This window comes from Ziziphus jujuba, chromosome 4, assembly GCF_031755915.1.
Source record: "Ziziphus jujuba cultivar Dongzao chromosome 4, ASM3175591v1".
Classification (NCBI taxonomy): Eukaryota; Viridiplantae; Streptophyta; class Magnoliopsida; order Rosales; family Rhamnaceae; genus Ziziphus; species Ziziphus jujuba.
In genome coordinates, this window is record NC_083382.1 from 1,387,453 (window position 1) to 1,459,541 (window position 72,089).

General features: G+C 33.9%; 5 protein-coding genes and 2 long non-coding RNA genes across 11 annotated transcripts; 5 read left to right on the top strand and 2 right to left on the bottom strand.

Moving 5' to 3' along the window:
* Positions 1–18,622: 18,622 nt before the first annotated feature.
* Positions 18,623–30,827, bottom strand: LOC112489754 (oxysterol-binding protein-related protein 1C). Its single transcript, XM_060816593.1, is given in 10 exon segments — positions 18,623–19,024; positions 19,139–19,232; positions 19,410–19,640; positions 20,356–20,496; positions 20,608–20,775; positions 21,336–21,402; positions 21,492–21,509; positions 21,639–22,108; positions 30,499–30,573; positions 30,690–30,827. Coding segments are annotated over 8 exon segments (777 nt in total). The 5' UTR covers positions 21,692–22,108; positions 30,499–30,573; positions 30,690–30,827; the 3' UTR covers positions 18,623–19,019.
* On the top strand, positions 23,901–26,394 carry LOC125421913 (casein kinase 1-like protein HD16). 4 transcript variants are annotated; one of them, XM_060816148.1, is made up of 5 exons: positions 23,901–23,945; positions 24,000–24,202; positions 24,718–24,843; positions 25,249–25,378; positions 25,492–25,577. In XM_060816148.1, the coding sequence occupies exons 2-4, from the start codon at positions 24,023–24,025 to the stop codon at positions 25,309–25,311; spliced, it is 369 nt and encodes a 122-aa protein (XP_060672131.1). In that variant the 5' UTR covers positions 23,901–23,945; positions 24,000–24,022; the 3' UTR covers positions 25,312–25,378; positions 25,492–25,577. The 4 variants fall into 4 exon arrangements, with proteins under 4 accessions (XP_060672131.1, XP_060672130.1, XP_060672129.1 ...); XM_060816147.1 differs by lacking the exon at positions 23,901–23,945 and adding an exon at positions 25,008–25,074 and having other exon boundaries at positions 23,952–24,202; XM_060816146.1 differs by lacking the exons at positions 23,901–23,945; positions 25,492–25,577 and adding an exon at positions 25,717–26,394 and having other exon boundaries at positions 23,952–24,202.
* Positions 30,828–30,859: 32 nt separating the features above from the next.
* Positions 30,860–34,754, top strand: LOC107415511 (ankyrin repeat-containing protein NPR4). The gene is made up of 4 exons (XM_048472028.2): positions 30,860–31,368; positions 32,505–32,639; positions 33,078–33,610; positions 34,087–34,754. The coding sequence occupies exons 1-4, from the start codon at positions 30,861–30,863 to the stop codon at positions 34,636–34,638; spliced, it is 1,728 nt and encodes a 575-aa protein (XP_048327985.2). The 5' UTR covers position 30,860; the 3' UTR covers positions 34,639–34,754.
* A 5,681-nt stretch (positions 34,755–40,435) lies between these two features.
* On the top strand, positions 40,436–43,714 carry LOC125421884 (uncharacterized). The gene is made up of 2 exons (XR_007240267.2): positions 40,436–42,838; positions 43,025–43,714. It is a non-coding gene; the product is annotated as an uncharacterized LOC125421884 (long non-coding RNA).
* A 6,892-nt stretch (positions 43,715–50,606) lies between these two features.
* Positions 50,607–57,591, top strand: LOC107415516 (uncharacterized). Of its 2 annotated transcripts, XM_048471792.2 has the most exons (5): positions 50,609–52,646; positions 53,373–53,597; positions 54,384–54,434; positions 55,366–55,557; positions 56,255–57,591. In XM_048471792.2, exons 1-5 carry the CDS (start codon positions 52,349–52,351, stop codon positions 57,433–57,435), a joined length of 1,947 nt encoding a protein of 648 aa, XP_048327749.2. In that variant the 5' UTR covers positions 50,609–52,348; the 3' UTR covers positions 57,436–57,591. The 2 variants fall into 2 exon arrangements, with proteins under 2 accessions (XP_048327751.2, XP_048327749.2); XM_048471794.2 differs by lacking the exon at positions 54,384–54,434 and having other exon boundaries at positions 50,607–52,646.
* A 4,564-nt stretch (positions 57,592–62,155) lies between these two features.
* LOC112490317 (ankyrin repeat-containing protein At5g02620) lies at positions 62,156–64,655 on the top strand. The gene is made up of 6 exons (XM_048472625.1): positions 62,156–62,285; positions 62,389–62,733; positions 63,230–63,597; positions 64,110–64,200; positions 64,297–64,532; positions 64,650–64,655. The coding sequence occupies exons 1-6, from the start codon at positions 62,156–62,158 to the stop codon at positions 64,653–64,655; spliced, it is 1,176 nt and encodes a 391-aa protein (XP_048328582.1).
* Positions 64,656–64,748: 93 nt separating this feature from the next.
* Positions 64,749–65,454, bottom strand: LOC132803617 (uncharacterized). The gene is made up of 3 exons (XR_009638826.1): positions 65,341–65,454; positions 65,141–65,243; positions 64,749–65,052 (listed from the first exon to the last, which is right to left on the bottom strand). It is a non-coding gene; the product is annotated as an uncharacterized LOC132803617 (long non-coding RNA).
* Between the last annotated feature and the right edge of the window lie 6,635 nt (positions 65,455–72,089).

Genomic DNA, 72,089 nt, shown 5'->3' on the forward strand with positions numbered 1-72,089 from the left:
AAACGAGTAGTATATAATATTAGGGTCGCACGAAAAAACGAGATGGGGGAAGCTGACCGTAGATTATGAGAAATGACAAGTGGCAAACAGAAACAAAGAAATGACAGGTGGCAATAGGAATAAGACAGATGTAGCATGGGTGGACAGGTGGTCTACGTTACGTTACAATCTGGGCCTTGTCATGCTCAAGTTCTGCTATTTAGAGAGCATCTTAAAAAGGGAAGATGGGTTGTTTTCTATGTAACATAAAAAAAATTAGGATTAATTTTATCAATGTTGTGATTTGATATAAATATAATTTAATTTTTTTTAATTTTAAAAATTATCAAATTTTTTTAATTTTAAAAATATTAATTTTTATTATTTATTATATCTTTTTTATCCATAAATTAAAAAAATTATAGATTTTTTTTAATTTTAAAAAATTATTATTTTTTATTATTTTATTATATCTTTTTTATCCATAAATTAAAAAATTATCGATTTTTTTAATTTTAAAAAATTATTATTTTTTATTATTTTATTATGTCTTTTTTATCCATACTCTTTTACATAATTTTAAAATCTAAAAAAATTAAATTATAATTAATTTAAATTTTAGAAGATTTAAATATAATATTATTAAAAAATTAGTATTGTTAGATCTATGATATATATATATATATAATAGTCACTTTTAAAATTGTTTTTCAATAAATAATAATAATGTATAAAAAATTATTTATAACTATTAATTAATTATATATTTAATTACTTTTTATTATTTTAAGGAATAGAAAATTTTAGTATATCCAATACATCATTTAAAAATTAACATTCACTTTAATAATGTATATTTCATATTTAATTTTACATTTATAACAATTTTTTTGAAATATTATTCATATTTTTCATGTGGAATATTATTTTCATAATATTTACAGTTTTACTGGAAATGCTTTTATCATTATTATTAATAAAATATATATTTAATTATTAATTGACTATATTTATTTATTTATTTATTTATTAAAACTACAACTCTAATTTGGACCATAAAAACTTTTATGGTAGGCAATTAAATTTTTCTGTAAGACAAAACACCAATAATACATTAGCACCAGTGACATATAACATTCTGTCGGCCACTAGCAAATGTGGAAGCGATGGCTTTTAAATTAATGTTTTCATCAACAATTAGGTTAAAAAGAAAAGGAGCTCCTCTTATTTTCTCATCAAGTATAAAATGACGGCGAGCTCTTACAGATGAAAGCAGTGCGGTTCCATCTTGTTCGTTTACCCTCTGGATCTTGTTCGACAGCACTCTCCTATATTTTGCCATTTATCTTTAAATGCGAAATGGCGACGATGATGGGGGTGCTGTCGACATGATCCAGAAGGTGCAGTCGAATAAGATACAGAGGGACCACCCACAGTACCTACTCTCAACTCTCATCGCTCGCAATCTTATTCTTCTCCTCACTTATTATTTTTCCGATCATTTTCTTTTAATCTATTGATGAAGTGTTCTGTTTTGAGTCTGCTGAAACATTTGAGGAGGATTCAGTCTGTCTATTTATAGTCTTTGGCTACTTAAAGTTGACTATTCCCTCGATTGTTTATCAATTTACCCTTGAAAAAAATTATTATATATATATATATATATATATTTGGTTTGGATCTTTTGTTTTGGTTTGTTTTGATTTTTTACCCCTACTAGCCTAGTAATGCTTATATCTGTGTTTGTATGATTTCTTTAAAAATTAAACCATGTCAGCTTTAGGTGTAATCATTATTATTTTATTCTGAAGATGCTTAAAACTCTTTTTTGTTGTATTTGGTTAATTGCCTTTTTTTATCCTCTATTCTTTGCAAACTTTTGTATACGAAGTTTATATTTTGTGTCTGTTTGGGGTGTGGGAGGTTAAAGACTTATCTTTTCATCTTGAGGTGCCTCATACTAAAATAACATAGTTATATGTTATGAATGGTTCCTAATAACATATTTTCGATGGCGGGGACTGTATTTTAGGTTTTCACCAAAAGATTATTCTAAATGCAACCATCGAGCCTTAGAGACAAAGGAAGCGGTTCGCCCTGTGGATCTTGTTAGATAGCTAGCACTCTTCCATCTTTACACCAAAAAATGACACTCAAGAGATTCCATGGGAGTGCTATAGAACGAGATCTATATTGGTCATTGTTAATTTAAATGTCTGCTTTAATTTTTACACCTAAAAACCAATACTATTTTCCATTTTCCTCACATACATAGCAGATTAATTTACACGGATTTTAACGTTTGGCTATTGTTTATTTAATTGTTTGCATACTTTAATTCAAAGTTTCATGTTTCACTTTGATCTTTCTGGACACTTGAAGATTCATTTCATTTCTGCTAGACTATAAGGTTTTGACTTTGTAAGTTTGGCTATATTGAATTGTTGATCTTATTAAATTTATAGGGAAATGGAACTAGGATTGCATTCTACATTCTTTGGCAGAGATTTACTTATGTTCTTTGTTTGTTTGTTTGTTTTCTTAATCTTGTGCTTATTGTTCATGTTTATGCAGGTTTGGTTGTTGTGATCTATATGACAATTAAATATAAAAAAAATGCTAGCTACTGACTGTGGCACGTTATAGCGCATATTATGGAGGAACATGACTATACATGTAATCTTGTTTATGGATATATAAGAACTCTTTTGGTACAAAAAGATGATGTCAAGAACATTTATGACTAGTTATTTTCATTTTCATTTGTGTTTCGATAAGTGAGAATATATGATTGAAGAGGAAACTGTCTATTACTCAAAGTGGAGTTTTACAAGAATTAGGATGAGGAAACTTACAGATACGATAATGAGTATACCCCATCTCTCCCAATAAGTGTACGCTTAGAAACATCTTATATTATAACTTAATTCTTCCATTTGAACTTAATCCAGTAATTACTTTACATTTTTTTTTTTTTTGGTTAGATTTAAGCTAATAGTAAGTTGATGTATTTGTTTGAAATTGGCATTTAAACACAAAGGGAAAATAGGAAAGTGTATTGCATTTGCAAAACAGGCTTGCTAGTTAGATGGCATTAATGTCAGCAGAATGAGCAGGCAGCATCCCTCGTGGCTGCCAATTGTGCTGTCATTTGTTCTACACTTCGATTCTCAGCTGTTGGTTTTCTTTTTGGTCTGCAGCTGTGGCTTAGGCATGTACTGTCTCAGTAGAATGGTTTCTGACATCGGACTTCGTACGAATGTTTGTTAAGTTGCAGTTGAGAAAATGGTTTCTGACATCAGCCTTCGTGCTAATGTTAGTAAAATTGCAATCGAGAGATTTGCTGATTTTCGCTTCATGTGTATTTTGGAGGGTTAGATTACAATGTGTTTTGTAGTGCTAAAATATGCTGATTAAAATTTGGGCGATTGATTTGCACTGAACCACAGGGTTTGATTCGTGAATGTAACTGGAATTTTGTGACGTATTTGCCTAAGTTTGGAGATATCTTGGTTTCAATGAAGAAAGGGGAGGTTGGATGGAAAAGTTGATCCTTGTATTGAATTTACTTACCTTCTACATCATTATAAAAGTTGAAGATGTGGTAAGGGCTACCTCTTGATGTGGGAAGCTAATACTGGGGAAAGATTGGAATGGAAATGCACGTACGTTTAATCTCGATTACTAGAAGCAGAATAAGAGGAAGACGAAAGAAGCAAGCCTTAGAGACCAAGGAATGGCTATTTGTCCTCGTCTCCCCTCACGTCTCTTGGGGTTGAATTCAAATTCCATGATTGTGACATCTTCTTTGGAGACTGAAGATATGTCAGATTAGTGAAAAGTTTATTATTGATTTTTGTGTTCTATTATTAATTGTTATGGTTTAGGTTATTTATTTATTTTTTAAAACATTTATTGTGTAATGTTGTTTTTCCAGAGATCCGCCATTTTAGGTTGATATCCTTGGGGCTTAAAGGGACAGAAGGCGGTGAACTCCTCCCAAGGAGCCGTAGCTCCTAAATATTGTTGGGGTAGTGCCATTTGGAGGAAGAGAAGGCAAATGAAGAACCAACAGGTCAAGTGCAGGAGGAAATGCTTCGGTTATAGCTACAAAAGCCGGAGTGGAGCACATCTAATTTGTAAAGCTTTTTGTAGCTTGACCCTCCAACAAATTATAATCAGAGGACAGCAGTTACACTATCTTGAGAAGATTTTATAAGTCTTTAAATATCATTTCAAATGGTGAAATTTATATATACAAGGAGTTACTTATATAAAATTCTATTACTTCTAACAAAAACGATAGTTTTTTAATATATACACATATATATACTAAAATTCTCCAGTTAAATAATAGTCTATTATGTTTTATCATATAACATAGTTAATATTCTATTATATATATATATGTAAGTAAGGTGGTTGTCGGTTTGGTTCTGTTTTTTTATTTATTTATTTTTTTGTTGCAAATTGAACCATGAAGAAAAACTAAACAGAATCAAATTCGGTTCGGCTCAATTTGATCGAGTTGATTATTTTATTTTTAAAATTTTTTAATAATTTTTAAAAAACATTATTATTTTTAATGATTTGAAATTTTATGTTATTGATATATTTAATTAAAAAATATATAAGCATAAAATATATTAAAAATATAATGATTATAATAAAATAATAAAAATTTATGTATAATATATAAATTAGGTTCAGTTCCATTTAATTTAGAATTTTTTTTTTTAAACTCAGATTGAACAGATTATAGGTGAAAAAAAAAAAAAAAATTGAACCTAATCGATCTTGTCGGTTAGTCGATGTGGTTCAGTTTGTCTTATATATAAGAATTTTGAAAATTATATAGATTTTTTTTTTAACTCAAATTGAACAGATTATAGGTGAAAAAAAGAAAAAATTTAAATCAAATTGAACCTAATCGATTTAGTCAGTTAGTCGATCTGGTTCGGTTTGTATTCTCTTATATATTAAAATTTTGAATATTTTTGTATAATAAATGTTAAAGGTTAGTACATTTTATATAAAATTTTAAATTGAATTTCAAATAGTAATAATCATTTTATAATTTGACTCTTGAACATTTTGCTTTTGGTCTAGCCATCGATGATGACTCAGATGCTTGGGGTTTCTTTTCTTTTCTTCTTCTTCCCTTTTTTTTTTTTTTTTTTTTTTGGTTTTTTTTCAACAAAATAATAATTATCTAAAGATCGAGCATCTTTGACCCATAATGGGTCTTTTCTTGTTAGCTTTTATGCCTATGAAATATTCTTCCATTCATTATATGTTTTAACAAAAAAATTTAATAAAGTAATATAAAAGAAGATGGCTTCTTTAAAATTCCATTTGTTTAAGAAAAACTTTGTTCGTGTTTAACTTTCAAATCCACAATAATTATTTTTTTGTTTTTGACGACAAATGCTTCCGGATTTAGTCTGTGTTCGAAGATTAAAAAGTTAATAGGTATCTTTTCTTCTAACAAGAAGATCAGATAAAATTCTTAGGATTGTGTTTACTGCCCAACTCAATTACTACCTTATTAGTAAATGGTAATCCGAAATAACCATTTAAGTAAATGGTAATCAGAAATAACCATTTGTTTTGTTTTGTTTTGTTTTGTATTTTTTTTTAATTTTTTTTTTTTTTTGGGGTTACCGGACCTAAATGATAGAGATTGAAGAAAGTGAGTGCAACCCAGTTGAACAAGTGAACACTATGCTTCAAATTGTTATGAAACCCATTAGTCCTAATTCAAGATTCCCAGATATATATTGATGTAAATGTATATAAAGGGACCATTTTTTCTCTTTTGTAATGCTAGGACCATTAAAAGGAAAGGACAATTACTACTAGTTATCACTATAAGACATATTTAGATACTAGACAGGAAGTGATAATAATTGAAAAAATAAAATAAAAAAGGAAAAAAGAAATTAACTTCTAAAACCATTCTAAACAGCTCAACGAATAATGAAATTAGCTGGAAGAGTTCCTCAATATATGCCTCTAAAAATTTCATGAATCGGGTTACCCTCCTCTCCAAAGAACGGAGGAAAGTATGCTTCTTAAACTTGGTATAATTCCTATCCATCTTTGTCAAAATCTTGTTATAGACCTTTTGCTAAGTTTTTACATATTAAATGATAACATTTTTTCTTTCGGTGTCACCATTGATCAAAACTCGACAAACTTTCCTTTTATTTTATTCTATTTTTTTCTTACTTTCCAAGAAAAGAATAAGGAAAAGACTCAAAAAGTGTACTCATGAGTTGTAAAATTTCCAACAAATTCCTCTTTCTTCGATAGCTAGCGATGAGTTCAATGAACTTCAACAGGAATTAAGTTTCGCTATAAATTAGTCACACACCCACCACGTGAGCTTTATCTGGCTTCACGTGTATGAGTTCCAAATTACAGAATATATAATTTCTTAAAGCACGTTAGGATGGAATTTGTCACTGCTTTCTGCAAAAGTGCGTATTGATTATTCATCCACTCTCTTGCAAAATATATCAAAATGGATGACTTCTTTGAATAAACCTTTCACTTGTAATTAAACCAATAATGAACCACTACAATTAAACGATGTGGGATCTTAATCGTGCTTAATCTTCCCACATTTTTCTTTTCCACCTAAAAACCTGAAGGATATATAGAGATGGATTGGACTGTGTTGGAAGCTGCAGCTTCAGGATATCAAAGCCTCATTTGGCGACTGAAGCAACACAGTATTTATCCTGATCAACAAGTAACACCACAAAATAACACTATCTTCGCACCGCTGTTAGATTCAATCAAGTGTATTACAGAAGGAAATGATAATAATTGGGAAAAAAAAAATTTTAAAAAAGAAAAGAAATTAACTTCTAAAACCATTCTGAGCAGCTCGAATAAAGAAATTAGCTGCATAGAGTTCCTTAAAGCCTCCAAAAATTTCATCGATCGGGTTACGCACCTGTCTAAAATAATGGAGGAAAGTCTGCTTCTCAAACTTGGTATAATTCCAATCCTACCAAATCTTTGTCAAAATCTTGTTATAGACCCTTTACTAAGTTTTAAATATTAAATGATTACATGAATTTTACTTTCGGTGTCACTTGATCAAACTCGACAAACTTGCCTTTTATTTTATTTTATTTTTTTTCTTTCTTTCCAAGAAAAGAATAAGGAAAAGACTCAGAAAGCATACTCATGAGTTGTAAAGAGTCCTATAAATTCCTCTTTGTTTGATAGCTAGCAATTAGTTCTATGAAACTGAACATAAATTAAATTTATCGCTATAAATTAGTCATACACCTACCACGCCAGCCCTTGTCTAGCTTCACGCGTATAACTTCCAAAATATAGAATATATAATTTCTTAAAAGCACATCAAGATGGAATTTGTCACTGCTTTCTGCAAAAGTTCATATTGAATCATTCATCCACTCTCTACATTTAAAAAATAAATAATAAAAAAAAAAGAAACTGTAAAATATATCAAAATGGATGACTTCTTTAAATAAATCTTACAAAGCAGAAGAGGTACGATTAGTATAATTAATTTTGATCACTTTTAATTAAACTTATAATGAACCACTATAATTAAACGATTTGGAATCCTAATCTCTCTTAATCTTCCCCTTGTTTTTTCACCTACCTAAACCTGAAGGACAAGATTGTTGGCAATATGGATAGGACAGTGTTTGAAGCTGCAGCTTCAGGAGATCGAAGCCTCATTCGGCGACTGGAGCAACAAAATATTGATCCTGATCAACAAGTAACACCACACAACAACACTATTCTTCACATCGCTCTTAGATTCAATCAAAAGGGTATTACAGAAGGTGTTCTTTGCTTATGTCCACAGCTACTTGGCAAAACCAATGCTGATGGGGACAGTCCTTTGCATATAGCAGCGAAAAGTGGGAACGAAGAAATTGTTGAGCTTCTTATCGGCGGTTTTAGCTACACTGCAATCCAGCAAGGTGCTCTAAGAAAGAAAAACTTGAAGGAGGAAGACACAGCCTTACATGTTGCGGTTAAAGATGGTCACTTTGGCGTAGTAAAGCTACTTACGGCAAAAGATTCGGAGTTATTGAATTTAGTGAATAAGGCTTATGAATCTCCACTTTTTCTTGCGGTGGAGGGAGGTTTTCTCAATATTGCACAGCATATTTTACATCGTTTTCGTGAAGCTCCATGCCATGGATCCAATGGCATGAATGCTTTGCATGCAGCCGTGGTTCGAGCACATCATGGTGATCGTATATTATATATATATATATATATTTGCATTTCACTCTCTTTATCTAGCTATGTATGTGTATAATACTTATACATTCCCGGCATGATATGCGGATATATACCCAATTTTGATATGGTGAGGATCTTGTGATGGGTTAATAAAAGAGGGATATACTACGTTAGCTGTTACATACTAAAAAGATTTTACATTAATTTCCAAAAAAATTTAATCAACCACAAATAATAATTAATGTCGGATTCACATACATTTTATGGATTGCTTTTTTCTTATTTAGATTTTACCTTCTTAAAAAATCAAAAATATTAATTGCTTTATCATTTGTTGAATGATATGCTTGGCACACATACAAGCCCCTCGTTACAGGTCGATCCTTTCCAACATCCTTACCATATCAAATTCCTATACTAGAAAGTGTACATAAAGTTAAAAATCTACCATAACATAAGCATGCAAGTCTATTATAGAACAATTATTGTAGAATAATTATATATGTGTATGTGTGTGTGCGCTCACGCGCATATTTACATTTATCAAACACAATAATTTTGCTAAAAGACTTCAAGTAGGGAAACAAATCTGTGCATAAAACACATTTAACTGTAACAACTAGCTGAAACACTTTAACTACTATAAATTGCAGTTAGAACTGTCTTAACTATGACAAATTATAGCCAAAAAGTTTTTGCCAAAAGGTCATTGGCCATAACATGGTAACAACACACTTTATGGCTACTATACATTACACTCTCAACTACAATATTTCCTGTTGCAAAATATAAATATAAATATCACAATGAAAATATAAAATTAATTCTTTTATGCAAGCTAAAGATAAAGTTTAGAAACATACTATCAGCACGGTATAAGCTTCAAAAATTGCTAATAAACCATTAGTGGTTTTAGCAGCCTACTAGTGCTAATAGGACGTTCATGGACTCTTGCTATAATGCAAGCTCTTGCATAAGAACTTCTTTATATATATGTATATTATCTATATATATATATATATAATATATTATGTAGTGGTATTTATATATGCTAGTTCCCACTTCCTAATTGACCTAACTTTTCTTGGAAACAATTAACCTTTGTTGGTTGCAGCCGGCATGTTTGAATATCAGGCACCTGAGTTATCTCTGGAGAAAATTCGGCGCCTGCTAAGCAGCTTTGTTTTGCATGCTGGAGATAGATGCATTAATATATTAGATAATACGGCTTATCCCCCAACATATATAGGTAATCAATCTGTCTTCTACATTTTCAGTTTTCCTGTATCGTCCTAAAGAACCAATACATACATATATAATATGTTGGGGGAGAAAATAAATCAATTCTCGTATATTAATAATTAAAAAAAAAAAAAAATACATAAACACACTATAAAATACTCATATATGCAGCAGGACCCACACACATAATAACCTTTTAGACACCAACACATAAACACCTAACATTATTTACTAACTATAACATGAGAGCTCTCTCTCTCTCTCTCTTTCTCTCTCTAGGAGCCTACTCTACTCAATTGAGTAGCTCTTTCACTCACACCAACCGAGAGCCTCCTTGGAGCTCACTTGTGTAGCTCACCAAGCAAGGAAGCCAAAGCTTCCTTTTATACTTGAAAAAGTCGGTTGCTTTGGCCTACTCAAAACTTCTAGACTTCTCCACTATGTCCTTGCTCTCATCCTCAATTTTAGATATTCTTTTTTTACAAATTCCAATGCTCTACTTCCAACCAAGTATATCAAATATACTAGTTAATTCTAGAAACTTCTAGGTCAATATTGATCCTTCAATTCTCCCCCTCAATATTGACTTCCCATTCTTTCTTTTCTTCTTGAGTGCTGAAAAATTATCACATTCTTCCATTGGTGTCTTGACATCTCCAATAGGCTTCGAAATTATCTCCTCGATGGTAGTCTTAATTACCATCATGCCTTACTAGCTTTGATCTCCCACTTCATCAAAGCAGCGACATTCACCAACGACATAATCTTGTCAGCTCCAGTGATCTCCCAGAAATTCTATCCCTGCAACGACCACATATATTGTAATCTATGCTATTGAGCTTCCACATACCTTCTATCTTTTGAAGGTCATTCATCATGGTTTGGTGGTCCGCTCACGCACCAAACAAGCTTGGTCCCAAACAGCAAGCTCCACAATCCCAGATTGTGCACGATCATACGAAGCTCCACCAACAACGATTCTTGACCACCTCTTGCCACCGCAGTCCTAGACTGCCTCCATGCATCACTGCGATCCCTGATTGCCTCACAATTTCATGGTCCTTGACCATCCTCTGGCACTTGTGGTCTCTAACCGTTCACCATACGGTCTTTGACTGTTCCCTCCAATATTGTGGTCAGCAATGCTCATGCCTTGATCCCTAACAAACTCTTACATACCACTCTCTTATACCAAGCAAGACACCAAAACTTACTAAACCCTTTAAACTATTATCCCATTGAATCTTACCCCGCTCTGATACCAAATTGTTGGGGGAGAAAATAAATCAATTCTCGTATATTAATAATTAAAAAAAAAAATACATAAACACACTATAAAATACTCATATATGCAGCAGGACCCACACACATAATAACATTTTAGACACCAACACATAAACACCTAACATTATTTACTAACTATAACATGAGAGCTCTCTCTCTCTCTCTTTCTCTCTCTAGGAGCCTACTCTACTCAATTGAGTAGCTCTTTCACTCACACCAACCGAGAGCCTCCTTGGAGCTCACTTGTGTAGCTCACCAAGCAAGGAAGCCAAAGCTTCATTTTATACTTGAAAAAGTCGGTTGCTTTGGCCTACTCAAAGCTTCTAGACTTCTCCACTATGTCCTTGCTCTCATCCTCAATTTTAGATATTCTTTTTTCACAAATTCCAATGCTCTACTTCCAACCAAGTATATCAAATATACTAGTTAATTCTAGAAACTTCTAGGTCAATATTGATCCTTCATAATATATATGTATACAATAATTTTTACTAGACTTCATCTATAAAACACTTAATTATATGTAACTTTTGGAATATTTCATCCGAAGTCCATGTAAATAAGGTGATTTACTCCAGTAAAGTAAATTTCATATGTATATGTATATATATATATATAGAATAATTTTACGGTGCAGACCGTCCGCATACAGACCGCATTTAAAATTGATATTTATTCAAAAAGCATTGATTTTAGATACGCTTTACATGCGGACAGTCTTCACCGTAAAATCTCCTTCTATACACACACACACACACACATATATATATATATATATATATATATGAAATTAATGTTTTCTATAAAAAATTTACTACCAGATCTGGGATATATATCCCATGGTTTACTCGTAACCCGGTAAAATAGTCCCACGGATATGTAAGCTTTTACATGTTAGTGTGCATGAGATTTATAGCAAATTTATACATGTATATAAAACTGTGGTGCCCGATGTTAAGTTTAATTACTTCTTATTAATTTATAGATATTATGCGCTTATTGCTTGAAAAAGAAGGGCTTGCAACAGAACAAGATCAACTTTTTGGGTGGACTCCTCTTCATTGTGCAGCACATGTGGGTCATCAAGAAGCAACTAAACTTTTACTTCAAAATTCCTCCACTCCTGCATATCTGCAGGACAACCAAGGCATGTCTGCTTTGCACATTGCTGCTAAACAAGGCCATGTCAATGTAATGGAAGAAATTATTAGTCATAATCCAGATGCTTGCGAATTGGTCGACAACAGCGGACGGAATCCTCTTCATGTTGCCATTGCAAATGCAAAGCTTAATGTTGTCAGGTTCATACTGAAAAAGCCAAGGCTTGACAGTCTCATCAACGCAACCGATAACGAAGGTAATACGCCTCTGCATCTGGCTGCTGGAAGGGACAAATACAGCATTATAACCATCCTTGTGAATGATAGTAGAGTAAACAAGAAGATTCAAAATCACGACTTCCAAAAGCCGATTGACTTGATTCGAACTAATCCAAATCTTGGTGAACTTTACAAGGCAAGTGGTTCAAGCTATTAAGTCCCAGTGCTGAATTTTCCATATTAAAATGCTATTTAAATGCTATTTAAATGCTATTCTTCGTCAATAAACATCGGTTATGTGGCAACACACACAAGTGCCATGGGATGCCTTTCTCCATATGCATCTTGTTTTTAAAAAGTCAAGCCACCGCATAGCGGCCATTAATAGCATTGATCAGTTTTTATTGCAGTTAGCTACAATATAGTAATTTTCACACAAATGACATTAATTTTCACCATCTTACATAATTGTATTCCCGGTCTACAAGAAATAGATTTCGTGTTAAAACCCAATAATATTGTTCAGCGGCATTTATTGGAAATCGATTTTTGTTATTCACACCAATTTAATACTAACATTTTTAATGTAAATTTTTCAGTCTATGATTGTAAAGAAGTTGGATAAACAGGGCGGCCGAGCCAGTCTGCGATCACTTGTCAATGGGATAAATATTCATGAAGTTGGTCATGAGAACAATGAAACCAAATGTCATAGACTGAAGAATATATCCAACATTCATCTACTGGTGGCAAGTCTTATAGCCACGGTGACTTTTACAGCAGGGTTTACGATGCCCGGAGGGTATGAACAAGACCAACCATCCACAAAGGGCGTGGCGATGTTGTCTAACAAGACATCTTTCAAGGTGTTTGTAATAGCAGATTCAATAGCCTTCTACTGCTCCTCTGCCTCAGTTTTCATACAATTCTGCGGTTCCTTGGAGCATAACTATCATTTGCTTTTACGTTTTACAAGAGTGGCAGCAACTCTCACTTATATTTCTAGTCTTGGGATGGTACTGGCTTTTACTTCAGCCATCCATGCAGTTATGCCTCGTTCCACAATGCTAGCATATTATACTATTGTATCAGGTATTTGCTGTGCATTGGCCTATATCTTTGGATTTTTGTAGATGTGAAGCCACCACATCTTTTTAATATGATAAACTTATTCAAGTATAGGTAATCAATTATAATGCATATTGTATAACCATATATAATTTACAATCTTCATTCCCATTTTCGTATTGATGTGATGTATGACAGATTCAACTAATCCCCCCAAAAGCTACAGTTGCTTATGCAAAGATAGGGGAAGAAGAAAATATCTTTTCAGTGTCAGCCAATCTATTTTAATAGGATTTTTGCTGTGATAAGAACTTTGCAGATTTAAACATGTTACATAGATTAAAGAAAATGACATTTCAGGATATGACTAAGCAGTAGTTTACCATTCTATTTTCCTCTTGGAGCTAGCAGTTCACCTTTATTAGCCACGACTAAGAAGTCCTTGTAGAGAACCAGCTGTACCGCGTTGTCTCCCCTACAAAGTTGATCAAATAGAATGAGAGATTGCAATGTTCTCATAGGTGTAAATTTTAGAGTTAGCTAGGAAACTGCACATTACCCACCTTTGCATTGTTAAACAAATCTTCAGCAACGGCTTCCATTTTATTTCTTTGTTTCTCTTTTCTGACACACTCAACAATTTATTCACTTTTATGGTCAGATTCTGTCATAAGTAACAGAGAACAATATAAACATACCATTCCCCTGAAAATTTTCTAATTTCCATATAAAAATAAGAATTTTAGTAAAATAAATCTTATGGATACTTTGAACAGAATGGACGTATATTGTTGAAGCTATTCATATATGGAATACCTTTCTGCAATTACAGTCAAACAAGGAACCAAGGAAAAAAAAAAAAAAAAAAAAAAAAGGCAAAAAATCAGAAAATACTATCGAAGATAACTAGTCTACTCAACATACTCACCATAAGCTAAAACCAAAATTGGAAAAGTTACTGATACAGGGCAATCAAATTTGTTCTGGCTGAGTTTTACTCCTCTACTAATCTAACTTCTTTGCTTGTGATTGTACGACTTAAGAATGTGGTTTCAAGATATGCAATGAACACAAGTCAATGAAATATTCTCCAAAATGCCAAAGGAAAAAAATACATAGACCATTTAAGCTCTTCTCAGGACACAATTATTCATCTTTAGAAAATTGGTTTTAATACGATTTCTGCATAAATTTATATTAGTCCAAAACCACATAATATAAACAGAACTTAGCTATAGATATTGTCAATGAGGTTTTAAATTTTAAGTAAGGGGACCAAGGAACACCGCAGGTTGCCTGGTCTGGTTGGAAACTGAACAGCATGGTGTCAAATATGAGATTGTGAAATTTAATGTAATTATCTTTCTGTAGAGTTTGAAGTTTAAAACTTCACAGTTTGATGTAGAGAAAGAGATAGAGAGAGAAGAAAGAGAGAGGAACCCACCGAATGAATTATTTGTGAGTTATTTTTTAATGTGATTGGTTGGTTTCCATTTTCATTGAATGTGTTTATATATAAAAAATAATAATAACAATAATAAATAAATAAATAATAAATAATAAATAATAAAAATGGAAGAGGTAGAAGTAAAAACAGTGAGTTATAGAAAAAAATAAAATTTTGAGTGTAAATATAAAAAAATATTAAATATTTGGTTGGAAATATTTTAAAAAAATTTTATTAACCTGTTTTCAGTTGTACTGTTCTTAGCTCTCTCTTTCTGTTTACTGTCAAGTATTTGGTCTGAGCCTCATCAACGGTGGCCTAATATTCTTCAAGTGGTCTGGACTCAAGCATGCATCGTATTTTTTTTACTGGGCAGTAATACAAAGAGTAATTAATCTTCTTGTTTTGAACTCCATATTGAATTTTTAATATTGATATCTAATTTATATATTGTTTATCTATCATATTTATTTTTGCTTAATCGAGTCAATGTTGATCCATATCCAGAGGCTGATTTCGAACAAGATACAGGAGAAGCAACTGAGGTGTGGGGATCACATCTACACATGGAGGAATGGCTATTCCTATGCCCATCATGGTGATCTTCTCATTGGGATTCTCTTTTTTGTAGGCATATGTTTCACTTGTACAACGTTGGTGCTTTGTAAAGTACTTTAACCGTTTGAGAATCTTTATGTTTCTTATATTTTATATATAAACTATATTTTACATAAGCTGGCCATGCACGATGAGATTAGTAGCTTATTTGCTTGCTATATGTGTGACCTCATCAGGGATATATATTGGCGATGGTATTGGCCGAGTGGTAATCCATCTCGTTCGAGGAGAAGACCCTGTTTTACCCAGCAGCTCATCTACATCCCATTCCCATCCATCGGACAGTTCCATTAGTACTGGTGATGATGGTAATCAACCAACGCTGCCATATTATTGTCGTGTGGAATATTGCAGCATAGATAGTTTTGTTGATGGTGGGGAATTTCATCTCTCCAAATATGGTGTCAATTTTGCATTTTTTATGGCTAAAACCCGAGGAGGTACCTGTACACATATCAAAACAGATCCATCCAGACAAGCAGTGTACCGTGCTCGTTTCCTCCAAAAGCATAATGGATTTGGTGCCTACAACCTTTTCAACAACTGTGAAGACTTTGCAATATATTGCAAAACAGCCTTGCTGTCTCCAAAAGAAATTCCTCATATTGGCAGGAACGGGCAGATAGGGGATCTTCTTGCTTTCGTTAATGGTACTCTTTCTTCTTTCTTCTTGTTGTTGCCAAAAAGAATCTTTACTATTGAGTGGAAAGGGCAGATACCTCTCTTCTTGTGGTCACCAGAAAAGATATTTGTCGTTGACATGAAGGGGCAAATAGAATCTGCTCTTGCTTTCCTTTATAGTGATTTTATTGGTGCGGCAACTACTGTTTATATCCTTTACTGGACGTTTAGATTTATTACTGACATTGCGTTTGTTGGAAGAAAATTTAAAGTTCCAGTTCAGAGAATAAGTTCATATTCTAGATTGGCAGATTGGTTTCAAAGTAACTTCTGCCAGTTCATTTTAAATTAGGTGAAGTATATGGTGTGACACGGGTTTCAACTCTATCTGGACCAACTGGAGTGTTTCTTATCACTTTATATGATGGTTTATTGGGCAGTTACTAGGAAGTGAGTGCTCTGTGATTTCTCTGTTCTAATGGTTATGTTAGTGAAAGGACAGGATGAATGTGCTCTGTATTATTCAGCCATTAACGAAAGTGTTTCCGGGCCTTTTGAGTGAGATGTAGGCAATTTGGCTAAACCAATATAAATGCTTTATCTTGCTTTTCTTCCTTTCTATATCTTTTTTTTTTTTTTTTTTTTTGTTCTATTATTTGCTGGTTATTGAATCTTTAGGATTACAAATCAAAGAGATTATTTCCATGACACATGAATTGGTTTATCTTGAAGAGAGATTTTGAGGATTTGAAGGAGGATCTAAAATAACTGCGGATATATGATTTATATGACTCATATTGGTTAGTGATCAGGTTTTATGACTTACATTGGTTAGTATCTTATATTGGCATGTCTGCGTTGCATATTTCTGCTACACAAGGCCATGTCAATGTCATGGAAGACATTATTGGTCTCAATCTAGATGCTTGAAACTTGGTTGAGAACTGAGGATGGATGCTTGAGAGCCTCATTAATACAGCAGATTACAAAGGGAATATGCCTCTGCATGATGCCGGAAAAGAAAAGTACAGCATCATTACAATCTTTGTGGATGATATAAGAGTTAACATGAAGGCTGAAAATCTCAACTTCCAAAAGCCCATCGGCTTGATTCCAACTAATCCAAGTATTGGAGAACTTTATAAGGAGCTTGACTTGAATTTGTTTTAGCATTAGTTACAGAATGGTAAACTTCTGTTCATTAAAAGATGCATCATTTGTGTAGAAGAAATGTTATTGGTAAATACTCAATCTATTGTGCTGCAAAAGACATTTTGCGACCTGTAATACCCATATAGCCTACAGATATTCATTGACAAGAATAAATTTCGGGGCTAAACTGTTTCTCACAGAAATGACAGTACATAAATCTCTTGAATAAAACCGATTCTTTGTGGTGCCATTTATCTGAAACATTGTAATGCTTCTCTTCTGTAAACTTTTTTAATCTATAATAGCAAGGAAGTTGGATAAACAGGGGGGAGTCCGTCTCAGATATACTTTTTGAGTCTAAAATTGCAAAGAGGTTGGAACCATTTTAGTTGGATAGACAGTTTTAATTTAATTTATTTATTTATTTTTTTTTTTCATGAAGAGGATCATATATAGGAGGAACCACATAAAGTTTATGATCATAAGAAAAAATGGGATCTACAAGAGCAAAAGTTATCATACAACTAAAGATTGGTCCTGCACAGCGGCAGCGAAGGCATGAAATCAAATAAACTAGTGGCAAGTCTTATAACGGGGGTTTACAATGCCTAGAGGATGCCAAGACCCTTTGAAAGAGGGATTGGCGTTGTTTATCTTACAAAACATCTTCCCAATCGTTTGCGATAAAAGATTCATTGACCTTCTAATGATCCTATGCCCTCTGTTTTCTTAAGATTCTACGGTTGCTTGGAGCATAAACTATCATTTGCTTTTGCGACTATTACTTTGGCCTCAATGCTATCATATTTTTGCCTTTGATCTTACTAATGTTATTATTATTAGAGTAGTTTTTTTTTTGCAATGCAAAAACAACGTAATAAGTTCCATAAACATTTAAAATGACTAAAATATCCATAATATAATTTTCCTTTTCTAGTTTTAAGAATTCAAATTTTACTTTGATATTCTTCTTCCTAATCATTTCAAACTAGTTGCTATGTTGTTGGTGCCGCAAGAACACCGTCAACCTACTGAGCACAAGAAGCAGCTGTATAGCATGGTTTTTTTTACTTTAAAGAATATTTTTTGGAATCTCTGTATATTTTACCCTACATGTATTTAATATAAATAATATTGTTCTTGGCCTAGAAACATAGGTTGGTCATTGTAACATTGAGTCTCACCATTGTAGTCTCTGGTCAAAAGCTTTTATCCTTCAGCCATCCCAAGGCAACATATTCTCATGAAGGGAATCAATTAAAAATAAAAATTAAAAATAAAAAAATCTTACAGCAGAAAAATGGCGTGAGATCGACGGGAAGAGAGAGGGAGAGAGAGCCACGGTGGAGAGAGGGAAAAGAGAATCGTCATTCACTTAGAGCTACGGTTGGGTTACGAGTGTGAAGCCCCGCCAGAGAAGGTCCATCATGGCTAGGCGACAAAGTAGAGAACCAGATTTCGATAAAATTTGTCAAAAAAATAAATAAATAAAAAAACATTCAATAAGGGTATTATTAGAATTTAAAAAATTTAGAACTGCATTGAGATTTTTCCGTAGTGCAACCAGCATTTCTCTTATTATTATTATTATTTGTTGATGTGAAACCAACCCCTTATTCTCTTTATATAATAAACCTACTCAAATATATGTAGTTAATTATAAATTATAATAATCATTGGTATAAGTCTACTCAACGTAGGCTCAACATAAACATAAACCACAATCGCAAAGAGTCATCCACGTGTCTTCCACTTTGTCATTAAAAATTAATTAAAGGCGGGAATTCTGGAAGTGGTTTTTTAGGAGTAAACCCAATGCATAATCTCCTAAACCCCAAAGTAAGATTCCCGCAGTTCATTTGCCCCCAATGCATAATCTCCTAAACCCCAAAGTAAGATTCCCCCAGTTCATTTGCCTCTCTTCTCCATCCTTCTCTTTTTAACAACTTGAATTAAGACTCTAAATTCGTACATTGGCTATTTAAGAAGAAGCACCGCTTTGTAGAGCTCGATTCTTTTCTGGTTTCCTTGAAGCTAACTAACTCTTAAGCTGCAAAGAAAACATAATAATCAACATGCTATTATGTACCTTCGGATACAAGCTTCAAGAAATTACAACTTAAATGAATAATTCAACAACAACGGCTACTTAAATGTATGCTACCTGTAACGAGGGATAAAAAGTTGTAGCAATCAATGTCTAGATACCTTTGATCAGGCTTGAGCCTTGAATCTGTAGGGGACAACTTTTCCTGCAACTAAAATCAGGATTAAGAAGTCCCCATCCACTCACACAATAGTAAAATTGAAAGCACTTTAAGTGATTTTATTTTCTTTGCATGTTCTAAAATCTTGTCATCAATTCATGTCCATGCTAAAAATGCAGTGTTTCAAACCAGGGCGTTAAGTAATAGTAATGAAGTCATCGCACCTACCTTTAATCCAGGGGTGAGTTCATTCATGGTGATGGTAAAGCGTGTCAAGTTATAACTTGTAGGAAACTGGGGTGGCTTGCTCCTGTTCTAGAGCAACTGGGCATCAGGTCAAGACTCCAATCCTTTTCCCTTCCCATAACAATTTCCATTCATATAATGCATGCTCTCATCCCATTTTCCAAATAGGGTTGCTATCGTTTTTCCATTTCTATCTTAAACTAAACCATGTACCTGACTGAAAAAGAAAACAACAATAATTTTAAAAGAACAATCCTTAAGCTTGTTAACAATAGTATAGTACTTATTAACAGAATCTATACCCTCAATCCATTCTACTCACCCAAAAATAGAATCCTTTGGTTTGATGTATTTATTTAAAAAAAAAAAAAAATAGGTTTCTTCTGGAAGCAAAATAAAACCAAAGGGGTAAGAAAATGATTCATGTTCCGCCTCTCATAATCCATACATATTGTTCTTGCAGACAACTTCAGCTCCCATAAAGGATTAACTAATAAAAATTTCTGTTGCTGTCAACTCCAACCCCTTTGGAGGATTTGAAGTTGGTATCATCCAGAAACTAAAGGAATTATATATCCAATATAATGGGATTATAGGCTCTCTAGACTTTATTATATATTAGGCTTTCAAAAAAATAAAACGAAATAAAATAAATCCTTTGTCAACAAATATGGAGAGAGATTTCAATAATTTGATAGCCTTCACCCAGTATAATTTCAATCAAATTAAATCAAAGTTATTAAACAACATAATTATATCTCATTCCACAAAGAAACAGACCAAACAATTGAAGAGGTTATGCCAAATTACGTTCCTAGAGAAAAAAATTGCCATGCTTTTTTTCGGTCATCCAAGAAGGCCTCCAAATATCCATATTAAACCATATGCAAGTAAAGCATTTGAAAATTAAAAGATAAAGAAAGAATACTTGGTGAGGATTTTGGTCAATGATAAATTGCTCCTTGAATTTCAGCTTGGAAGAATAGTCATGATTCCCCTGTATACGCATTGTACCATAGTGGTCACAATAGAGCTTTCCCAATATAAGGTTGTTAATTGATCTTGTAGCCTAACAGAAAAAAGAACAGAAACACAACAAATAATAAATAATATAAAAAATATTTCTTTTTAACCAAAAAAAAAAAAAAAGGGGAATACTAGTCGAATCATTAGTCATTACCTTACTCCACTGAAAAATTTCTCTGTCGTCAAATTCCACCGTTAAAAGAACAACATGATCAAGTTGAATTGAGTGACCCCAAAATTTACTCTTCAAATTGGTATTACCCCAAAATTTCCATCCTTTACCCTCACAGTGGCAAGCAACAATCATCGGATGATAACTAACCTGACACCAAAAAGATGAAGAATATTCAGTATGTATGCACAAGGTTTTGAATGTCTAGAGTATGTTAAAGGAAATATACAAGATAGATTAAACCTAGATACCATTTGTTCTTCCTCCTTTCCTCGCTCACAATCTAGTACTTACAGAGCTACTTACTATAGAGGATTCCGGTAAATTCAGCTATTGCCAGTTATGTATTCTACACTGTTTTGGTTGAGGTAGTCATCTTTAGGTGAAAATAATTACTGGTCTTAATATCATAAAAATAAGCATGAACTTCCTTTTCTCTCACAATAACTCCCATTGCTCTCTCCAAAAGTTATAAGGCTATCCTTTTTATTGTCACTGCAGCACATACCATAATAATGTCATCAATTTTCCTTTTCAAATTATGTATAGTAATGCTTGAGTGAGATATATGCATTTATGTTTAAGATGAAATATGCATACCACATTGTGTCTAGCTTTTAAATACAAATGATTCATATAAAACTAGCCAAACTGCTCCTAGTATGAAATTTGTTTGAAGCAGAACTGTAAGTTAGCGTTTGAAGGCTCACCAAACCTCCTTTTATAAGGAATCCCATTGGATTGAGCTTCAAATCACAGTTTCTCCTATTTCCATGCCCCAAAAAAAAAAAAATGCATGGGTTTTGAAATTTTTTTGAAGCAATACCCGATTCAAGTGAGAAATTGATGAGAAATTATAGGAGATACCTGGGGACAATGTAGCTCTAAATGGCCATGGTTTAGACAAAATGTCAGAAACAAAAGAGAAAAGAAGAATAGGAAAGACAAAAAATGGGAAGGGAAACAAAAAGTTATAATGTGTATTTTTTTTTTCTCATGAAATGAAAACTCACCCGAAATGCTTCTTTTGTGTTGGAATTTCGATCGTGCCCTCACTTTGGTCCATAAGCGAAACACAATGGTGTTCTCCGTCAAGTTTTCGCCATCACAACCATTGCCGATTTTCACAAAGTCGCGAACCTTTTTGAATCCTCAATCGGCGACTTGAGGTGGCTTCTCTCCATCTTCGATTCAGATGGTGTTAACCTCTCTCTACCTTCGATCGATAGCAACGACCTGATTCTCACTCACTTTCTCTTCCTCTTTTCTTCATGCTTCGTTCAGGTTAGAGAAAAAATGGAATACGTGTCATTAATTTTTTTTTCCCTTTTCCTTTATATTTGAAAAGGGTGATCTAGGAATATTGAAAAATTAAAGGGAAAACAAAAACATTTGAGATGAGATGGGCAAATATCCTAACATCCTTTTAAAAAAGGGTATTGGACCAAATTTCCCTTTGTTTGGGGGCTTTTTGTTACTGGGCCTGAACCATAGAGATTGAAGAAAGTGAGTGCAGCCCAGATGAACAAGTGGACACTATGCTTCAAATTGTTATGATTCAAGACTGCTAGATATATATTGATGTAAATTATATAGGGTTTTTTCGATAACTAGCCACTTCACAATTGCATTTTAGAAAAATAGCAAATTTTTTTATTTTTTTAAAAACTAACCAATATTTTACCCATTTGGACTAAAATATCCTTATCTATATTTTTTCTTTTCTTTTTTTTTTTTTTTGTTCTTTTCTCTATCAAAAAGCCTTTTATTTTTTTTGGTTTCGGTTTTGTTTTTTTACTTTCCCTTTGAAAACGTTTGAAAAAGCAGCTAGGGCATATGCACATCTTACCATCCCGGCCACCATTTTCACCGACATTCGTCTCCCATTCGCCAGCATCGTCCTCGTCCATTGTTGTGTCGGCAAGAGTCGTTCGATTGAGAGCTACCAGAGACAGAGGAGACACACAAAAGGCAACGCCTTCCATACCGTTTGCCGCCGTAACAAAAAATGAATAGGATGGATAGATGACAGTGACCAGTGGGGGAAAGTGGTGGGATTCTATGTTGGAATATTGTTTTGATTGACAGATGGAGGAGGTTTCGCTTCTCACTGATGCAGTTTCTCAGTCAAGATTCAAGAAAAATAGGAAAAAACAAAATAAAAATTAAAAAAAAAAACTGCAGAGGCAACTCCACCAGGCGCTTCGTGATTTTCGTCGATCCAAATTCAGTTAGGGAGAGAGAGAGAGAGAATGGAGGCGTTACAGAGCCGAGTGGAATCGTGGATCAGGGAGCAGAGAGCGAAGATCTTGAAGGTGTCGTGGGGACCACTGCAGTGGAGGATGAAGTGGCCGTGGAATAGCGACGACAGAGAGCAGCGGAAGAAGCTTCAGCAGGAGTATGAACGCCGCAAGAAGCAACTCCACGATCTCTGCCTCGCCGTCAAGGCCGACTCTTTCTCCGACTTGCAGGACATCCTCTGCTGCATGGTCCTCTTCGAGTGCGTTGACAAGGTACTTTTTTCTTCTTTTCATTTTTTTTTTATTAAAAAAAAAATCTATTAAACTTTGTAATAATGTTAATTAAATTCGTATCGTTTCAATAATTATTAGAAACCTGCTAGCGAATTGGTTCGAGCGGTTAACAAATTCAAGGCCGATTTTGGAGGACAAATTGTTTCTTTAGAGCGTGTCCAACCTTCTTCAGATCATGTTCCTCACAGGTATGCGCTTCTCTGCTATTACATTTGCATTAGTCTCCGTTTGCTGCTTTTTTTTTTTTGTTTTTTTTTTTCCTTTTTTGGGTGCTGATTACATTTCTTTGCCAAGTTTTATATCTTCTATGTTTTAATAGTATTTGTAGTTATGGAATGGTTTGAAATTTTATATTTGAAAGTAGGAGGTTTCATTGCTGTATTCAAATGCTAACCTACAGTATATTGTGAGAATTTTGACTTATTCGATCTTACTTTTTAACTTCTTTACAATGATTAAAAATTTTTGTTATAATTATTTTTCCGTTGAAGGTATTTGTTGGCAGAAGCAGGTGATACTTTGTTTGCTTCCTTTATTGGAACGAAACAGTACAAGTAAGTCTCAGATACAATAATTCACTGAATGAGATATACATGTCTTTATTTTTAAGGTAAATCCTGGAATATTGTTTTGATTGACAGATGGAGGAGGTTTCGCTTCTCACTGATGCAGTTTCTCAGATTGATGAGCCATTTTTACTGGCTATAGTGGTAATTGTGTGCTGAACTTCAACAAATTCTAGTTCCAGGGATATACATTGGTATTAGCCAGGGCCAACTGGTAGAGGTAGAGGAACCAGAGCTATGAATCAAGGTAAGAATGCCAAGCCAATTGGTAGAGGTAGAGGAAGAGGGACCAGAGCTATGAATCAAGGTAAGAATGCCAAGCCAATTGGTGCTGGAGTTGGTGGACAGGGACACACAGGATTGGACTTGCCAATCGGAAAGTTGGTTGCTGTTCGTGATGAATTGGTTGCTCAGAAAAGTGCAGAAAAGTTGGCTGCTGCTGAGGATGAGGGAAGCACAAGTCCACTTCCTGAAAGGGTACTATTTTGGCCTTTCTGCTCTTATCTGCATATTGCAAATTTTATTTCTGTTGCTTCTTGTTTTGTCCTGTTTTGTCCATTTATATATTGAGGTGACAGTCTGCCAATTTTCAGATGCTTTGCTTTCTAGACCACTCTATAAGAGGTCATGGTCCTGTAAGTTGATTTAGACTAAATTGTTGAACCTTTTAATCTCATGAAATGTGTTCTATTTACATTGTTTGTTTTATTTTACCACATTTGATTTGCTTTTCATTCCATTTGATTAGAAAATGTATGAACTGTATAGTTTCCTGAGATAATTTCTCAAATCTTAAAAAAATTCCCAGAGGAGGTTTGTGTAGTCTCATTTCCTGATGCGCACTGTTATAGTTAAACTGTATTGTTTCACATGTATTATTATGTCTATTGCAAGTTATTAACAACTTGGTTATTATATTTATCTCCACATAGTTCGTGGATTAAGTTTATATTTATATAATATAAATCATGTTCTATTATTTGCATTTGCAGATACAGATTGGCAACTCCCCAGTGTATAAGTTGGAGCGGAAGCTGGGAAAAGGAGGTTTTGGACAAGTATATGTTGGAAGAAGGCTGACTGGAGGCAGCGGTTGCTCTGGGCCTGATGCCTTTGAGGTCATTCTTTTTTATTTATTATTTTTTTTATGTTTTATTTATACTATTATTATCATTCTTTTGTGAGGCCGGGGGTTTGGGGAGTGTGGCGCAGAAAATGAGATAGTTTTTTTTTCCCCATCCCTTATGGTGTTGGATCTCATAATTTATTTGCTCATCTAAAGGCTATCTGAAGAGATGGTTGCTTGTATAGCAGTGGAGGCAATATCCATTTTATGTTTTCCTCCAGAAGTATGTTTTCCTTTAAGTCCTTATATTAAAAAATATGTTGTCTAATAATCTTTATATATCGTTCTTCTTTCTGTTAACATTAGTTTATTTCTTTAGCATATTATTATTTTGCCTCTTCAACTCAATATACTAGTATCGTTGAATAGCTTGATATGTTTTATGTTTTTCTGATAGGGGAACTGTTCGCTATGCAAGTGTCCATGCTCATTTAGGCAGGACAGGGAGCTGAAGAGATGACCTTGAGTCTCTTGCTTATACTTTAATATTTCTTCTTAGAGGAAAACTTCCCTGGCAAGGTTACATTGTAAGTTCATTTTAGATATCCATTGTGCATTGCCAATTGCAACTTTGTCTGCTAGACTGCAATTTTTTTTTTTTTTCTTGTTTATAATGCTTGGATAAATTTTCTTGCTGCAGAGAGAGAATAAAGGTTTTCTTGTTTGCAAGAAGAAGATGACAACTTCTATAAATGAATCTAGACATTGGCTTATCTTATCCTACAAGTTGAGACACCAAATTAATATATCTAATGAGGATTATTCTCTTATAATGTGCTTGACTTTTTACTGGCTAAAGAAGAAAACAGATATTGGTTGTGCTGAAATTCCCTCTCATTCATATCCTTATTTCATTTGACTGCAGAAAAGAAGATGGGGTAGCTGCTGGAGTCTCGGATCATGGAGAATGGGAGGATCAGTGCTACCGAAAGCATCGATCCATCACTCTTGGGTCAATAAAGGAATTCAATTTTGACAGCACAAAGTCAGAATTTTCAGATAAGCCTACCAATGGCTCAGAGTGGTGGGCTAATGAAAAAGTAGCTGGAAAGGAATCTAAGCCTGGCAACGGTTGGACTTTCTTTCCCATTTTGCAGCCAGGAGTCAGCTAACATAGAAAATATTTCATCATAGCTTCCCCTCTGTGAAAGGACTTTGAAATCAATTGGATTTGCAACTGTAAAGCAACTAACCCATCTGTTGTAAATCTGGAGTTATACAATTTTGAAGATACGGCTACAGCTTGGCAAAACTTGGGATCAAATTGTTGTTGGATGAATGGATGGATTGCAGAGATGAAAGAACTGCTTATGAATGTGTTAGGAGCAGAAACAAGATGCAGAGAGGAGATAATATTCTAGGAATTAGTGTGAGTACTGATAGAGCATTCTTTGTAATATTTCTTGATGTTATACAAAGGGATAGCATTCGCTTATAGGGGGTTTTGTTGTGGACTACTTTTTCTTGTAATGTGTAACAATAAAAAAATGAAGAAGCTCATATTTCCACATTTTTTAAGAGACCTCTAAATCATTTGGTGATCTATCTTGTTCTGTGATCTAGAATCTTGCTTTTCTTGGTCTCGTAGATTTGGTGATGCTTTATTCCATACCCGGAAAAAACCCTTCATCTGGGAAGCATTTTAGAGCTAATAGCGTTAAAATGGTGTTAAACTGCGTTCAAAAGCAAATTAAGTATTTATAATTTTGCTATTAGATCATTAAATTTGTTGAAGTATCTTTGATTTATAATGCTTTTCATTATTGGGGAGCTTCATAAAAGACTAAAAGGAAAATAGCACCATGGTAATGCTATTGAAATATTTCTCCAAATAAAGGCCATAAGTTAATAAAATAGTGAAGCTAAATTGAGATAAATCAAATCCATGACATGTAGGGTTGCTAGAATTGAGATGGTACTGCAAATATCTAACAAAACTGACACAGAGACCATGTTTTCCTCCTGGCGGGAATTTTTTTACTTCTGGAGGAAAAAATTTCCTCCAGGCGGAAAATGTTTTCCTCTTGGAGGAAATTTTTTCCGCCAGGCGAATTTCCTCCAGGAGGAAAACATTTTCCTCCTGGAGGAAATGTTTTCCTCCAGGCGGAAAACCTTTTCCTCCTGGAGGAAATGTTTTCCTCCAGGAGGAAAACCTTTTCCTTCAGGCGGAAAATTTTTTCCTCCAGGCAGAAAAATTGTCCTTCAGGCTTTTCTCGTGTCGGAAAAAATGTTTCCTCCATCTGTTATGTTTTGTTGTATTTGATTTGCAGATAAATGGATTCAGATTACCAACGAAGGTTTTGGGACTCGGAGATATCGAGGGCAAAGGTTAATTGTAGATCGAACTTCTGGAAAGCCGTGTCGGATATTAAGTTCAAACTGACTCCAGCCCAAATAAAGAAGTTTGAGGATAGCTGTTTTGGCCACTTTTTGAAGGCCAACGAGATACAATTTAGTGGCCACATCGTCAACAGCATGCTGTATAGGCAATGTGTTTGCGACGACAAGGACTCTATGGTATTCAATTTTGGAGGGCGTGGTGCTAGATTTACACAGAGGGACTTCACCATAATTACAGGTCTACGGTTTGGTTACGAACCCAATAGGCAGGTTAACATCTCTACTCGTACTAGTGACACGTATTTTGGCGGAAAGCGAAAGGTCACTAATTCGGAGATAACCGAAGCTTTCCTGACTGCACAGTGTCAAGACAATGATGAAGCCGACGATGATAGATTGAAGTTGGCTTTATTATATTTCCTAGAGACGGTTCTTCTAGGCAAAGAAAGCATGGCCACCGCACCTCATTATCACTTGGAGATGGTGGATGATTTAGAGTACTTCAATAACTATCCATGGGGTATTTTATCGTATACTACCACCATTAGATCCTTTGGCTTTCATGGTAAGTTTGTTACACTATTATTTAAAGTTCGTTACACTTGTATGTATGGTGTATATTTCGTTACTTATTGATTACTAATTAATTGTTTGATAGATTTGGGGTTTTGAGACAATTCCTTCATTGGGTCAAGCATTCGGAAAAAAGTTGCCGGACATGGCATTTGTATGAATATTAGTATTACTTGCTAATCACTTGATTATAATCCCTTTTGTCTTTTGCAGTATCCCGTTCATGGCTTAATGAATGTGACTGAAGTTGAGCATGCATATATCGGCATATTATGAAGTCTGGTTGGGCATCAAAGGTTGATATGGACATTTTGACTGCGGGTAAAGACTTTTTCCAGTTGCTTATAAACAGTCAGAAGTGGCTGAATCACGATGTAAATATCAAGATTTTTATTTTATAATTTGATAAATTCCATAGATAGTTGTTCAACTGCATGGATGTAATTTAAAATTACCTCGTCTTTCAATGCAGCATATGGAAGTCCTGCCTTACCTATTTCGTGTACGTGCCAATCAATTTCCTGATATTTTTTATCCTAGTTTTGAGGTGCTAGATGGAGGATTTTGGGTAAGTAACGGCCATGTGTCCTATATGTGGCTATTGTGATTTTAGATAACTAATAAATTATTTTGTTGTAGGTATACATTGAGCAATGTCATGGAAAGTTCATCGACAATCCATCTAAGTTCCAATTCTCATACGCAATGCAAGAATATGTGTTGGGGATTCGAATGAAGGAGTCCAAGCCATGGAAATACGTAAATCATGTAATATATACATGTCCAAATTGTGTAATGTTAACTATTCATTTATTCATGTGCCTTCCTTTATTTATTGTGCTAACTGAAATTCTGTAATGTATTGACAGTTGTTGATTCCACTAAACAAGCGCAACATACATTGGGTGGTAGGGCACGTGGACTTAAAAGAGCGTCGCATGACTGTATATGATTCAGATAAGGCTGGTAACCGATACAAGGGACAAATTTATTTCCAGAAATTATGCATAATGTTACCATATTTACTGCGGTCTGCATCCTTTTATGAGCAGCGGCCGGATCTTGTAGACTCCGTTGACGAGTTTACATGTGAATTGGCACAAAATACCCCTCAGCAAAGTAACGGGTAAAACCTCTTAATATTCCCAATCACCACTATCATTTTTACCATTTCGATATTCCCAATCACCACTATCATTTTGTACCAATGTTCCATTGTATAAAACCGCAATTACAATGTCATCATCTTCCATTTGACTACAAAATTAAATGAATAACGTTAAACTAAATCAATAAATATATAAAATTTTGAATAATATTAAACAAACATATTAATTGTATTAAAAAAGTTGATTCTGTTTTTTTTTTTTTGGGCCAAATATAGCTTTTTCCTACTGGCGGAAAACTGGCAGAAAATTGGCGGAAAACTGGCGGAAAACTGGCGGAAAATTGGCGGAAATTTGCGAAAACTGACAAACTGGAGGAAATTGGCGGAAATTCATCTTTTTCGCCAAATTTCCTCCGTTTTTACTGTTTTCCGCGATTTTTCAGTTTTACACAAAATTTCTTCCATTTTCAAACCATATGCCACCTAAAGTATCTTTAAAATCACATAGAACATCTCATAAATCAATTTCTTGCATACCCATATCAAATAAAAAGCTTAAAAAACCCTAAACTAATAAAACTTACAAGAAAAAATAGAAAGAGAAAAAACAAAAAAAACACATATTTCCTTACTTTCATCTAATAAGAAAAAAGATAAAATTTTTACCTGATTTTAGTTTGAGATATGAGAAAATACAAAAAAATGAGAGTGAGAGGCGATGAGATGCAAAGAGTTTAGAGAAACCCCACGAACAGTTTTGTATAAACCCCACCCCCACGAACGAACGGCTGTGTAGAAGAAAGGAAAGCTTTTGTGTAATTTTCAATTTTATCAAGGGTATTTTTGTTCCAAGATGGCTAGTTTTTAAAAAAAAAAAATTTTGCTATTTTTCTAAAATGAAGTTGTAAGGTGGCTATTTATGGGAAAAACCTTTGATGTAAATGTGTACAAAGGGATCGTTTTTTCTCTTTTGCTAATTCTAGAAGTATTAAAAAGACAATTACTACTAGCTATCATTGCACTTTTACCACTAAACTAAATCCGCTCTAATCTGATTATTGTATATAAATTGATTTTTAATCGAACAAGAAACTTGGAAATAATAATTGAAAAAAAATAAAAGAACAAAAAAACAAAAAAATTAACTTCCAAAACTATTCAGAGCAGCTCAACGAATAATGAAACTAGCTGGATAGAGTTCCTTAAAAAAATTTCATCAATTGGGTTACCCTTCTCTCTAAAAGAATGGAGGAAAGTCTGCTTTTCAAACTTGGTATAATTCCTATCCTACCAAATCTTTGTCAAAATCTTGTTATAGACCGTTTACTCAGTGTTCAAATATTAAATGATAACATTTTTACTTTCGGTATCACCATTGATCAAAACTCGAGCAACTTGCCTTTTATTTTATTATTTTTCTTCTTTCTCTCCAAGAAAAGAGTAAGGAAAAGACTCAAAAAGTATACTCATGAGTTGTAAAGAGTCCTTTCCAAGAAAAGAATAAGGAAAAGATTCAAAAAGTATACTCATGAGTTGTAAAGGGTCCTATAAATTCCTCTTTCTTTGATAGCTAGCGATGAGTTCTATGAACTTAAGTTTCACGCTATAAATTAGTCATACACCTACCACGCATAAAGCACGTCAAGATGGAATTTGTCACTGCTTTCCGGCAAAAGTTCCTATTGATTATTCATCCACTGTCTGCAAAAAAAAAAAAAAAAAAAAAAAAAAACTGTAAAATATATCAAAAGAGATGACTTCTTTAAATAAACCTTACAAAGCAGAAGAGGGACGATTAGTATAATTAATTTCATTACTTGTAATTAAACTTATAATGGGCCACTATAATTAAACGATTTGGGATCCTAATCGCTCTTAATCTTCCCCTTCTTTTTTTCACCTACTTGAAGGATAAGATTGCTGGCAATATAGATAGGACAGTGTTTGAAGCTGCAGCTTCAGGAGATCAAAGGCTCATTGGGCGACTGATGCAAGGAGAAATTGATCCCAATCAACAAGTAACACCACACAACAACACTATTCTTCACATCGCTGTTAGATTCAATCAAAAGGGTATTACAGAAGGTGTTCTTCGCTTATGTCCACGGCTACTTGGCAAAACCAATGCTAATGGGGACAGTCCTTTACATATAGCAGCGAAAATTGGGAACCAAGAAATTGTTCAGCTTCTCATCGGTGATTTTATAGACGTTGAAATCCGGCGAGCTGCTCTAAGAACGAAAAACTTGAAGGAGGAAGACACAGCCTTGCATGTTGCAGTTAAAAACGGTCACTTTGGCGTAGTACAGCTACTTACGCAAAACGATCGGGAGTTGTTGAATTTGGTGAATAAGGCTAATGAATCTCCACTTTTTCTTGCCGTGGAGGGAAGTTTTCTCGATATTGCACGGCATATTTTAACTTTTGGGGAAGCTTCATGCCATGGCTTCAATGGCATGAATGCTTTGCATACAGCCGTGGTTCGAGCACATCATGGTGATGTATATTATATATATATATATATATACATAAATATATATATTTGCATTCACTCTTTCTATCTAGCTATATGTGTATAATACTCGTACATTCCTGCTATGACATGTTGATATATACCCAATTTTTATATGGTGAGGACCTTGTGAAAGATTTATGAATAGGGATATACTATGTTAGCTGTTACATAGTAAAAGGTTTTTAAATTAATCTCCAAAAAACTTTAATCAACCACAAATAATAATCAATGTTGGGTCTGACATACATTTTATGGATTGCTTTTTCCTTATTTAGGTTTTACTTTCTCAAAAATCAAAAATATTAAATGTTGTGTCATTTGTCAAATGATATGGATTGGCATTTATATAAGCCCCTCTTTAGAAATCCCTTACAACATCCTTACCCTCTTTAGAAATCCCTTATAACATCCTTATCATATCAAATTTCTATACTAGAAAGTGTATATAAGGTCAAAAGTCTACCATAGCACGAGCATGCAAGTCTATTATAGTCTAAGTATATATATATATATTTATATATACATGTATGTGCGTGTATGTCAACACTTATCAAACATAATAATTTTGCTAGAGACTTTATGTACGGAACAAATATGTGCATAAAACATATTTAACTGTAATAACTAGCTGAAGCACTTTAACTAAGATAAATTGCCGTTAAAACCGTCTTAATTATGACAAATTATCGCTAAAAGGTTTTTGCCAAAAGGTTATTGGTCATAACACGGTAACAACACACTTTATGGCCACCATATATGACACTTTCAACTACAATATTTCAGGTTTTAAAATATAAATATAAATATCACAATCAAAATATATAATTAATTCTTTTATGCAAGCCAAAGATAAAGTTCAGAAACATACTATCAGCGCGGTATAAGCTTCTAAAATTGCTAATAAACCATTAGTGGATTTAGGAGCCTATTATTGTTAATAGGATGTTCATGGACTCTTGCTATGGTGCAAGATCTTGCATAACAACTTCTTTATACGTATGTATATTATCTATATATATATATATAATATATTTTGTAGTGGTATTTATATATGCTAGTTCCTATTTCCTAGTTAACCTAACTTTCCTTGGAAACAATTAATGTCTGTTGGTTGCAGCGGGCATGCTTGAATGTCAGGCATCTGAGTTATCTCTGGAAAGAATTCGGCGCATGCTAAGTAACTTTTATTTATATGCTGGAGATCAATGTATTAATACACTACATAATCAGACTCACCAGCAAACATATATAGGTAATTAATCTGTCTTCTACATTTTCAGTTTTCCTGTATCGTCCTAAAGTACCAATACATATATAAATATATATGTGTGTATGTATGTACAATAATTTTTTACTAGACTTCATCTATAAAGCACTTGAGTATATATATGTAATTTTCGGAATATTTCATCCGTATTCCATGTAAATAAGGTGATGTACTCAGTGAAGTAAAACTTTATATATATATATATATATATGGAATGTTGTTTATACAAAATTTACCACCAGATCAGGATATATATCCCATGGTTTACTTGTAACACGGTAAAATATTCCCATAGATATGTCACCTTTTACAGTGTGAGTGTGCATGAGATTTATAGCAAAATTATATATATATATATATATATATGTATATAAAATTGTGGTGCCTGATGTTATATTTTAATTACTTATAATCAATTTATAGATATTATGGGCTTATTGCTTCAAAGAGAAGGGCTTGCAACCCAACAAGATCAACTTTTTGGGTGGACTCCTCTTCATTGTGCAGCACATGTGGGGAATCAAGAAGCAACTAGACTTCTACTTCAGCGTTTCCCCACTCGTATTGCATATCTACGGGACAACCAAGGCATGTCTGCTTTACACATTGCTGCTAAACAAGGCCATGTCAATGTAATGGAAGAAATTATTGATCGTAATCCAGATGCTTGCGAATCCATTGACAACAGAGGATGGAATCCTCTTCATGTTGCCATTGCAAATGCAAAGCTTAATGTTGTCAGGTTCATACTGAACGAGCCAAGGCTTGATAGCCTCATCAATGCAGCCGATAACGAAGGTAATACGCCTCTGCATCTGGCTGCTGGAAGGGACAGATACAGCATCATAACCATCCTTGTGAATGACAGTAGAGTGAACAAGAAGGCTCAAAATCTCATCTACCAAATGCCGATTGACTTTATTCTAAATAATCCAAATCTTGGAGAGCTTGACAAGGCAAGTGTTTCAAGCTATAAAGTCTGAGTACTGAATTTTCATTATTAGAATGCTATTTAAATGCTATTCTTTGCCAATAAACATCGGTTATGTGGCAAAAATACAAGTGCTATGGGATACCTTTTTTCCATATGCGTCTTGTTTTTAAAAACGTCAAGCTACATAACCATGATTTTTGCTAGCAGCGATGAATAGCGCATTGATCAATTTTTACTGCAGTTGACTACAATATGGTGAGTTTCACACAAATGATGAAATATTCATTATTGTCCTAGCATTGATTCTTTTTTAGATGAAAACATTAATTTTCACCATCTTACATAATTGCGTTCTCAGTCTACAAGAATCAGATTTCGTTAAAACACAATTAATATTGTTCAGTGCCATTTATTGGGAATCATTTTTTATTATTCACACCAATTTAATACTACCATTCTTAATGTAATTTACTACCATTCTTAATGTAATTTTTTCAGTCTAAGATTGTAAGGAAGTTAGATAAACAGGGCGGCCGAGCAAGTCTGCGATCACTTGTCAATCGGATAAATAGTCATGAGATAAGAACTAATACAGAAGTTGGTCACGAGAATAATGAAACCAGAAGTCATGGGCTGAAGAATATATTCAACATTCATTTACTGGTGGCAAGTCTTATAGCGACGGTGACTTTTACAGCAGGGTTTGCAATGCCCGGAGGGTATGAACAAGATCTATCATCCACAAAGGGCATGGCAATGTTATCTAACAAGACATCTTTCAAGGTGTTTGTAATAGCAGATTCAATAGCTTTCTACTGCTCCTCTGTCTCAGTGTTCATACAATTCTGGGGTTGCTTGGAGCATAACTATCATTTGCTTTTACGTTTTACAAGAGTTGCGGCAACTCTCACTTATATTTCTAGCCTTGGGATGGCACTGGCTTTTACTTCAGCCATCCATGCAGTTATACCTCATTCCACAATGCTAGCATATTATACGATTGTATCAGGTGTCTGCTGTGCGTTGGCCTATATCTTTGGGTTTTTGTAGATGTGAAACCATCACATATTTTCAATATGATAAACTTATTTAAATAGAGGTAGTCAATTATAATGTATATTGTATAACCATAAATAAATTATAATTTCCATTTCCACTTTGGTATTGATGTGATGTATGACAGATACAACTAATCCTCCCAAAAGCCATAGTTGTTTATGCGAAGATGAAGAGGAAAAAAAAAAAAAAAAAAAAAAAAACTTTAATTTTGATTATGCTTTCAGTGTCAACCAATCTATTTAACAAGATTTTTGCTGTGATAAGAACTTCGCAGATTTAAACATGTTACATAGATTAAAGAAAATGACATTTCAGGATATGAGTAAGATGTAGTTAACCGTTCTTTTTTTGGGCTGGAGCTAGCAGTTCACCTATGTTAGCCACGACTAAGAAGTCCTCGTAGAGAACCAGCTGTTGTCTCCCCTACAAAGTTGCTCAAATAGAATAGGAGATTGCAATGTTCTCAGAGAAGTAAAATTTAGAGTTAGCTAGAAAAGCCCATATTGCCCACCTTTGCATAGCAACGGCTTCCATTTTCTTTCTTTGTTTCTCTTCTTTGACAGACTGAACAATTTCCTCACCTTTATAGTCAGATTCTGTCATGAAGGAAAAAAGAACAATATAAACTACCATTCACCTGAATATTTTCTAGATTCCATATAAAATAAGAATTTTTGTAAAATACATCTTACTGATATGGATATTTTGATCAGAACAGAATTAAATTGTTGAAGCTACTCCCAGATGGAGTACTCTTCTGCAATTCCAGTCAAATAAGGAACTGAAAAAGAGAGGCAAAAAATCAGAAAGTACTAGAAAGGTAGCAAGTCTACTCAACATAGTCTCACCCCAAGCTAAAATAACAATTGGAAAAGTTGCTGAGACAGGGTAACCAAATTTGCTCTGGCTGAGTTTTGCTCTGCCGCTCTAACTTTTTTACTCATGATTATATAACTTAAGATGTGGTTCATATAACTGTATCACAATTTAAATTATTTGCATACTGAACAAGATAAACAATGAACATAAGTTCAAAAAATATTCTCCAAAATGCCAAACGAAAAAATAGAGTAAGCTATCTGAGCTCTTCTTGAGAAATTGGTTTTAATATGATTTCTGCATAAATCATCTTAATCCAAAACCGCACAGTAAACAGGACTTAGCCATAGATATTTGTCATAACAAATTATAAGTAAAGGGGCAAGGGAAGACTGCAGGGTAGCTGGCTCTAGTTGGAAACCCCACAGCATGGTGTCAGTATTAGATTGAGAAAACTAATACAATTACCTCTATAAAGCGTTTGAAGTTTAAGCCCTTACACGAAAAAATCTTGGCTATACATAATATCTGAATTTCCATTTTCGGACAAATCAGCCCTATCTCTTCTGGCAGGTATACCATCACTAGGAGGTCTAAAGCTTATAAAAATCATTGGTATTGGCAAGATCCGTGGTTCCTTCAATCTTATTCACAGTTTCAAATGGTCCTTAAGATCACACAGCTGTGGTTTTATGGAATGATGTGGCTGTTTCTACTTCAGCTTCCTCTCATTTGTGGAGCATGAGGTTGAGCAACTACTGCAGAACAGATAATCAGGTAAATTACTTTTGTATGCTAAAGAAATGTATGACGATCATAAAATTTTAAGTTTATTTGAATGAAATTAATAAACATACAAAAAAGAGAACTACAGTCAAATACAAAAGTTTTGAATGGTAAGCTCATGAAGCAATTGTCCAAATCTAGTTATTAGGAGACAATTTTCATGGTAAAATCATAGATCATTTTGATCGTTACCACTACAACCATGTCAGTTTTAGCCTCATTTTGAGATCAACCAAATGCCAACCCCCTTCCAATCGAAAGCCTCTTCATCCCAATAACATGTAATAAAAGAACATGTAAATACATTTTACCTCATTAATTAAATTTTTATTACTTTCTAAAATCTCTGCACAAGCATGATTTAAATTACCAGAAAGGCATATTATCCGAAGAGAGCAAGAATAATTACCATAAGGTGTTATCAAAATGGAATGATCCAGCTGTCCACTTAAAAATGCAGAAATTAAGTCCATTTCATTCATTCTAGATACAGAACTGAGCTTCCAAATTTCTATGCTGATCCTCCAGGGATAACACAAATAATTCAATTATTTTCTTGATGATCTGGTTCCTGCAAGGAATAGCTCAAAACAATTAAAAGATGGCTATCTAGATCATGAGTAATATCTTCAAGCCACATTCACGATGAAGCAAAAATTTTAAAATTTCAAAGTAAAATTTTGTTACCCCATACCTTATGTATTCTGTTGTTATGGAATCTGGCCACAAAACTTATATTATTAGGTAAAACTCAGTGAGGAACAAGAAGTACTTGGGGGGGGAGGGGAGGTGGGGGGAAGAGGAACTAGGATAATGCGTGAATACATGATATTTGATTTGCTTGTGTTAGACATATAGGCTTGAGTATTTGATTTGTTTGTGTTAGACATATAGGCTTTGGCAAAGATGACTGCTCAGAATTGTCAATCTTATTAAATTTAGGGACATATATCATTAGAGTTACATCATACTTTGGCTAAGATTTATCATATTCTTTGAAATTTTTGTTTTCTTTGTTAGCCTGTTAGTCTGAAGCAAAGTTGAGGTAGTTTTTTTAATTAGTACAAGAAGTAATAATTTTCATTGCAAAACTTGGAGGTTAGTTGAAAGAAGTACATTACAGTTTACAGCAATGAGAGAGCTGGTTTTCATATGCATGTTCATAAAACATAAAGTTTGCATGTGCATTCCTGTTCTTTTATGAATGTGTTGATGCTCTCTCCAAGAGACCTTGGTGATGAGGGAGAGTAATCAACAATAGGATGAGCTAGAGAAAGAGTTAGCCTATAGTAATCAAATCATGAACCAGAATTTAGTTATAAAGATTTATTTAATAAAGTCTGTTCCAAAATGAAGTATGACATAAAGTTAAATAAACCAATACAATAGTTAGAATAAGAAATCCTCAATTCTCATTAATAGAAATAACAAACACTGCATGGCTAGTTGCCGATCGCTGCAATTGTAATTAAGGCCGTTACTCTGTGATCTGCATCAAATATATGTTTCAGTAATTGTCACTTTCCTTTTTAAGATGGAAAGATGGATGATCAACGTATAAAATCATCATTTGTTTGGGTTTAATATCGCTTTTTGGTTTTTGGTTTATCATGTTTTCAGATATTTAATTCCCTTTTGCTTTGTTCTTACTTCAAATTCACTTTCTCCGTTCCTGTAGTCCATTTGCTTAGTTTCTTTGTCTCATACTGCCAATTTTACTCTATGCCAAATTTAAAAAGCAGTTTGTCCAACACAAAGAAGGAACGAATGTCTTGCTTGTATGTAAGTTAAGCATGTGTCTTTTTAACAAATTGATTTAAGGATGTATGGAACATGCATACTATATTTGAATTTTGATCTAAAATATTTTCGCTACAGGACTGGTTGATTTGCTTTTTGATAAAGAAGGGAACATAATACTTGATAAAGAAGTAACCTGTTCAACTGGCAAAGTTAGAAAGTAATAAGGGAACATAATTACCCCAAAGGAATTCATTTATCAATTTATCATGTATGGAGAAATATGAGTAGATTGTGGAAAGATTTTCGCAATTGTCATATTTGTGAAGATTTTCGAAATTATCACATTGATTTGTTTAGCAATTCGTTATGCTGGGTGTTGGGGCATCTAAGGCTGCTACAGTGGAATGATTTGTTTATATTTCAGAAATGCATTTAGAAATATCGACCGAATGTTGTGAAGGATGAACATCTCAAATATATTTACAAATATCTTCAATATATTTAGAAATATAAAACCAAATGTTTTTAAAGATATTTATAATTTTGAATTTTGAAACCGAGTATTATAGTGAATACATCTTTACATTGTCCAAAAATATTATGATAAAAATAAAATTTATGAAATTTTTATAACTATCAATTTCTTCCAAAAATATTGTTAAAAGTTTTCGTAAAATAATGTTTGTTTGTAAAAAAAAAAACTTTGTTTTTACTTAACTATGAATTGTTGATATTTTAAATACTAAAATTATTATATAAAATTATTTTATATTTTTATATATTTAAATAGTAACATGTAAAAGATAATATTGCATTGAGTTATTTTAAAATCGGAAAAAGAATTAATTTTTTTTTTTAACTTATATGGTTATTCCTAGGGGCAACCAATATCTTCTTGTATGATTTGCTATTGTCCACCAGTGAAGCAAATGTCGACGACACCGATGAAAAATCACTGATTCTGTCGGTTGTTGACCACCTTCGACATCGAAGGGGGGGGGGGGAAGAGTTTCTGTCATGGGTTTCGTTGGAATGTCGCCGGATTTGATGAGTTTCGCCTGGAAACGCAGGAGTCGATCGGGATTTCATTTTTTGGATGGATATAGTGGAAATTCCGGTGGAGAAGTCGGCGAGAAGTCGTCGGATTTTGGTGGATTTTTTGGGAAAATGTCGGCAGCTATGATATGGGTTGGTTGTGATATGGCATAGAAGAGAAGGAGGACGAAGATGAAAGGAAGACAGGAAGAAGAAGAAAGGATAAGAAAGAAATTTCCACGTGGGGGAAGGAAAGAGAAAGAAAAAATAAATATATATAAATAAATAAAATAATATTTTATAATAAAATAATAATATGATAATATTATATTATATAAAAGATAATACATGATTTTTTTATATATAGTATTTTAATACATATTTTTTTTATCTTAGTGTTTAATTTAATTTAAATTATTTTTTTAATAAATTTGATTTTATTTATTTAAAAATAAATAAATAACATTGTTAATTTTTTTATTATATATTATATAAAATTTTAATATATATGTTTAATTAGATGAATATTTTATTATTATTATATTCTAATTATTAAATTTTTATATTATTTTATTATATTAATTATTTTATATCTTAAAATTAAAAACTTACAATTTTTATAATATCGATATTTATGATATTTTTTTGGTTGTGTCGACCACCAAAGAAAACGGTGTATTAGAGTAGCACATCGTAAAAACAAGAACATAGATTGCGAGAATCATGGGGCAAAAGAAGAAAAATAGAAAGAGAGGTGGCAAAAGGAAATAAGACAGATGTACCATGACTGGACAGGTGGACCACGTTACAAGAGGACTGCTAGCAACACTCACCAAACACACTCGCTCATTTCTACAATTGACATGTGTCTCACCACTTTTTCCATTCCATTAATTTTAGTACAAAACTTTTATTTTACATAAGTTTCTTTTCCTAATTTTTTTACAAATATATATTTTATTTTATTTTATATGTTTTTAAGAGTGACACCACATATATCCAAAATAATAATAAATTTATATTTATATATACATAGGTAATTAATTCTTTTTATAAAAAATAGATATTTTAAATAAAGCAAATAATTTTAATATGATAAAAAAATTATTTCACATGTGTTTTTAACTATGATGCAATACAAAATAAGTAAATAAATGTCAAATTAAAGTGTTTTTTAATTATATTAAAAATATTTACTTTATTTTAATTATCTATGTTTCATAAAAAAATAATACTAATTAGCTATGTATGAACAAATAGAAATTTTATTATTGTTTTGGATACGTTGCTGATAGGAAATTAGATTCTTCAAAAGAAAAAAAAAAAATATATATATATATATATATACATATGAGAGTTCTGTATTTAAATAATAGAATGGCAATTTTATAGTAAATTTAAAAGAGAAGGTCAAATTGTTGTTTAAGCCGTTGGTTCTGGCAAAAGCTGGAAACACATGTCAGGTATAGAAATTAACAAGTGTGTTAGCAGGTGTGCAAAACGAGTGTTGCTAGCAGTCTTCACGTTGCAATATGGATTTTTAACTTGCTTAGAAAACCCAAAATAGATTTGTTATGGATAAAAATAGTACAAAATTACAAAGAAAGGCGTTAATGATAAATTTCAGAAAAGTTGGGGGGTTTATTAGATACAATTATTGCAAAAGTAGAAGGGTCTAAATAAAATTTGCAGAAATTTTACCAGCTGCGATGATGATGCCTGCAGCCATGCGGAAGCGGGGCCATAATCTTCTTTGACAGCACTCTCTCATATCTTGTTTGACTGATGATGATGGGAGTGCTGTCGACAAGATCTAGAAGGTACTGTCGAATAAGATACAGATACGGAGGAAGGATCAACTTTACCTACTCTCATCACAATCTTCTTCATATTCTCTTCAATTTTTATTTTTTTATTGTTCGTATTTTTTTTCCCAGATTAGATTTCCCTGTTAATCACCATGGTATTAACAAAGATACTAACTTGTTGGTTTTGTTTATTTAATTGTGTGGTCGATTCACAGGAAGTTTCATCATATATATATATATATATTTTTTTTTTATTTGTTTGTTTATTGTCTTTAGAGTGTTCCGTTTTGATCTGCCTCAAATATATTCGAGGAGGATTCAGTCTATTTATAGTCTTCGGTTTCTTAAAGTTGACTATACCCCCCATTGTTGATCACCTTTGCAAAGATTTATTATATCTATTATTGGTTTGGATTTTTTTTTTTCCCTCCACTCCTATTAGTCTAGTGCTATTAACTCTTGTTTATGCACGCTTGTATGATTTCTTTAAAAAGTAAAACCAACTATGTCAGCTGTAAGTGTAAGCATTATTTTATTCTGAAGATGCTTAAACCTCCTTTTGTTGTATTTGGTCAATTCTTTGCAACTTGTGTATATAAAGATTATATATACATATATATATATATATATATATTTTGTCTCTTCGGGGTGAGATGTCAAAGACTCTTTTTATATTGAGGTGCCGCGAAGTACATGTACATAACATAGTCATGTGTTATGGATGGTTCCTCATAACATATTTTTAATAGTGGGAATAAAATTTTAGGTTTTCACCAAAAGATTATTTTAAATGCAATTGGAATCTCATATATGGCGAGCCTTAAAGACAAAGGAAGTGATTCAACCTCTGGATCTTGTTAAATAGCACTCTTTCATCTTTTTTCAAGACATGGCATGAAAGAGTTGTCGATTGAGCAAGATCTATATTACATCGGAAAACCAATACTATTTTCCATTCTGCAACACTAGAGGATTCAGTTTAGTAGCGTAGACAACAAGTTTTGGCTTCGTTAGTTTTACCATCCAAACAATTTATGGGTAATGTTTATTTAATTTTTCGCTTACTTTTACAAAGTTTCCTCCTTTCCTTTTATTTTACAATGAGTTTCACTTTGTTCAATCTGAACGCTTGAAAATTTATTTCATTTCTGCTATCCTGAATTGGCTTTGTAAGGTTGGCTATCCTAAATTTTTTATCTAATTAAATTTAGGGACAAAATAGGACTATGTTCTTTGGCAAATATTTTATATTATTTGTTTATTTTTTGGTCTGTTTTTTTTTCCTTGATTGTTCATGTTTATGCAGGGTTGGTTGTTGTGATCTATATAACAATTAATAGAATAAATGTTAATGGCAGTGGTACGTTAAAAGCCCACATTCTGGAGTAACATGTCTATCTATTTATTTGAATATTGTTTATGGATATTTAAAATTCAATTGGTAAGATGATGTTAAGAACATGTATAACTACTTCCTTCCATTTTCATTTGTGTTTAGATAATCGATGAGAAAATGTGGTTTGATAGAAAACTGCCTATTGTTCGAAGTGGAGTTGGAGCATAACATAACATGCTTTTAAAGAATTATTATTGGGAAATTTACAGATAAGATAATGATGCATTTTTTTCTCCCCTCCCTCTCCCTCATAAGTTTAGTACATAGAGACATTTTTGTTATAACTTAATTCTTCCCTTTGAACTTAACCTAGTAAAACTCTAATTTCTTTATTAGATTTAAGCTGATAGTTGATTGATTGTGTTTAATATTTTTCTTTAAACACAAAGGAAAAGACAAATGTATTTTGCATGACAGGCTCTTGCTAGTTTTAGATAGCATTAATTTCTGCAGAAGTGGACAGGCAGCATCCCTTTTGGCTGCTTTTGGTGCTGTCATTTGTTCTCCACTTCGATTATCGATTGCCAGTGTTTTGGTCTGCAGCTGGGGCTTATGGCATGTACTGTTTCAGTAGAACAGTTTCTGACATCAGATTTGTACTAATGTTAGTAAAGTTGCACTTGAGAAATTGGTTTTTGACATCAACTTTAGTTCTAATGTTAGTAAAGTTGTAGTTGAGAAATTTGTTGGTTTACCCTTCATAAGTATTGTAGAGGGCTAGATTGCAATGTGTTTTACTGTGCTGAAATGTGATGATTAAAGTCTAGGATTGATTTGCATTGAACCACAGGGTTTGATTCCCGAATGGAACTGGATTTTTGTGATGTATTTGCCCAAGTTTGGAGATATCTGGTTTCAATGAAGGGGAGGTTGGATGGAAAAGTTGATCCTTGTATTGAAGTTACTTCTACATCATTATAAAAGTTGAACATGTGGTAGGAGGAGCAACCTCCTGATGTGGGAAGGTAATATTGGGAAAGAAAGAAACAGAAATGCACGTTTAATCTAGATTATTAGAAGCAAAAGAAGAGGAAGACAACAGAGGCCAGCCTTAAAGACCAAGGAAGTTGTTTGCCCCCCTCTGCTCACATCTCTTGGGGTTGAATTCAATCTCCATAATGTGTGATATCGTTTTGAGAGATTGAAGATAGGGGTGGGCACGGTTCGCCTTGGATCGGTTCCACCCGAGAGTTCCAACCGAACTGATCATTCGGTTATCCATAAATACTAACCCGAACCGACCCATGGACAATTGAAAACCAAGCATTTAACCGAATAAACGGGTCGGTTTGGTTCGGGTTCCGATTGGTCGGTTTGGACTTATATTTAGGCCTCTGATTTTGGGCTTGTTTTCGAATTAGTGGATCAGAAATTATCTTTGAGCTAACAATTTTGGGCATACTTTCAGCTAATTGAGCTGGGTTTATTTTTGGACCTATAGTTTTTGGCCTGTCCAATATACAATTAGAAATTACCTTCATTAGTTTTGCTTTTCAATTATTTTGACGGTTTAAAATTTTTCAAAAAACTATTAAACAGAGATGAAATGGTAAATTTTTTAGGTATGAAATGAAACGGCAATTTTTTTACTTTTTAGGTATGAAATGGCAAATCCTTTTAGGTATGAAATTATCAAAACTTCAATATATATCAAAGGAAAAATTGAAATTGAGAAATGCAATGCCAGTATGCCACTGCCACTCACCAAAATTGAGAATAAAAAATACAGACACAAAATACAAATATCAAAATAACAATCTCACATCCCCATCCGTTCTCAAAGAGACAGAAACAAAAAAGAAAAAAATAATAACTACTACTATCAAAGCAACTAATAAGCAAGTTTTACAAATGACTTAAGAGAAATGGTAATACATTGACAGTAAACATAAAAGAAACAGTAGGAAAAAAAATATAAGCAGTCTGCATTTAGCACTACCAAATCCTTCACTGCCACTGCTATAAAACTTACAATCACAAAGGACACCAAAATAAATTAAACCAATATCTTATTAGTTTAACAATGTGATGATTATTAAGAAATGAAAAATAAAATGAATAGAGTTACTTTCATCATTGTCAAAACTCACAAGCTTTCAAGTTTCAAGTACATCCACTGATTCCACTCAATGCACCATCAATCCTTTTTGTTGCTGCTATCTGGATTCACTGCTACTGTTTGGCTTTGGCATAGGTTTTGGAGTGACACCAAACAGCAAACATAAGCAAATATTATAAAAACATTCAAAAAAAATATGATATGCATACAAACAGAAAATAATCTCAATTGCATATTACATTACCTGCATTTAAACTTTCATAATACTCCATCTCTTCTAAAAAAAAAAAATCTATCAAAACTTGAAGAAGCATTAATCCAATTTTGACAATATATCAAAGCCTCCACCACTTTAGCAATCAAAAAGCTCCAAAAAGGATCAAGTATCCTACCTCCACTGCTAAAAGCACTTTCGGAAGCCACAGTGGAGACTTGAATGGCATAGATATCCTTTGCAATCTTCTTTAACACAGGGTATTTCTCTCCATTAACCCTCCACCAATTTAAGATATCAAAATCCTTAATTAAACCAGATTCACAAGGGTCGGCCAGATACCTATCCACATCATTTTTTATCTCCTTACATTAGCTTTATTCTCTCTTCTTCAAATAAGCAATCCAAACCTGGTCAGCATAGTTGGCATGCTCTAATTCACTGTTATTACTATCCAAACTAGTTCCAGAAGACTCAACACCAGTGGAAGATTGACAACTATCATTTGAACCCATTTCTTTTCATTATACCAATTATACAACCTCATTAAAGTCTTTTTCAAGCCATTTGTCAATTCAGTAACCCTGCTTTCATCATTGTCATAAAGCATCCCATAGCTAAATGACACATAATCCAACTTATATCTTGGATCAAGCACTGCTGCAATTAGAAGCAATTTATTGACATTTCCCATGGAACCCCAATATTTATTATACTTTTCTCTTATTTTCCTTGTCATAACACACAACCGGTCATCTTCACTAACACATAAATCATCCAATTGTTTTTGTATGGAAGAAACTTAATGGAAATATATGTTGGAGCTAACATGTAAAGAGACACTAAATTTAAGAGTTACATCATAAAAGCCCTTAAGAAATTGGACAAAAACTTTGGTATCATCCCAATGCCAAGCTAAAAGAGGTCCAACTTTTTTTCTACCACTATCATCCTCTCCAAAATAGGAAGCATAATGTCCATCTTCCTCCTCCATTCTTTCAAAAGCTTTTTGAAATTTCAAAGCCGACTCTAACATTAAGTATGTGGAATTCCATCCGGTTGGAACATCCAAACATACTAAAGATTTGCTATCAATTTTCTCTTGACTTATACACTTCTTAAATTTTTGCAATCGAGAAGGAGATGATCTAACATATCTCACAGCATTACGAATGCTAGCAATTGCCTCATCTAATTCTTTCAAACCCTCACACACAATCAAATTGACAATATGTGCACTACATCGAATATGCAAAAAATCAGCATCCAATATACAATTTTTCCAATGTACCATTTTCCTCTTAAGATATGCAATTACATTATTGTTTGCACTTGCATTATCAAGAGTTAGCGTGAACACTTTTTCAATACCCCAATCATGCAAACAAACCTCAATTAGCTTTCCAATTGCCTCTCCTTTATGATTAGGAACCACACAAAAATTTAAAATTTTTTTATGTAACATCCAATCATCATCAATATAATGGGCAGTCAATGACATATAACAAACATTTTGAATAGAAGTCCATATATCAGTTGTAAGACTAACCCTTTGTTAGTTTGCAACAAACATTGATCTTAAAGCCAATTTCTCATCTAAATACAATTGATAAATGTTCTTCACAATGGTTCTTCTAGATGGAGGATCAAATTTAGGACATGCAACACTACAAAAATCTCTAAACCCACAGCCTTCTACAAAACTAAAAGGTAACTCATCCAAAATTATCATTTTGGCACATGCCATGCTACATGCCTCTTTGTTGAAAATAATAGCTACCAAATTGCTACCACTACCATCGGATTTCCTATCAAAAGTTAAGGTCTTTTGCTTCTTTTCATCTGAGTTATAAAGATTTTTCTGACATTGCTTCATATGATTTCTTAGGGTACTAGTTCCACACTTCTTAGAACCACATGTATAATCCTTATGGCAGTAAATGCATTCGCATCTAGGGTCATCAGGATCACCACCTTCTATTTTGATAAAGTGATCCCATACATCACTTGCTGGCCTAGAAAGTTTTTTCTTCCCTAATGGAGGTTGTGGAGGTAATGTAGATTTGGCATCGGAAGGTGTAGGGTTTGACAGTGATGGTGATAGATTTTGACCTATTGGGGTTTGAGAGGAAGGTGCATTAACTGATGATGGGGAATCTGGGTCCATATCAAGCATAACTAGGATACTGTTTACATAAAAGGAGACAAACAGAAATAAGACAGCAATTACACAACAATTCAAGGCCATAAATTCTACAATCTCAATCAAATTAAATTACAATAAATTAAATAGCAAATAATAGTTTTGCTTCCTTAAATAATAACATAGAACCATCGGATCCAAGCCCTTTAATCCTTAAACCAAACTACCAACAACTACTAACAATATACATTTTCCCTACCAGCAATTAGCATGTTTTCGGAATTGATAGCAACTACCAACAAAATACATTTTTCCTAAACCAAACTGTCATACACAGCCACATGAAAATTTGCCAACTACATGCATTATTCACATTAGAACTTTCCATTTAAATCCAGGACCAAATATGCACTAATACAATATCTGCATCAAAAATCCAGGACCAAATATGCACTATGACCAAATATACATAAAAAATTCAGGACCAAGCATACAATATTCCACAATTCCACAAAGACTCAAAATTAAACAGCAACTAAACAAATTCCACAATTCCACAAAGACTACAAATTAAATAGCAATTTCAAAATTTCAGAGTCACAAAGACTCTCAATGTAAGCTAACCTTTAAAAATTGCACAATTCCAACTACACAATTTCAATTCCACAATATTCAGAAATTGCACAATATTCCATAGTTCCCAAAAAAAAAAAAAAAAAAAACTAACAATTAAAAAGCAATTTCTGAAATTCAGAGTCACAAACACTCTGAAATGAAAGCTAACTTGTTTAAAATTGGCAACTTTAGGAGTTCAGGGTCACAAAGACTCTGAAATGTAAACTAACATGTTTAAAATTGCAATTTCAAAAACGTTGGAGTCACAAAGACTCTGGAATGCAAGTAATCTCACAATTTGAATTCAAAACTTCATAGAAAAAAGTTTCAAAGACAATTCACAGATACAATTCAACATTTCACAGACAGTTCAATCTCACAAAAGCTAATCCGATTATTTCCTTCACAAAATTACAAAGAAAGAGCAAAATCTATAGTCTATTTATGCAATCACACTTTATCCATCCACAGCCAGTGACAGTTTGAGAGAAAAGAACAACTTACCTTAAGTTATTACAGCTTTAATCAATTCTTTTGATTGTGAGATCCCTCCTCGGTTGGAAAGGGGAATGTACTATGCCTTAAAAGAGGGTATGGATACCTTTCCCTTACGATGCGTTTTGACAAAACCGTGTGGACTGGACCCAAAGCGAATAATATCGCATGCGGGTGGACTGGGCTGTTACAAATTTTCTCTTTAATATTAAAATCCAACAGTCATTAAATGTTTAATATTTCAGAATTGAGGAGATAATCAAAGAAAAATATATAATTTTAAAATAGTAATTTCTTAGAACTTAAACCCTAAAAGGAAAAAAATTGGAGAAAATAGAAATTTGCAAAATTACCTTTGAATTACCGTGATCGTTGGTGACCAGATGATGGTAATCAAGTCTTTTGATGGTCTCACAGCTACCGGCCCACTGTAGAGTAACAATGTCTAACAGTCTAGGCTAGGGTTTCGAACAGCTACCTCAAGTTGAGAATGGATAGATTGGAGAGTGAGAGAGTGAGATGAGAGTTAAAAAGATAGAGAGAGATTGAATTTTAGAGCAAGAGATAGAGAGAGAGAGAGAGAGAGAGAGAGAGAGAGAGAGAGAGAGAGAGAGAGAGAGAGGAGTGAAGAGATCTACAAGAGAGGGTTAAATGGTGAGAGATTGTGAGTGAGAGAATGGAAGATAAGGGATATTACCGTTGTCCGAGAGATGGTAGAGGACAGGTGCTTGTCGGCCTGAGAGATGGTGAATGGTAACCGAGAGTGACAGTTGAGCTAGGGTTTACCAGAGACAAGAGAAGAGATTGAAAGAAGAGGGGGAGAAGACAGAAGAGAACTTTCGAAACGAGAGCAGAGTGAGAGAGTGTTTTTTTTTTTTTTAATATGAAATATAAAATTAATAAAATTATAAACATATTATTATATATATATAAAAATATAATTGTATATATTTTTTATAATATTTAAAGTATCTGGTTCGTTTCGGACGGTCTGATGATTTTTAGTTTAAAAACCGACATCCGAACCGAAACGTCTCTTTCTTTGTTAAATAATAACCGAACTGCCTAACCGAGCGCAACCAATCCGATCCGTAGGCGTTCGGTTAGGTCAGTTTTACCGGTCCGGTTCGGTTTGACCGGGTTTTTGCCCACCCCTAATTGAAGATATGTCAAATTAGTAAAAATATTATTATTTATTTTTGTATTCTATTAGTAATTGTTATGGTTTTAAGTTATTATTATTATTATTATTATTTAAAAAAAAAAGCATTTATTTTCTAATAGTGTTCTTCTAGAGATCTGCCATCGTGTGTTGATATCCTTGCTTTTGAGTAGCTTTAACCCCTCACAACAAATTATAATCGGGATACGTTTGGTATGGAATGTTTATGTACTCTGCTGCGTCGTATTAATATTCGTATTGTATATGTTTGGTATAACCCCTCCCAACAAATTATAATCGGGGTACGTTTGGTATGGAATGTTTCTGTACTTTGCTGCATTGTATTGATATTCATATTGTATATATTTGGTATAAGATCTTACCGTATACATTACCATTATTATTATTATTGTAATAGAAAAATGTACTTTACTACATTTTATTCAAAAATTCTATTATTATTATTATTATTTTATTTTATTTTATTTTATTGAATTTAGAATGCAGCTCCAACACTGGTTAAAAATATGTATAAATTGTTTAATTTTTTCAAAATTCATCAGAAGTAATATATATATTTAATTTGATTTAATTTTTTTATACAAATTAGATAATTTATAAATTATCCAAAATCCTTCGTATCCATATGATTCAAACTCGTGCTTTAGAAATAGAACAGGAGATAAAGCAGGTGCCTCTATTTCCTAAGTCTATCTATCATTTGTATTTTGAATATAGGCTATCTTGTACTTTGAATGTTGCATAATGTTTATCTTTAACAATACTCTTGTATTATAACTTGTATTTAAGGGTTTCTTTTAACAAATAATATATATAATTTTTCATCAATCTATCGGTTTCTTTATGGTATCAGAGCCTTTGCTCTAAAGAAGGTTTTTTTTTTTTTTTTTAATCTGTTGAAATCTTATTTATTCCAAAAGTTTAAGTTTATAAAAGGAATATTTTTATTTCATTTATATATTTTTTTAACACTCCCTTTCAAATGTAAATCATGGTCTTTTGGACTTCTCTTTATATCTCTCTCTCTATATATATATATATATTATTTTGGGTGAAATTGTTTAGTTTTGAATTCAGAATTTTTTAGATCTCTGGTTATCGATACTATATTAAAATATTATTTATTCTAAAAATTTAAATTTATAAAAAGTGGATTTTTATTTTGGTAATTTGATTTAATTTGAATATAATTAATTTTTAAAATTAAATATTATCATTATACCTGCCTATAAAGATTCTAAATTGTGCAAATTAAAAAAAATAAAAAATAAAAGCTTTCTAGGTTTTTCATGTGACTCCATAGCAAATGGTCCATTTATTGATTGGTGACCCGCGTGAGGTGGATTTACAATTCACTGCCTGATCCACTTGGCTACATCCCCAATCCACGATCCGTAGGCGCTTCGGAGACCCGCTTTCCCGAGTCAACAGGAAAACTACCCATATTCCGACTTTGAACAGGCTTCTCTCTTTCTAGAAGGTTTGAAATTATATTACCGTTCACCAGTGATGGTTCATTTTTTACCCTAATTTATTGGAATTACTTAATATAATATATATATATATATATATATGTGTTAATTAATAAAAATAAGTTTCACTTAATCTGTATGGTGCACTGGTAATGAAAAACAATACTTGTTACAGCTGATATTAGGTTGGGTTGGAGCCTTTGGGAAACAGGTGTTGGATGATGAGTGGATAGGTGGACCCCACGTGTGCGTCAGTTTCCACTTAACTTTGTCTCCTCTCACCGATAAGGTCAATGCCGCTTCCATCTCATGCCCTCCTATCTTTCAAGTTTCAGAGCACAAAGACAGCAAATGGTAGCTGGAAGTGTAAATTGACGGCGACGAGTGTTAAAGAGAGGCGAAGGAAGCGATTAGCGTGGGGTGTTGTTCATTTTACCCCCTGGATCTTGTTTGACATCACTCCCAAATCATCTTTGTTCATGTTTAGGGTTAGGGTATTATATATCCAATCTCAATCTCTGTGTAACATGCACTGGAAGTGCTGTCAAGCATGATCCGGAAGGTGCTGTTCAGCAACATACAGATGGATCGAGCAACTACACTACCTGCTCTATATGCCCATCATCATCTTCTTCTTAACCTTATTTATTTATTAATTTATTATTATTGTTATTGTTTTTTTTCGAAAATGGGTTTCTATTTTTTTTGCTTTTTTTTTATTTTTTATTATCATCATTATTATTTTCTTACAAGAGAAAATATTAGTATTGATCATGGCATTTAACAAAAATTCCAACTTTTTTGTGATGTGGTTTTCCATATTTGATTGTCTGCTTTGATTTTCATACCCAATAACCATTATTTAATTCACATTCATTGTCTTTTGTTATTGCAAAGTGTTACTTAGGCTTTGGCTTAGCAAGTTAGACTACCTCAAAATGTTGACCAGCCTACTTTGGCAAAGATTTAGTATATAAGAAAATATGTATATATTCTGCGGTACGATTTTTTATTTTTATTTTTATTTTTAACCCAAATTAGTCTGTGCTTATCTTTATTGACAAAATATGTTGCACAATGATATAATTTGCCACATTTGCTGAAGCCTTGTTTGTTTTTGTTTTTTGTTTTTTTTTTTTTTTTGTTTTTTGGGTTGGGGGGGTGGATATTGCTAAGGCCTTCCTTGTATATGATTAAATGCCTTTGATCCTCTATTATTGGGAGCTATATTGTATTTTGTGTGTCCATTATCTTTCTCTCTTCAGATGCCCCATTGTCCATTACATATGTATTTTATTTATTTATTTATTTATTTGATGGTAAAGCCATTACGTATGTTTATGCGTAAGCAAATCGGAATAGTTGGAATATTCCACGTGTAACCTCTTAGTGTTCTTTTTTGTCAACTCGGATACAACTCAACAAAGCAAAGACAGAGAGAATGGCCAACAGTCAAGATTAGTTTTGAAAAGGACACGCGTCATTCTATTATATGCATGAGAACGCAAGGGCAAATGACGGTGGTAGTCCTACCAACTGCCAAGTCTTTATTTTCCCTATCTGAAGTATGGGGGACCCATATAAATCTACGGGGATTTATCTCTTTTTCCCTTTTGGGAGGTGACGTTCTGGATGATTCTTTTAAAGTATCTATAGAAGCAGTTGGTTTCGTTGGTTCCATACAGAAAGAAGAGGATATTCTTTGTCTTCCTTGCTTTCGCTCTTGTTCTGTTTCTCACTCTTTCGCTCTCGGCGGCGAGCTCTTCATTTCAGTGTTGAGCACCTGGCGATCCAACCAAATTCATTTAGACCGGCGTTCAACCCCACCAACCGACCGATCGAGGAGAAAGAAGCAATTCCCCAAGGACTCAAATTTTCTTCATTTGCCCTCCTGGATCTCTTCTCAAGCGAAGCGAGGAAACAAAAGTGCAAGATGGGAGTGGTGTTGAAGAAACTCCGGATTCGGAGGGTGCTGTCCAGGAAGATCGGGAATCTGCATCGGAACAATGTCCGGAGCTGGAGGAAGCAGCTGAAGCCGATCAAGCAGCGCAGTTTTACACGGAAGCGCAAGTGTACAAGCTCTCGTTGCGGTGATCTGTTGCTTCTTCTAGTCTATTTCACTTGTTTTGGATCGATCCTCAACATAATCCGGAGGTTTGTCTCTAACAAGGTCCTGAGAGAGCAACGAAAGCCTAGAAATGACGTTTACTCTTGGAGGCACGCCGATCATGGTAAGAGTTTCAAATCATAGGTTTTATGGTCATAAGATTTTGACGAAGATTTGAACTTTTGTGGGTTTTGTTTGTTTAATTCTTCTGCTCTTGATTTTTACACCAAAAAGCCAGTATTTTTTTAATTCACAGATAGCTTCATCATTTTTTTTTAAAAATAATTTAAAGTGCTTTCCATTTTTAATCTTTCTAAGGCTGTTTGCGTATTTAAATGGAATTTGTAACAGCTTCTAAACACGTGATTGTTTGTTTGTTCTCCAAATTTTGATAGGAATTACTTTTTGAAAGATTGTATGCCTTAAAGCGTGTATATTTTCCCCCTGTTTTTGGCATCTGGCATCGGACCAACTTGAAGTTTGCGCGTTGCATTGAACATAGCGTGAAATGTGGCAGTAACTAGAATAGAATTTGAATTGATTTTTCTTATGCCTCTTTATGAGGTCAAGGATGATATGATAGTTGCATGGCACCTACAGGAATTTATAACTCATGTATTTTCACAGCATTGGAAGCTCTGCTGCAGTCCCTCAATGATCCATCCATTGATTTATCATGTTTGTGAAAGAATTTCTAAAATTTTGTAAAGCTTTATATGTTAATCTGAAGCAAACTTAAAAGACAAATTTTATGTGGATTCATGGAACATGCAGTCTACCTTTCAGAGTTTTGTTCTAAATATTTTCACTGTATAGCTGGTTGATTTGTCGTATGGTTCCAATTCTTCAGGGAGACTTGTTATGTACTTTAGAAGTGGTGCATCGCCATGGGGCAACTTCAGATTTCCTCATCAGGTGAACTGTATGTTCCAATCTCTCTCTCAAGTTCTACTTTCAGTTTGCCAGAGCTGTGGAACAATCTGGAGGGTGCCATCGAACATGATCCAGAGGGAGGAACTGAAGTCTAGGAATCACATCTACATATTAAGACGTGCCTATAACTACGGCCATCATGGTGATCTTTTTCTTCATTCTTCTGAGCATAGGTTTCTATTTTTGTTTTTGGGTTTTTCTTGCACGTTAACTTATATTGGTTATAGGATTTAACACAGATTCTGTTTTTTCATTTAATTATCTGCTTTGATTTTGACACCTGAAAATTTACTTGAATTCACAACTTCATCAATTCCTTTTATATAATAAGTTATGTCTGCTTTCATACAACAAATTTTCCATTTTGATCTCTTTAAACACTTGAGTATTTGATTTGTTTGTGTAAGACATATAGGCTTTGGCAAAAGATGACTGCCCATAATTGTCAATCTTATTAAATTTAGGGACACATGTCATTAGAGTTACATCGTACTTTGGCCAAGATTTATCATATTCTTTGTTTGAATTTTTTGTTTTCTTTGTGAGCCTGTTAGTGTAGTGCTTATGATTCATATCTTTTGAAGGTTGCACTTGCATGCTGTGATTGTTGCAATGCTTAAACAAACAAATGTTACTAGTAATTGCACATTATAGCCCACTTTGTGGAGGAACTTGTCTATATTTGTGAATATTGTCTATTGATATAGTTTGCCATAATGTTATGCTGAAGATGCTAAAACCTTTCTGTATTTGGTTCAATGCATTTGATCATCAATTTTTTGGATTATGTTAAGCAGAATTGAGAGTAATTAAAGTAGAATTTGAACTAATTTTCATGTGAATCTTAATGATATTGAGATGGTGTTATAATTGCACGACTAGACAAGAATTATTATCTATAAAATTAATAACTCATGTATGTTTACAGGGTGGAGAGCTGTGATTCAATTCCTCAATGCTCCATCCATTAATTTATCAGGTTTGTGAAAGAATTTCTAGACTTTTGTAAATCTTCTAGACTTTTGTGAAGCTTCTAAACTTTTGCAAAGCTTTTCAGTGTTAGTCTGAAGCAAAGTTGAGGTAGTTTTTTTAGTTAGTACAAGAAGTTATAGTTTTCATTGCAAAACTTGGAGGTTAGTTGAAAGAAGTACATTACAGTAGCAATGAGAGAGCTGGTTTTCACATGCATGTTCATAAAACATAAAGTTTTCATTTGCATGCCTGTTCTTTTATGAATGTGTTGATGCTCTTTCTAAGAGAACTTGGTGATGAGGAAGAGAAATCAACAATAGGAGGTAGAGAAAGAGTTAGTCTATAGTAATCAAATCATGAACCAGAATTTAGTTATAAAGATTAATTGAATAAAGTCTGTGCCAAAATGAAGTATGACATAAAGTTAAATAAACCAATAAAATAGTTAGGATAAGAGATCCTAAATTCTCATTAATAGAAATAAGTAACACTACATGCCTAGTTGCCAATTGCTGTAATTGGAATTAAGGCCGTTACTCTGCGGTCTGCATCAAATATATGTTTCAGTAGTAGTCACTTTCCTTTGTAAGATGGAAAGATGGAAAGATGGATGATCAATGTATAAAATCATCATTTGTTTGGGTTTAATATTGCTTTTTGGTTTTTGGTTTACATGTTTTCGGATATTTAATTCCCTTTTGCTTTGTTTTTACTTCAAATTCACTTTCTCTGTTTCTGTAGTCCATTTGTTAAGTTTCTTTGTCTCTACCGCCAATTTTATTCTATGCAAAATTTAGAAAGCAGTTTGTCTAATACAAAGAAGGAACGAATGTCTTGCTTGTATGTAAGTTAAGCATGTGTCCATAACAAACTCATTTAAGGATGTATGGAACATGCAAACTATATTTGAATTTTGATGGAAAATATTTTCACTACAGGACTGGTTGATTTGCATTTTGGTTTCTCTCCCTTTAAATTTTTACTTTCTGAATGTTGGAACTGTGGAACAATCTGGAGGGTGCTATTGAACAAGATTTGTAGAGTGCTATCAAACAAAATCCAGATGGAGGAACTGGAGTGCGGGGATCACATCTACACATGGAGGCATGCCTATAGTTATGCGCACCATGGTTATCTTCTTCTCCTTCTCCGTTTATTCTTCTGAAGATTTTTTAACCTCTATATTGGTTATGGTATTTAAGACACATTCTAAATTGTTTATTTAATTGTTTGCTTTGATTTTGATGCATGATTTCAGTACTTGAACACACAGCTTCATCATTTCCTTTTATCTAATGAGTTATGTCCACCTGAGAATTTAATTTGTTTGTGTACGATGATACAGGATTTGGGCTTCTGCCTAGAATTCTTGATCTTATTAAATTTAGTGACTCGGATTAGCATTACACCCTACTTTGGCATAGATTTACCATATACTTTGTTTGAACTATTTTGTTTTCTATGTTTGCTTCATTAGCCTAGTGCTTATCATTCATGTCTTTGCAAGGTTGCATCTTGTGATTAATGTAATGATTAACGCAAAATGTTATGCTGGTGGCACATTATTTACAGCCCACTTTCTGTTAGGAACGTTTCTATATATTTGAATATAGTCTACAGATATGTTTGCCATTATGTTATGTTGAAGATGCTAAAACCTTTCTATATTTGGTTAAATGCCTTTGATTGTCTATTCTTTGAACTTCTCTATATGAATTAGTACTATATTTTGTTATCTCTGTGGTATGATGATGAGAATCTTTCTTCTGGTATATAAATTACGTTATGGATTTGTCACCATGAGATTTGTTTGCTATGTTACCCCAGGGATATATGTTGGCGATGGAATGGTAATTCACTACACTCGAGGAGGAGGCTTAGATCGTATTATATTCAGCTTGTCTCCATCCCATCATTCAAACGGTACCAACCCTATAAGCAGTGATCAATCAAGACTTGATCGTGTGATCTGTTCCTCCATAGATGATTTTCTTTCTGGTGGTGAACTCTATTGCTTTGAATATGGTGTTAATCTAGCTCTCTTTATTGCCAAAACTCGAGGAGGTACTTGTACCCTTGCCTGTAGTGATCCACCTAATGATGTCCTTGACCGTGCGTATAGCCTCCTTGAGAATGGCTTTGGTAAATACCACCTTTTCGGAAACAACTGTGAAGACTTTGCGATATATTGCAAAACAGGCATCCACTTGGTAGATAACAATTTTAGCATTGGCAGGAGTGGGCAGGCGGCGTCCTTCTTGGTTGCCATTAGCGCTTTCATTTCGTCTACAATCGCACTATTTGTAGATAACATGTATAGTGTTGGAAGGACTAGGCAGGCAGCATCCTTATTGGTAGGCATTAGTGCTTTCCTTTCTTCCACAATTCGATGCCCTACTGTTAGAATTATCAGTCAGCATTTCATGGGCAGAAGGGGGCAGACACCATCCTTCTTGGTTTATATTAGTGCTTTTGTTTCTTCTACAATTCGATCACCAACTGTTATAATTACTGGTCAGCATTTTATTGTGGGTTATAGCATTTACTCTGCCTGTAGATGGGCTTCTGATATTGGAATTCGTCGTAATGCTAGTAAAGCTGCAAATAGCAGATTGGCCGAGGAAGGGAGTTCTGGTTATGGAGTCAGTATTAAGTTTAACTCGGCATTTCTGAAAGGTCTTGCTTGGGATATTTTGGTATTTGCAACTTGGTGGATTTGTTGTTATGAGCTGGAGTTGACAACAGAGATTACAAGTTTTCAACTGGGATGGATTATACTAACTTCTACAGTATGGCGGGTGCTCTTCGTTCCAGTCGATCGAGCAGAAAAAGTAAACAAAAGCAGTTATTGCAATTCTGATCTATCTATAGACTTGAGAATTCGTTTTATCTCTGTGAAGACCGTATGGCTTTGGCTTCTCAATGTGTTGCCAAACAAGGCTGCTTGCTGGTGTTTGATAACATTGGTATCACTACTATTTTGGATGTTGTTCTATATTGTTCTGTGATGTACTGATTCGGGTTGGACTATGTAAGATGTTGTTGTAGTAGTGTGGTGTTGCTTTCTGGACGTTGTTGTACTGTTATGTATTGATTCGGATTTGACCATCCAAGGTTGTCTTTGTTTTGTTGGTGTTTGATAATTTAAGACTTTTTTTTATTGATATATTGATTTAATAAATTTAAGGACTGAATTACAAATGAATTAAATCATGGTTTATGGATTGATAAAGTCCTTTCAAATATATTTGTACTTTTAAAATGGACAAATTTATTTACACTACAAAATTTGTTAGACACATTATATCTTTAATTATTTTTTTATATTTCAAAAATATTCATCGACAAAAGTATTTTTAAATACTCGATAATATCGTTTTTGTGTACTGAAAATATAAATTTAGATTATATAATTTTGAAAAATGTATAAATTTTGGTGTGTATATATATATGTGAAATAGATCGATATTGTCTTAGATTATATAAACCGTATCTTTTCTAATATACATATAATGGAGAAATCTATATAGTCTCGTTTACATATATAGCATTTTTAAAAATAAAATTCGTAAACTAATATATGGATATCTAATATTACAAAGAAGCACACCCCAACCATCAATAAACCCTTTCACAATCCGATATGAACCTTAGTGTTACGGAATCAAATAAATATAAAGTGAGATTGAAAGATGCCGTGCACCTTGCATATTTCCTCCTTTTGCTATGGCTATGGTGTCTGCCACCTTTGTCAACTATGCAATGTATTGCAAAACGGATTAATGAACCTGATCTGAAAAAAATTCAGAAAATTTTATTGCTTAGCAAAATATTTTCAGGATCTTCCTCTCTCTCTCTCTCTCTCTCTCTCTCTATATATATATATATATATATATTGATATCCTTTCTTTTCAGTGGAGCTTTGACCCTGCCACAAGTTATAACACTTACACTACAGTTATCTCTCTATTTTGGGAGCAGTTTTCCTGACTTGCATATTTATTGAAACCACAGAAATCTTCACTTTGTTGCATTTTGATTTAATTGCAATATGACTTCTTTTTAGAAGATTTCTTTGAAATTGTGAGGGCCACTGCTGGCAATGATATATGGGGAAAAGATAGAACCTGCAGTTTATGAAGTCAAAAGAGTTTATATTCAGGAGCAGTAGAGGAACAAATATGGTATTGATCCGCACCAACACCCCAGATGAACTATTACAACTTTCTATCACTATAATTGACAATTAGAACAACAGATTATTGGCAATAATTCCTTAAAAAGCCTTCTTAGAATGTACTAAAAGATTGAGAGTCAAGAACAAAGATGATAAACAGCCTTCTTTTTTTTTTTTTGGGGGGGGTTAACATTTATGTTGGGATAATCTATGAGAAAAAATAGTTGATGAGGAATCTGCCTGTAGTTGGAAGAGAGCGATGCTTCTTCAGGATTAGGATTAAGAAATTTGGCAATTCCCTCACCTATAAATGTGGGAGTTAGCAGCGTCTATATTGTAAGTAAACACACACACACTTCCATTTTACCTTAATCCGATAGTAACATGCGGACTTGTCGTCCAGAAACTAGACCAGTTTCGGAAAAGTTTAATTATATTTAGGTCGAGTACTCATTAGTAAGTTTTTCCACTATTGATTTGTAATTGAACACACATTTGATAAGGTTTGCACTTTTACTGCTTCATCTCTTTCACTTGTACTATATTTGGTTATCCACAATCCTGTTTTACATATTACGAGAATCCATCTGCTTCTTATGGCAACATAATTTATGTTATACGAATTGACTGCTATTCAATTTACTCATAACGTAAAGCTTAGGATGTATGTGAATGCTGGAAAGGTGATCGACTTGACTCGAGGAGCAATGCATATTCTATGAAGCTCGTCTCGGTCCCATCCATCCGACAATCCCTGTGGTCAAATAAGTGGTGACCAATCAATATATGATCAGGCCCATCCATCCGACAATCCTAGTGGTGACCAGTCAACGTACGACCACGTGGTCTAATCCACCTTATATTGTTTTCTTTCTCGTGGAAATCTTTATCTCCTAAAGCAAATTTTCCATGGATCCAGAACGTGGTCTTTACTTACAAAAATGAGTGGGATCCACGGGTTTTGTGAGTGATAGAGTGGAGACCACACATTGTCTGGAATCCATGGGATTTTTTGCAATGTGAATATGGTGTTAATCTAGCTTCCTTTAAAAGCCTTTATGAGAATCAAATTATTGCCAATATGTGTCCAAAAATCAATTTTGGTTACGATTGTGTGAGCAAGGTTTAAAATATTCAAGATTTTTTTGTGAGCAAGTTTTAAAATATTTAATATTTTTTTAATATTTTTATTTTTTGAAGGAGTCGAAATAAAATTTAAATTCGATATGGAAATAGATAGAATTTCCATAATATTTATTGAAATTTATAAAATTTTGACAAAATTTTTATGAAAATTTTCATAAAATATCTATATCAAATTTTTAACGATTTGCATGAAAATTTCAAAAATATCAGATATTTTTTAAATTTTTTTAAAAAAAATTCATAAATATTATTGATATTTAGTAAAAAATTTTATCAAATTAACTTCATTGAAATTTTTTTATCTTTAATTGTTTTTTAAATATTTAGTGATATAAACAAAATAGAATAAATAAATTGAATAACATTAATAAGTTCTATTTATTTATTGAATATCAATAAAGTAAAAATACAAAATTGTGGATTATATTTTTGGAACTTGGAAATTTTAATATTTGAAACTATAATGGAAGATGATGATGAAGAAGACAATCAAATGTACCAATGGATTAGAGATGTTTATTTAGATGATCATGAAGGAAATTTTAATCCAAAGATTGCTCAACAAACTGAAAAAGCGGGAATAAATGTTTAAAAAGTGATTGCTAAATAAATAAATTCTAGTAGTGATGATTCATTTCAAGGGCTTATGAGACAGCCATCTAGAATTATTAGTGTTGCAGCTTCATCATGTGGTACACATTCACAATTTGAAACTCTTAGTCGTCACTTTAGCTCCAGTGGTGATAAAGATAACTTCAATAAATTATCTGAATTAGAAGTTAGAAGAAATAGTGGGAAAAAGGAATCACCAAGTCAAGAAGTTGGACTAAACCCATTTACTGGTGAACAATATTATACACATGCAACACAAGATGAAGATCATGAGAATAGAGATGCAGGTCAAGAATTCGGTGTTGTTGGAAAAGACTATATACGTAAAGAAAAATGTATAATGGAGATGTCACAACAAGAAGAAGATTCAATTTCTATTAATTTTGAATTTACGTGAGTTGGAAGTTATTTTCATAATCCTTATTGAATGGATATGTACGGAATGTCATCAAATAGTAACTCATGGGTACCATCTCAAACTCAACCATCAGAGAGTAGTAGTTATGCACATAGTCAATCAATAATACAAGATCCATATAGTTAGCATATTAATAATTATATGCAAAATTATCAGAGAGATACATTTTTTCATAACTACTTCTCACTTTTTATATTTCAAAATCAAAATGAGAAAGAAACCGATGATTTTTAACCACCAAAAAGTTCTATGTGGTATTAAGATGACATTGATGAACTATAATATAATTGTAATAATTGTTTTATATATTTTAGTTAATAAATAATTTAATCATATATGTATTTTTTGATATATTTTTATTAATAATAATTCATCTATGGTCATTAATGTTTATTATAAATTAATTCACTAAAAAGAATATAACATCCATTCAATATTTTAGTAAGTTTTATAATCAATGGATTAAATAAGCTAATTCTAAAATTTCAATAAAAATTTTCACTTTTTAAAACAAATTTCCATCCGTTTTTATAACTTTTTATCAATATTTGATATTTTTCGATATTTTCATGAAAATTTTCGTATTTTAAACTCTCGATATTTCCATTGAATTTTTTGAATCTTGTTTGTGAGTGCCATTCAAAAGAATTGTATCTCCTCACAATAGACCAAGACTTGAGAAAATTGCCTTTTTATTTTTTATTTTTAGATTAACAATAATAAAGGAAAGACTTAAGAAATTTACTCATCATCACTTGTTACAAGTCCTACAAATTATATTTTTATTTTATTTTTTTTTATTTTTTCGATAGTTGCCTTTGTTTTCTCTGACATTTCTTTGATACCTACCATGAGCTCTATAGACTTGGAATATAAAGTCACTAGAATAATTTAGTCACACAACAACTCCACCCTTGTTTGCTTTCACGCATATATTAGTTGTTAATTCGAGAAGGATTCCTAAAATTTTGTTTTGCTCAATTTCGATTGAAGCACTCTAATTTTCTACAATTTTTTTTAATTAATATATATATGTATTTATAGCTTTTCTAATTAGAGGGCCTTATCGAAATCAGATAAAATAAAAAGGTAGTAAAGTATATTCCATCCTTCTAAATTATATTATTTCAAGAGACATCTTTCAAGATGACTTTGTGCCTGATTGAGGGCTTTCTCCAAAAGGTGATAATTGATAAACTTACACGCTTAATGTTCAAAAGGAAACAGAAGAGGTTTATAATTTTCAAGTGTAATTAAACCAATAATGAACCACAGATTAGAGGACTTTTGGACCAAAATCTTTTTTGGTCAACCCTTTTCTTTTCATCAAACTTGAAAGGACAGAGATCGGAAACAATTGGAGGTGAGGCCATCGATGGCTATGGATAGGACAGTGTTTGAAGCTGCAGCTTCAGGGGACAAAAGCCTTATTCAGAGACTGCAGCAACATGGTGTTGATCCTCACCAAAGTAACACCTCAGATGAACATAATTCTTCAAATTGCCGTGAGGTTCAATCAAACGGGTACTTCAAAAGGAGTTCTTCGCTTATGTCCATGGCAACTTCACTAACCAAACGCTGATGGAAACAGTCCTTTACATATAACAGCGAAAATTGGGAGTGAAGAGATGGTTAAGCTTCTCATTGGTGGTTTGGAGGACATTGAAAGCCACCAAGCTGATACTATAAGGATGAAAAACTTGAAAGAGAAAGACACAGCTTTACATGTTGCAATTAAAAATGGTAACTTTGGTGTAGCAAAACTGCTAATGGAAAATGATCCAGGATTGTTGGAGTTGGTGAATAATGCTAATGAATCTCCACTTTTTCTTGCTGTGGAGGGAGGTTTTCTCGATATTACACAACATATTTTACGACAGTTTCCTTCAGCTCTATGCTGCAGCTCCAATGGCATGAATGTTTTGCATGCAGCCGTTATTCGAGCCCATCATGGTGATGATATACAATACATGCGTGTATATATGTGCATATGTATGTTCCTAATTTATCTCCTTTCCCTCTAAAACAAATAATGTTTGTTGCAGCTAGCATGTTCCAATATCAGGCACCTGACTTGTCTCCTGAGAAATTCTGAGAAATTCCGACGCCTACAAAGCGGATTTCTTTTGCACGCTGGAGACCAATGCACTAATATAGGATGCAGAAAGACTTACCAGCCAACACAAATTGGTACTCTGTCTTCCACATTTTTCTTTCTTCCCATATGATCCTAGACTATGTATACATGTAGATGATAATTATTGATTTCCATCAATTTCTAGATATCATGCGCTTACTGCTTGAAAATGGAGGTCATAGACTTGCAGAAGAAAAGGATGTATTTGGATGGACTCCACTTCATGTGCAGCACATCTCGGACATCTTAAAGCAACTTGACTTTTACTTCATCATTCCCCAACTTGTATTGCATACTTTCGGGACAATGAAGGCGTGTCTGCTTTGCTTATTGCTGGAAGACAAGGCCATGTCAATGCAATGGCAGAAATTATTGGTCACAATCCGGATGCTTGTGACTTGGTTGATAACAGAGGATGGACTCCTCTTCATGCTGCCATTGCAAATGAAAGGCTCAATGTAGTCAGGTATATACTAAAGAAGCCAATGCTTGAGAACCTCATCAATGCAGTGGATAATGAAGGGAATACACCTCTGAATGTGGCTGCTAGAAGGGACAAGTACAGCATCATAACAATCCTTGTGAATGATCTTAGAGTTCAAAAGAAGGCTCAAAATCTCAACTTCCAAAAACCCATTGACTTTATTCGAACGAATCCAAATATTGAAGAACTTTGTAAGGTAAATGGTCGGAACCATGAAGCTAGACTGAATTTCTTATACAAAAACGTTATTCACCACCACGGGTAACAAACAACAGTGATATGACGGCTAAAGGTTGTTCTTTCCTCATCTAGCTCTTAGTTCTCAAAAAATTGAAGGAGATTCAAATAAAGTTGAGTAACAATCACCATTTAAATTGACGTATCACTAACGATCATCACTGGTGTGAAAATAGCATTGCTAACTTTTTTGTGTTTGGTTACAAACTTACAATATGGTAATTTTTACACAAAATGATGCATTATTCACTATTGTCGTATTGTTGATTCAAGTTTCAGATAGAAATATTAATTTCCACATTGCAAACATTTTGCAGTAAAACTGTTTCCGTTACAAAATTATATTCTCAATGCACAAGAATCAGATCTTTGTTGAAATCTAATCAATATTTTTTTAGTGGCATTTTATTGGAAACTTTTTCACTCTTTAAACCAATTTAACACTACTCTCCTTGGATGTAAACCTTTTAGTCTATGATTGCAAAGAAGTTGGATAGCCAAGAAGGCCGACCTAGTCTGCGATCACTTGTCCATGGAATGGACATTCATGAGAGAGAAGTTGGTTAGGAGAACAAATAAATGAAATCTCATAGACTGAAAAACATATCCAACATTCATTTACTGGTGGCAAGTCTGATCGCAACGGTGACTTTTACAGAAGGTTTTACAATGCCTGGAGGGTACGAACAAGACCAATCATCTACAAAAGGCCTGGCAATGTTATCTAACAAGACATCTTTCAAGGTGTTTGTAATAGCAGATTCAATAGCTTTCTACTGCTCCTCTACCTCCGTTTTCATACAATTCTGTGGTTCCTTGGAGCATAACTATCATCTGCTTTTGCGTTTTACAAGAGTTGCAGCAACTCTCTCTTATATTTCTAGTCTTGGGATGGTACTGGCTTTTACTTCAGCCATGCACGCAGTTATTCCTGATTCCACAATGTTAGCATGGTATACATTTATATCCGGTATTTGCGGGATATTTGTCTATATCTTTGGGTTTTTGTAGATGTGAACACACAACATCTTTTTAATACGATAAACTTATTCAAGTAATTAATTACAATGTATTTCTTATCCATATACAATCTTCATTCCCACTTTGACATTGATTTGATGTAGAACAAATACAACTAATCCTCCCAAAAACTACAGTTGTTTATGCGAAGATGGAGACAGAAAAGAACTTCCATTTTGATTAGTTTTTCAGTGTCAGCCAACCCATTTGACAGGATAATTTCTCTGATGAACTTTGCAGATTTCAACATGTTATATAAGATTGAAAAAAATGGCATTTCAGAGTATGCCTAAGTAGTTGACCCTTATATTTTCCTGTCGGAGCTAGCAGCTCATATTTATTAGCAACGACTAAGAAGTCCTCATAGAGAACCAGCAGTACCACGCTGTCTCCCCTACAAAGTTGATCAAATAGAATAAGATATTGCAAAGTTTTCAGCAATATAGGTTTCTGTGTTAGCTAGAAAAGCACACATTACTCACCTTTTCATTGTTAAACAAGTCTTCAGCAATGGCTTCCATTTTCTTTCTTTTTTTCTCTTCTTTCATGGACTTAACAATTTCCTCACTCCTGTAGTCAGATTCTCTATCATAAAGAAAAGAAAGAGCAACATAAACATAGCATTAACCTAAAAATTTCTAAATTCCGTGTAAAATAAGAATTTTGGTAAAATAAATCTTACTGATATGGATACTTTGAGAATGGAATTAGGTTGTCAAAGCTGTTCCCAGATGGAGTGCCTTTTTGCAAATCAAATCAAACAGGGACCAAAAAAGAGAGGCAAAAATCAGAAAATTGTTGTGATTCTCTGACCACTTTAGAGAAGAAATATGAGAAGAAAAATAAAAAGAATTCCATTACTCTCTTGAAATAGAATACAAAAATAAAAACTTCTCTCGTGAAGGATTCTCACGTGGAACCTCTCTCTACACTGTCAAATTCTCTCCGGAATTGCTCATTCTTCTCTCAAGCTCTCTCTGGAACTTAAACACTCTCTCTCTCGGAGTTTACTCTCAATACTCCTCACTTGGGATGATATTGAGCTTGCTCTCTTGGCTTGGCTTGCATGCATCGGGATGGAGCCTATTTATAGGCTTATAAGGTCGGTTGTATGGCCACAATCTTCAACAGCTTCTGACAGTGGCCCACAATTGTTGAGCAAGTTGGAGTTCGGTGTTAAATGCAGCAATGGCCATTGTCAAAGATGGTGGCTGTGCAGTCTTCACACTATCGGTGCAGTGGTGGTGCGGCTGGACTTCAACAATTCTCCCCCTCCAGCTGCATTTAAATTGATGGTCATCTGCCATCCATTCCGGCTATGTCTCTGCATAGCTTCAGCTTCTCTTGAGCAACAACTTTTGTTAGCATATCTGCTGGATTCTCTTTTGTGTGGATCTTCATCAGTTTCAGCAACTGTTGATCTATTACTTCGCGTATCCACTGATAGCGGATGTCAATGTGCTTTGTACGGGAATGATACATTGAGTTTTTGCTCAAATCCATGGCACTTTGGTTATCACAATGTATCTTGTAGTCTTCTTGCTTGATGCCCAACTCTGTGAGAAAACGCTTTAACCACAACATTTCCTTACCTGCTTCTGCTGCGGCAATGTACTCTGCTTCAGTAGTGGATAAAGTAACACACTTCTGCAATCTTGACTGCCATAACACAGCTCCCCCCGCAAAAGTGTAGAGATAACCTGATGTAGACTTTCTATTATCAGGGTGTCCGGCCATATCTGCATCCGTATAGCCTTCTAAGATTGGATCATCTCCCCCGAAGCACAAGCACAGCTTCGATGTACCTTTAAGATACCTGAAAATCCATTTGACTGCTTCCCAGTGTTTCTTTCCAGGATTTGAAAGAAATCTGCTTACAACACCTACTGCGTGTACAATGTTTGGTTTGGTACACACCATTGCATACATCAGACTTCCTACCGTTGAAGAATATGGTACTGAAGTCATCTCCTCTATCTCTTCTTTGGATGAGGGGCACAATCTCTTACTCTACTTGAAATGATTTGCAAGTGGAATGCTGACCGGTTTGGCTTTATCCATGTTGAATCTCTTTATCACCTGTTCAACATACTTCTCTAGAGATAGCCATAACTTTCTATTCTTCCTGTCTCGGATTATTTGCATTCCCAAAATTTGTTGAGCTGGTTTTAAATCTTTTATATCAAAGGACTTAGACAATTCTTTCTTCAGCTGACTAATCTTCATTGCATCTTGTCCAACGATCAACATGTCGTCCACATATAGCAAAAGTGCAATGAGGTTTCCACCTGAAAATTTTTGAATATAAACACAATGGTCTGCTGCAGTCCTTTTATAGCCTTGACTCACCATAAACGAGTCAAACTTCTTGTACCATTGTCTTGGTGCTTGCTTGAGGCCATACAAGCTCTTCTTCAGCTTGCATATGAGGTTTTCTTTTCCTGAAACCTCAAATCCTTCTGGCTGCTCCATGTAGATTTCCTCATGTAAATCACCATGAAGAAATGCTATCTTCACATCCATCTGTTCAAGCTCTAAGTTTAGTACTAAACCAAAAATGAATCGAATTGAAGTCATTTTTACCACTGGTGAAAAAATCTCATCAAAGTCAATTCCTTTTTTTTGAAGAAATCCTTTGACCACCAATCGAGCTTTGTGTTTCACCACCCTTCTACTGCCATCTTTCTTGAACTTGAACACCCATTTATTCTTTAGTGCCTTCTTTCCTGTTGGAAGCTCAACCAACTCATAAGTATGATTTTTCTGCAAGGATTCCATCTCATCTTGCATTGCTTGCAGCCACTTTTTCTTTTTTTGATGAGAAATAGCTTTCTGGAAACTCTCTGGCTCCCCCTCTTCAGTAAGCAGAATATACTCAGATTCTGGAAATCTCTTTGATGGAATTCGGCCTCGCTCAGATCTCCGAACTTGTAAACCACTGGTTTCAGGAGGTGTACCATCATCTGACCGCTGTGATGGCCCTGCAGCTGCTTGAGAGGATTAAGTCTCCCCCTGCTCAATATCCCCTTCTTCCTCCTGGTCTGCTTCTGGTATATCTTCATGCACCTCATTATCCTCTGTGGCTATTTGTGCTGGTGCTGGATTAGGACCAAAATTCTCGGCACTAGAACTACAATTAGGAGACATTCTGGGCTTTTCAATGTCTTCCATTGTCTGGTTTTCATGGAATACTACATCCTTGCTTCTAATAACCTTATTTGTTTTCAGGTCCCATAACCTGTATCCGAATTCTTTATCTTCGTATCCTATAAAGATGCATGGAGTAGATCTTGCATCGAGCTTTTGTCTGAGCTCCTTGGATACATGTACATAAGCTAAACAACCAAACACTCTTAAATGAGAGTAGGAGGGAATCTTACCCGACCACACTTTCTCTGGAATTTCAAAATTCAATGGTACTGACGGTGATCTGTTGGTTAAATAGCAGGCGGCACGAACAGCTTCTCCCCAGAATGGCTTTGGTAGCTTGGCCATACTGATCATACTTCTGACCTTTTCCATAATGGTTCGGTTCATTCTTTCATCTATTCCATTTTGTTGTGGGGTGCGAGGGACCATCTTCTCATGTCGAATGCCGTGTCTTCTGTAGTAGGCATCGAACTCCTTGGAAGTATACTGACCTCCATTATCTGAGCGGAGACATTTCAGCTTCTTTCCTGTTTCACGCTCTACCATGGTATGAAACAGTATGAAGTAATCCAATACCTGGTCCTTTGTCTTCAAGAAATATACCAAATATACCCACACCTTCCGAGAAGCATCATCAATGAAGGTCAGGAAATACTTGTTGCCACCTAATGATTCCATCTCCATGGGACCACAAACATCAGAGTACACCAGACTAAGCAACTCTGATCTTCTCAATGCAGAGGAACTGAAGGAGACTCTATGTTGCTTACCAAACAAGCAATGATTACAAGGATCTAGTGCAGCATCCTTGAAAACAGTGATAAGCTTCTTCCTTGCCAAAGTGGACAATCCTTTTTCACTCATGTGACCGAGTCTCTGGTGCCACAGATTTTGAGACGCCTCTCCTTCTGCAATATTGAGGCTATCTGCACATATCTTCACATGAGTTTTGTATAGCGTTCCACAAATATGTCCTCGGGCGACAACTATGGCACCTTTCGTCATTTTTCATGTGTCTTTGCTGAAGTAGTTGTCATAGCCTTGCTTGTCTAAGGCTGCTCCCGAAAGTAGATTAAGTCGAAGATCTAGAACATGACGGACATCCTTCAAAGTGATTGTACAACCAACATTCATTTTTACCTGAATATCACCAGTTCCCATAATCTTTGCAAAACTGGAATTTCCCATCTTTACCGTACCAAAATCTCCTGCTTTGTACGTTTTGAAGAAATCTCTGTGTGGAGTGACATGGTAGGATACTGCAGTATCGACTACCCACTCAACATCTTGGGTTTATATATGAAGGCATGTCTCTTCTTCGGTGGAGTAGAGTGCCACTTCTCCTGTAACAGTGACTAGTGTCTCTCCATCCTTCTTCGGCTGATTACCTTGGAGTCTCTGCTCTCTCAACAACTTTCTGCAGTTCTTCTTCATGTGACTCTCCAGGCCACAATGATAGCACTTATATGATGATTTTCTACCGTCTGTAGATCTGCCTCTACTCTACTTTTGCTCATAACAGTTTTGACAGTTTGGACCTCAACTTTTCAACGTGCTACTAGTCTACGAACTCGTGCCAACGTGTACTTCGTAATAGTACCTCAGTCACCCTAGAATTCCATCCGAATCAAAAAGTCAACTTTTAACCCATTGGGTCAACGGTCAACGATCAACCTCGGTCAAAGTTGGAAAACTTCCGTTGTACTTTGGGATGGGGTGTTACAGAATCGCTGAAGAAGAAAGTGAAGGAATAGCTAAAAGAGGTAAGAGTTTCAAGAACTTTTTTTTGACTAAAAATATGGACTGAAAATCAGATTGTGGAATGTAGGGCCACGTGAAGCCGATTTTCTTCTACATACTGTCTCTCTCTCTTTCTTTTTCTCTCTGCCTTTGCTAGCTTCTATCACTCTCACAAGAACACTAAGCTCAGAGACTCACACACTTAGATCTGAAATCCACAAACCCTAAAATTTCTTAGTTCCTAGGATGATCTGGGTAAGCATTTTTCTCTTCTATACTAGCAGTTTTGTTTTTGTTTTTTTTCGCTATTAATTCGCTGTTTATGGTTCTGTGGAATTATTTACTTGTCTTTGATTCGGGAAATGGTAGGCAATCTAAGAAGTAGAGCTTTGGTCTTGATCTAGGCTTTTAAATGTTGCGTTTTTGGGTTTAGGGTGGTGGTGCTGCATTTTTGGGGGCTCTATGTTTGTCGATGCTCGAGTTTGAAATGAGTTTAATGTGATTATGTTGATGGAAGCTTATAGTTGCTATTGGGTTTGTGATCTTGTTCATGTAATCTATGATTTAGTGCTTTAATTTTGTCAATTAAGTGATTTAAGTGGAATGAGCTACTAGTTCTTTGTGGGGTGAATATTTGTGGGGTTCTGCTAAATTGAGTTAATGCTCTGTTCGGGTCGAGAGAAAATGTGAGAAAAGAAAATGTAATCTTGTTCATGTAATCTTCGTCAACTGCATGTAGTTACCTCATATCCTGACATCTAAAGTATTGTCATTTTTTTGGATGTTTGGATAGAAAGAAAAGAAAAAGAAAAAGAAAATAGAAAGGATGTTTCTCTTTTTCATTATTGTAGAGTTATTAGTTAAGCATTTCTGATCCTAGTTTTTGAAAATTTTGTGCAACCCCATTTCTGATCTTCAGGTTGCTGTAAGGTTTCTCTTCTTTCTTGCAAACTTTTTGTTCTTTAGGTTGCTGTAAGGTTTCTCTTCTTTCTTGCAAACTTTTTCCAGTTGCTTATAACCAGTGAGAAGTGGCTGAATCACGATGTAAGTATTTTTCGATCAAGATTTTTATTTTATAATTTGATAAATTCCATAGATAGCTGTTCAACTGCATGGATGTAATTTAAAATTAACTCATCTTTCAATGTAGCATATGGAATTCATGCCTTACTTATTTCGTGTACGTGCCAATCGATTTCCTGATTTTTTTATTCTAGTTTTGAGGTGATAGATGGAGGATTTTGGGTAAGTAACGGCCAGGTGTCCTATATGTGGCTATTGTGATTTTGGATAACTAATAAATTATTTTGTTGTAGGTATATATTGAGCAGTGTTATGGAAAGTTCCTCGCCAATCCATCTAAGTTCCAATTCTCATACGCAATGCAAGAATATGTGCTGGGGATTCGAATGAAGGAGTCCAAGCCATGGAAATACGTAAATCATGTAAAATATACATGTCCAAATTGTGTAATGTTAACTATTCATTTATTCATGTGCCTTCCTTTATTTGTTGTGCTAAATGAAATCCTGTAATGTATTGACAGTTGTTGATTCCACTAAACAAGCACAACATGCATTGGCTGGAAGGGCACGTGGACTTGAAAGAGCGTCGTATGACTGTATATGACTCAAATAAGGCTGGTAACCGAAATAGGGGAGAAATTTATTTCAAGAAATTATGCATAATGTTACCATATTTACTGCGGTCTGCATCCTTTTATGAGCAGCGGCTGGATCTTGTAGACTCCGTTGATGAGTGTACATGTGAATTGGCACAAAATACCCCTCAGCAAAGTAACGGGTAAAACCCTTTAATATGTACATGTTTGTTGAATAAATATTAACTATTGAATATGGTTCTAATAATACTAATATATGTTATAATAATTTTTTTTTTTTTTGTAGTGGTGACTGTGGCATGTTTACACTCAAGACCATCGAGTTTTTACATGCTAGATTACCAGTGACATTCACATAAGATGACATGGAGTTCTTTAGGAAGAAGTATGCATATGAGTCTTACAACAAAGAACTAAGCATATTAGCTGAGTGGTGATACATTTTTCTTTCCTTTTGTCATGTTTATAGATGCATATTCTTTATTATATTTGACTTTTAGTTGTAAAGATAATGGTGGCTTATAATGTTCATTTAACAAAGATAACAATGTAGTATTGATGTAAGGATAAGTAATTGACCTTATAGGAAATGTGCCGTGTTTATTTATTAGAATTCCGTTATGCACAAACGCCTTACGAGCTCAATTGCAAATTTAAAAAAAATTTCCGCTTGTCGAAAAATATTTCCTATAGGCGAAAAAATTTTCCTCCAGTCGGAAATCCCATATGGAAATAAATTGAAGCCTCTGGATAAATTTCCGCTAGACGGAAAATTTTTCCTCCAAGCGGAAATAGTTTTTCTCCTGTTGGAAAAAAATTGCTCTAAGCGGAAATCGTTGAATAATTTTTACTCCTATCAGAAACTAATTTCCTCCACTTGGAAAATCAATTTCTAATAGATTTTATAAGTTAATAGTGGG

Excerpts from the sequence above, each read along its gene's own strand:
- LOC125421913 (XM_060816146.1), top strand. The coding sequence starts at position 23,963 with ATGAATCAAGGTAAGAATGCCAAGCCAATTGGTAGAGGTAGAGGAAGA. Across the intron at positions 24,203-24,717 it reads CAAGTCCACTTCCTGAAAGG|ATACAGATTGGCAACTCCCC; the intron begins GTACTATTTTGG and ends TTGCATTTGCAG. Across the intron at positions 24,844-25,248 it reads CTGGGCCTGATGCCTTTGAG|GGGAACTGTTCGCTATGCAA; the intron begins GTCATTCTTTTT and ends TTTTTCTGATAG.
- LOC107415511 (XM_048472028.2), top strand. The coding sequence starts at position 30,861 with ATGCAAGGAGAAATTGATCCCAATCAACAAGTAACACCACACAACAAC. Across the intron at positions 31,369-32,504 it reads CGTGGTTCGAGCACATCATG|CGGGCATGCTTGAATGTCAG; the intron begins GTGATGTATATT and ends TGTTGGTTGCAG. Across the intron at positions 32,640-33,077 it reads TCACCAGCAAACATATATAG|ATATTATGGGCTTATTGCTT; the intron begins GTAATTAATCTG and ends ATCAATTTATAG.
- LOC107415516 (XM_048471792.2), top strand. The coding sequence starts at position 52,349 with ATGGGAGTGGTGTTGAAGAAACTCCGGATTCGGAGGGTGCTGTCCAGG. Across the intron at positions 53,598-54,383 it reads CTATAACTACGGCCATCATG|GGTGGAGAGCTGTGATTCAA; the intron begins GTGATCTTTTTC and ends GTATGTTTACAG. Across the intron at positions 54,435-55,365 it reads TCCATCCATTAATTTATCAG|GACTGGTTGATTTGCATTTT; the intron begins GTTTGTGAAAGA and ends TTTTCACTACAG.
- LOC112490317 (XM_048472625.1), top strand. The coding sequence starts at position 62,156 with ATGGCTATGGATAGGACAGTGTTTGAAGCTGCAGCTTCAGGGGACAAA. Across the intron at positions 62,286-62,388 it reads ACATAATTCTTCAAATTGCC|CGAAAATTGGGAGTGAAGAG; the intron begins GTGAGGTTCAAT and ends TACATATAACAG. Across the intron at positions 63,598-64,109 it reads ATATTGAAGAACTTTGTAAG|TCTATGATTGCAAAGAAGTT; the intron begins GTAAATGGTCGG and ends TAAACCTTTTAG.